A 57,478-nucleotide genomic window follows, 5' to 3' on the forward strand; every position below is an offset into this window, starting at 1 on the left:
AACAATAGTCCTTAAAGCAGAATTGTCCTAGTTCAGTCAACCCTTCCTTTGGTAAACCATTGCAATTTAAAGGTGTATGAAAAGAATATGATGAAGAACACAATTTTGGAGGTGTCTTTGTCTGTCCTCTTGGCTTTGTGCCTAGAAACTACATGATGAGTGACTGAATGGTAGTTCAGTTGTAGCAATATGGCTGTCATGGTCTTCTGAAAAAAAATTCTGAAAAGGTTGTAATTGTGAGCAGCAGCACAGCTGTTCAAACACTTATAGTGGATTTGGAATTATTATACAAACTTTTGCATAAGTCTCAACAAATACTTCTTTAAAAATGTAGAAGAAAAGAATGGGGAAAATAGATTGTTTTGGAAAGTTTCTGCATTTGACATGAATTTCTGAAATATATTTTAAATTATATGGCCAAAATTTAAAAAAGAAATGGTTTTCAGATGTTTCTGGTAAAATACTTACAGTGTTATCTTGATTTTCATGAAGAGCTTGAATGAGTTGGGGAAATAACTCAATCATCCCTAATCCAATAATTAGAAATGTATCATCAACAATTAAAAATACTAGTTTAAAAACAAAATACTAACATCCAGAATTTAATTTAAAAAAAAATCACTCTATGTTCTTGAGTCTTCAGACTATAATGTTGAAGAGTACCTATTTCATTCTTACAGTTGCAAGTATAACTTATTTATGTTATCATGCAGAGTAATATCCTTCTTGACAGACAAGAACCTTATTGTATCAAGCAATGCATAAACAGAAACAAACAAATTTTCCAGTAAAACTGGTTTTCCATCTAAGACAGAAACAAAACAAAACAGGTATGTGATTCAGCAGGTATACAGCGAGACTGCATCAATCAACATTCTGTAGAGTGTAATTAGTACATGGTTGAGCCTAATTGATATGGCCTATCTGGCTAGAGACTGGTTCTGTGTGAGTAAATATCTGGGTGTGGGTATGAAAATATCTGGGTGTGGGTATGACAGACCATAGGTATAAATCTCAGGGAATGAGAAATTGCTATGACGGAAGTGCGGACGATTGATTAATCAAGACAGTTTTAAACTTAATAATAAAACTTTACTGCATAAATACTCACTAACAAAATACATTTCTACTGTTTAGTCATTAGTAGTTATTAGTCAATATTACTCCACGTTCGAAGCAGTTATCCCTTAACAGCCATCCTATATTTGCAAATAATATACAATATCCCAGAGCCCATGGCAGGAATTCAGCACCGATGGTTACCGTCCTTGAGAATCTCAGTCATGGCAGTGTTCAGGTTCAAGAGCTCTTCAGCCAAGGATGTCAACACTGAAAAGGATGCTTTCCTTCCCCCTCCTCCAAGTCCAAATCTAGGATTTTCACCTTGTATAAAATATTGCACCCTTTAGAGAGCTCTTAGTCCTTGACCTCTGACTCCGAGGACTTTGAGAGACTTGCAGAGAGTACTTTTGCAGGCTGCAGCAGACGCCTTGTCTTGTCCATCAGTTATGGTCTTGGGTTTTTTCCTTATTTTTTAATTTCTGTTTCATTTCAAGCAGTCTTTTTCCATCTCTTAAGGTTGCAACTAACTGATCAGTTGATCAGTAACTAACCATCAGTAAGGTACTTACAGTTCTGGGACCTTTGTTTTCAGCCTGTGCCCATGTTTTCAAGGCCTTTACTAAAACTCCACATCATAACAGGAGACACCTGGCATCAAGCTTTAGCTGACCTGCAAGTTCTCATAACATATGGTAACAAGCCTAATAGGCCAGGACTGACTGTCTTACACAGGCACAGCGAGGATAAGGCCTGAGGTTTATTTCTGACAAGAGCAAAACTGTTTTTAATGAGCATGAAAATATTTCCAAGTTGCTCACACCTAATTAGTGTGATTTTTGAAAGAGTTCAAAGCAAGCTAATAATAATTACATTTGGCTTAGCATGCTTCTACTTTCATGAGTGCCATGAGCATCTGCTTTGGCCACAAAAAAAAGAGGTTTGAATAATGAAAACTAGTAGGGAGAAAATGGTACACATTTACTTAGTATTTCTTGGGTTTGTATAGTGTATGAAAGGAATGAAGAATACCAAAAGTATCAAGACTGACTGTTGATATTGAAATAATTACAATGACAAAAGTAGCCACAGTGACAATTGAGAGATAAATGCTGCCTTGAGTTGAGACGTTGCATTACCCACTTTGAACATTGACCAGGGAATAGTAGACACCTTTTTCAGCCAGAAGCTGCTGGTGGGTGCCCTGCTCTGTGACCCTGCCATTCTGGAGCACGGCGATCCTGTCGGCGTTCTGGATGGTGGAGAGGCGGTGAGCTATCACGATGCACGTGCGACCTTCCCGAGCTTTATCCAGCGCCTCCTGGACAATCTGCACAAGGAACAAACCAAGAGGTGAGCTCTTCTGGCAGCTGCTGGGACATACACCTCAACTGCCATCTGGAAGCTCGAATATGGCAGTGAAGGAAAGGGAATATCTGTTGCTCAAGCTTCTTGATTTAGAATTAGCCTGTGTCTTGGCAGAGTCCAGGCTGTTAGAGTGGATAAAGCTGTGATAGTTAAGACAATTAGAAGGAACCAGGCTCATTACTGAGATGCATGGCAGGAGAAAAAAAGAAAATGGTTTTAAATTGTAGGAGATGTTCTGACTGGATATAAAAAGCATTCACTGCAAGGATAATTAGGCATTGGAACAGGGACAAAAGCATCTCTACTGAATCTCCTTGAGATTTTCAAGTACCCTACCAGACACAGCATAAAGTAATCTAAATTTGAGTTCAGTATTGGCCTTTGTGTGAAGAGGAGGTTTAACTGGGGACCTCCACAGCTTTCTTTCATGACTGATTAATTATATATGGAAGTCAATATTCTTGGGCCAGCTGCTATCATACTAGTTCTCATGATTTCACAGGGAGTCTCATGAATCACATTTTCTTAAAGCTATCACTGGCAGAAGATATTAAAAACAATCTCTGCTTTCTTGTATTTATTCCTTACGCTTATTAATGCAGAATAAAGTAAGAGGTTAAATTTAAATACCTAGCTGGCATATAATCAAGAAAACAATAAATCATGGAATTATTTAATGGCGTTTTCCCCTTAAACCTCATTTTTTCCATGCCTACAATTGATCAAAACTTAGTAGAAACCTTAACTTTCCAGATTATATTATATGATATATTATTTGCCTCATTAATAGTAAGTATTTTTGTAGATTCTGTTAATTTTCTTCAACTGGATTGTACTTCTGTAGTATCAAGATTTCAGCTTTGGCCTTAAAAAAAAAGTAAATGTTTTAGCAATTTTTACCTAAAATTTTCATTTTAGCCATGAAAATGTAGCAAGGACCAGAGAGCAATGGGAGAAGGAAGAAAACTTAAGAACGCCACATAGCACAGTTTCACAGAAAAAAAACCCCCAATGTTCTCTGGCACCATCCTCAATCTTTTTAGCTTCTGTAGGTTGTGCGTCCTGATACAATTTTGATAGCACTTTCTCAGCTGAATCCTGAAGACTTCTACGCTAAGGAATACATTCTTCATAGCAACTTCAATCTCTCTACTGCCATACAGATGTAAAAAATACTTTTTTTCCCCCAAGGAGGGGTAAGAAATTTATATTTGCCTATTATTTGCCTAAATATGTAATTTGCATAAGATACCATATTTCCAGCTTTTGACTTTAAACTATGGGAGTAAAACAGTAATCATAATCCAAAAAAAAAGTTTAGTTTCCAGATTCTGGCTGGGACTTAAGTTACCTTTTCACTTTCTGTGTCTAAGGCAGAAGTAGCTTCATCCAGAAGCAGAATCTGGGGCCTGCGTACGAGAGCCCGGGCAATAGCGATCCGCTGCTTCTGGCCACCAGAAAGCTGCGTCCCCTTGTCCCCTACACGGGTATTGTATTTCTGGAAAAAATATATTGAGTTCAGGCTGTGAGTGAAAATCAGTTTGGATGAATATTGAAGCACATCAACTCTGACACCAGCCTCCCATAATCTATATATTCCACACCAGTGGCTTTGAAATTCTAGACCAGAATTTCTATCTGTCACGGATCTATTGATCTTTACTGGTCGACTTCTTTATAACATCAAGTGTTTAATGAATTCAAAGCAACAAGCCACTCTGAGGTTGAAATGACAATGTTATTCTCAATCAGACAACACAACACTAAGGGTCAGTGAAAGTCTGTTGACTTTTCAAGTTGGGGTTCAAACTCTGAAAAATCATTCAAAGTAAGATGGGTATTTAGGGGAAATGTGATTAAATTTTTAGCCTTTCTCAATACTTGTAATTACATCTTCCTGGTCACCGCATAAGGACAATATTTTGTGCATGGCAGACCTTTCATCTGACCCAAGATGCTCAGTCTTATAGTATTATGTGTTTGTCTCATGCATATAGGTGAAAAATTCTTAGTAATTTTCAGACCACAGGAATACTTAAAATTCAAATTCTGGCTAGGTATAACTGGAAGAAAGTGTAAACTCATCAGTCTAGCAGAATCTTTTACATATGCTTGAGAAAGACAGGAGCTTAAAAAAAGTGTTCGACTTTAAAACCCCCACCCCTTAATAGCAGCTCTCAGTCAGTTATAATTGTGTGTCTTCTTTCCTGAGAGCTTAAAAGTTCCACTCTCCACCTGCCAATGGAATTTCCCAGAGTGAAAATAAATATGCCTAAACAGAATTAAGTAAGGAAAATATTTTTAAAAATGTTTCAGATTTATTTTCATCTCAGAGAATTATTGTACCCCAGCTAATTATAAACCTACAGTTTTCCCTGCCACTTGAGTTCACATCCAGTTCTGAGAAGGAAAGAAAGGGAATATCTTACATCTGGCAGTGAGTCAATGAAGGAATGGATATTGGCTTGTTTTGCTGCACTAACAATTTCCTCGAAGGACACCTGCCGGCTGTTATCTCCGTAGGCAATGTTTTCAGCTATAGTGAAGTCAAACAGGATTGGTTCTTGTGAGACAATACCAATCTGAGCTCTCAGCCACTGGATATTCAGCGCCTTTGCAGTTTTGCCATCAAAAAACTGAGAAAGCAAACATTTTAAATTTTAGTCACATGGCTATGTATAAATTTGAGACTTACTGTAAATTCATACACAGCAGGTGTGCAATTGCAGCTCTTTCCTTAGCTCTTTCTTACCAATTGCAAGCCCACATAATCCCTTCCCCTCCTTCTTGTCTATGTTCCAAAATTTTCTAATTCATAGAAGTGAATGCTGCCTCAGTCCTTTTCTTTACTTCAATATTTAATTAGGATTTTGAAGACAGTGGAAGATAGGATATGCTAAAGCAACTTCAAAGAACTTTGGGTAAAGTTCTTTCAATTGTTTCTTCAGCAGGGAAATTTTCCTCTATTTTACATCTATAGAGAAGAAGTTTACTTCCTTAAGATGTCATTTGCAGCCAGTTTTCTTTATTGGCAACTCTCTCATACTTCTGCTAAATATGCCTGCTGAATTGCTATCATTTTTTATTAGATAAATACAGAATTTTAATTTTTTTTAACATATCAGCTTCATAATTACACAGTTGTCTTGGACACAAATAAACCAGGACATTAAAAGGGCTGTTAAATCTCCACTAGAGTGACCCAGTGCAGCACTTAGGCTCTGTGTTGGGTGACATGATCAGCTGGGTAGTTGAAGAATTGCCCCCTTCATATCATGGCTGTTGGAGGAGATTATTCTATGAACTCCACAGCTGGTGCTAGAACTGTCAATTTTCAGCCAATATATCTTTTTCTTCAACAGAAAAGGTGTTATAACGAACCTGATTCAAAATCCATTGAAATGAGGGAACTTTTGTGAACAGCTGTTCTGACAGTTTCTGCTTTAAGCTAAACCCCTTTCACTCAGTTCACAGTGCAACTCAGCTTGAGAATTAGTCCAGCACTTTTGTGGTTTCTATGGCACAGGTCTGTGCTTTACCCTTCAGTAAACTGTTGTTGGTTATTCATGGACACAAGGCCAGAAACACTGGGAAGGAAGTTGCAGTTTGTTAAACACACTTTTGAGGCACCTATGTTGCCTCTTTCTACACATCACTTTGCTACATTGAACCTTTTGGGGCACTTTTAACCTCAAAAAAAATCTTTTCCATTGTATCTAGGCTTTATTTAATTATAGTTTTATGCTTTGTGCGTACCTCTGCAGAGACAAGATCTAAAATTCTTCTAAAACCTCTGAGCACATTTACACCAAAGAACAACAGCAATTAACAGTACCACTATGTGAAAAAAAAAATTGTAAAGTTGCTGAATGACTAGCATAGGAAGCCCTACATTTTAAACCAATATTACTGAAAGTATTTACAATCTATCACTTAATAAGCAGGCATACTCTTAACGATGTTCCTGACAAGGAAAAATTAATTTAAAAAATACTTTTGTCAATGTTCGCCTTTTTTTTGAAAGAACATAGATGGAAAATTCTATTACTAGATCATACAGAAGTAGATACATATATTTATTAGTTTTTAAACTGTTCTTATTATAAAAACCTCAAGAAATTAGTCCTGAATTTAAAGCCATAACGAGACTGTGGATCAGTAATTGTGATGTGGGAAACTGGGACTTACATACATCTAGTTTAATTAAGAAGACCGAATGAGTCACTTAAAAATACTTAAAAATAAAACTAGAAATACCAATTGTACTTATAAAATCACAGAAAACCAATGAAGAACACCCTCACTTAACCTGTTGACATGTTCTTGCAAAAAAACTTACCATTTCTCCATCGAGTGGGTCATAAAATCTCTCCAGCAGCTGAACAACAGTGCTCTTTCCACAGCCGCTGCTACCCACAAGAGCCAGAGTTTGTCCCTTTTCTACTTTTAGATTCAACCCTTGAAGGATTTTGACCTCTGGTCGGTTTGGGTAGTTAAATACCACATCTTTGACTGTTATGTTTCCCTCAAATGTTTCCTATAATGAAAATATTATCACTGTTACATCTTTAAGACAATTTCACAGATGATTAGAATAGAATTGCAGAAGTATCCCCACCCCTCCAGAAGTCAATAGAGATTTTCAAAACAAATACCCTTTTGACTCTGTGTGCAAAAGCTGGACTGACAATAGGGAACTTGGTCCATGTTTTGTTCAGAGAGTGCCAAAGATGCATTGTGATAAGGATGCAATCAGAAGGAGAGGAAGAATCAGTTTGAAGAGAGTGAGGAGGGCTGTCCATATCACCAGTAAATAGTATCCCCCAGCACTCATGGCCTTACTCACAGGCTTGTCTCCTTCCTCACTGTAACTGTCTATTGAGGGCACTCTTTCAAACAGCTGAAACAAGTGGGCTGCTGATATCTTGGCTTTGGCATAGTCTGGAGCAAAAGAACTGGTTTGTCCTAGTGCCATTGCACCAAATACAACAGCTGAAAACACTCTATAAAGAAATCAGGAAAAAAATATCATGAAGAAAAGAGCAGTGGAAATGTGGCTGCAGTCAACTTTTACTCAGAGAAAAAAGAGGGCTAAATTTAGAAAGAATGAAGTAGTAATCAACTATTATTGCTTTAATTATTAATTTAGCTCCAGAAATTTCTTTTTATCTTCTTTTAATGAAATGAGATAAACATGCCTGCATTCCAAATTCACTGTTTTCATTACATATTAGCAGTAATTTCTTTAGTTTCTTTTATTCTGGGTAGAATATTAAGTCTCAGCTGGGGCTGTGAAGAAAGGGATCAATGGATGGCATCATTGCTACTCTAATGCTGTTCCATCCTCACTGTGGTTTCCTCTCTAGGGTTTAATGACCTTTGGGAGTAATTGATCACTTTTTAAGGCATCAATGAAAATAAGAAATCAAGCTTGTAACAAGGTGACAATAAAGATTTAATTTTCTACCACATCTCTGCTGGAAAAAATTGCAGGATTTACAATACTGATAAAGGTTGAAAAGTATGCTTTTATTGGTTTTTGATGACTTTTAAGTCATTTTATGGAATTTTATGTAATTTATAGGCTACATTAGAATAGTTTAAAAACCTGTTGTCTTCAGCTATTACTTACTGCCACACACCATAGAAAAAAAATCATCACCAAGAACAGCTATTTGGCACATGAAACCTCTTAGCCTGTTTTAAGGCAAAGTAAAATAGATTCATTTTTATTAACTTTGTCTTTTTTGTTCAGAGCTACATAAAGTGATCTGTTTTATTCTGTGTTTGAGCAGTATAGAAGGGCTCACACAGTTTTTGTTCAAACCCTCTCTTTCAAATCCAAAAATTCACTCAGCTGGCTAGAGATGTTCAGCTAGTAGATGGAATGCAGACACTTTCTAACATCTTCTGGTCTAAATGAGCTGTGTTAACTATCTTTAATTAGGTTGGCAACAAAAAATCAGTATGGTTGACTTTCTTGGGTATTCAGGTCACTGATACCCACACTGGTAGAATCTCAGTCTATCATACTTGTTTCCATAGCCCATGTATTGAACTGTTTCTCTTAATTAATTTTTCTGAACAGACAGAAAAGAGATTGTAAGAGAGATACTTACAAAAATACACTTTTAAACTCCATGAGATCATTTACCACTAGGTAGGCACCAAACCGGAAACAGCCAGCATAGGTAAAGAACATCATTGCTTGTGAAAGGGCAAAACAAAAGCCAAATATATGTGCCTTCTTCACAGAATTTCTGTACAGAAAGAATGCATATTTTCATCAAAGTGTGCAGTCATACTGAAATCCTAGTACACAAAAAACAATTAAACAATTGACTTCAATTGATACTGTTATGAATGTAAAGTTTACATACACCGAAACATTAACTAAAAACACTTCTCTCTCGTAGGGCAATAAGTTCTTATTTATACTAGAACAACAGAAAGATGAAAGTCCTGGAGCTATCCCATCAATGCCAACCCTGGGAATGGTTAGAAATTGTTCTGCAAATCACGAGATATGAACTCAAAAGCCAGCAGCTTGGGAAAAAAGCTAAGTAGTATCTTTTATGTCCTGCACTGTGCTCAACCACTCATTTATTATGGTAGATGCATTAGTGGCCCTCCTGCTTCTTTCCCATTATATCTGTGTACATATACTTTCATTTTCTTTACTTTTCTCATAGATGTCTGAAAAGGAAACAGTCCAGTCTGGAACAAATAAAACTTTAATTCGTAGGATCTATTTAGTTTTTTACTTTAAGACTTTTAAATTTTGATTTAATCCAGACAGACTTATATTAATTTATTTTCAGCCCCAAACCAGCAAGTAATAATTCAAATGTTTTCGATCTTACTAACACTTTAAAAAGTGGCCTAATATAATATTCATTTTACATTAAAATAGTTTTAATTAAATATCCAACAAATCAGGTGGAAATTTAGATTAGCCCACTTCGAAAGCTCACTTAAAACCAACATTTTTCCAAACCAAGTAACATTTTAATACCAATATTATAACAGAAAATTAATTAAATAATTTTTTAAAAAAATGTTGACTGGTGGTGGTTGCATTTGTCAATACAAATATGCAAAATATTGACATTAATTCTGAGATAATGAAATTATACATTAAATCATACACACTATCAAAAAACATCTATTATTGTGGAGGTAAATGTTTGCAATTTATTACAGATGTTTTTTAGCTTAGTTATTTTATTATACCTGTATGGTACAATCAGATGTTCTCCATACATCAACTCAAATTTTCTTTCTTGGGTCAAGCTAACAACAGTTCTAATATTTTCTATTGCTTCTGTGGCAATCTGCAATAGAAAAACAAATGGTTTTTGTAATCAAAAATTAAGTATGCTGCAATTCCTTATTCTAAATTAATAGTAAGATTCTGTTGGAATACAATTTTATATTTTATACTGGTTATTAAAATCATAGACTGTTGAGATAAAAATATGCATTTTACATTTTTCTTGTTAGAATGAGATTTTCTTACAATGCTCAGAATTTTCTGATAAGACCTCTTTAATGTTCTACAAATAAAAGGTGAAAACCCATTAGACAGCAATAACAAATATAGAGAAGATACTCAACATGAAAAATGGCATATTAGCATTCAACTTCCAGTCTGCAGAATTTGGGCTACAATCAAAATATCCAGGTTATTTAGGTGCCTTAGAGCCTAACTGAGATCTCAGCAGTAAATATTTGCTCTGATACCTTCTTTTAGCTTGCAGATTCTTTAGACTTGAGTCATTTGTATACACAAATGTTCCAGGGGAGATTCAGATTAGATATTAAAAAAAAAATAAAAATCACTGTTGATTTTTTTTGGTCAGGCATTCAAATAGATTTCCCAGGTAGGTGGTGGAGTCACTGTCTCTGCAAGTGCTCAAGAGATGGATGTGGCCCTTGGGGATATGCTTTAGGGGTCATTATGGTGGTGCTGCCTTGATGGTTGGACTTGATGACCTTGAAGGTCTCTTCCAAACTTGATGATTCTCCAAAAGACTCTCAAGTCTTCAATGCATTTTGCTATTGTATACATTTAATGTAATTTTAGTTTAATTAAGACAATAAAGTAAGGTTTTTTAGTAACTTAAGTTCAGCAACTCTTTGGAGAAAGTGAATTTTGCAGGGGGAACACTATTTTTACTGAAAAAACTCCCATATTTTTAAAAAAATGATAATTAAATAAAATGCCTGTAGTCCAGTGCTTGCTTAGGTGGCTGTGAGAAGGGAAACTAACATTACTGTGAAAAGAAAATATTTTTTTTAAGTTTTGAAAAAAAAATCCGAAATATTTGTAACACCTGTGCTAATTCTTCACAATATACTGCATTAAGAAAGTCTTTAGTGTTTATTTCAAAAATTGTCAACTATTTTCTATCACATCTTACAACAAAACAAAATAAATTCTCATCCCTCAGAGAGAAGCAGAAGAAATGTACGCAGTTGAAAGGAAAGGAATGGAATTGCATGACCTTAGATAAATGATTTTCTTTTCAGCAACTTTTCAAAAGAGTAGGACACAAGGAGAGATTTTAGAAAAGCTTTACCTTGAAAAAAGCAGTATCTGGGAAGTGATGAAATAGTTGTTCTGTCCCAAAAGGATTTTTGGAATGAAGTGACATTAAATGCCTTCATTTAATTTGTTAAACAAGAGTCTAGCCTTCTTGCTTTTCTGTTCTCAGCTTTCTCTTCCACTCAAGAAACAAAGGAATGGCAAACAGAAACCAGTGGATATATACATATTATCTCTGCAAACGTTAATAAGATGAAGAAGGGAAGAGAAAAAAAAGCAGTGTAATAAACATAAGATAGATGGCATGCCAAAAAGGGATGACAGGAAAAAAAAGAGAATGCCAAAATGAGAGCGGTTGCAAAATAAGGAAAACAAAGATGTCTAGAAAAGGAATGAGAAGAGAATATGCCTGAATTGTCTTTAGCACATTCCAACATTTAACTACAAAAATATTAATTGGTTAATACCATAAGTCTTCAATTGTTATTGAAGAGGTGTGATGCTCTGTAGGTCTGCCAGTGTACCTGGCTGTCTTTGGAACTTGCATATTGTGAAATGGTTTGGGCTCAGAAGTCATAGATCCATTAACAATACTTTGGTAAATATGAATGTATACATGATACAGAAACAGATTAATTTCTCTTGACCCACCTTTCCTGCAGCTTCCAGCTCTTGTTTATCTTTCTTAGCGTGCCCAGCCAACATCTTCATTTCAATCATTCCTGCCACTGCAATGATGGGCACAACAGCTAAAAGCAGCAGGGTCAGCTGCCAGCCATAAACTAATGATATAACAATTCCAGTCCCCAGGTTGGCTATGTTTTGGGCAATTAATGCTAGTCTGACACCAGTTGCCTGGACAAGAAAAAAAAAAGGCATTTCTTACCAACATAACTGCATTTTAAATAAGAAAGCATTTTCACCTATAAAATTCCTGATTGTCAAAGCACTGCTTAGAAAGTCTTGACTCAGTTTTGCTATTTTTCAAAATGGCAGATTTTTAACTGCTTTTGTAAAAAGTTATCTAGATCATATTTATATCTTCTTTCCCCATATTCTGATTACTTCAATTTATTCTGCAATTTCTAAATTCTGCTCTTGAAACTGAACAAGCTTTACCCTCATCACATACTCACATTTACATCTAAACATTAAAATCTGTCAAATTTTTTCGATCACAGAGCTAGCTTTACAAGTCATCACACAGAGCTCAATAAGAAAATTAAATATTTAACTTTTCCTATTGAAATAAAGCCAAAGATACTTCAGAATACTTCAGTTAAGAAAAAAACCAAGCATATAGCTTCATGTAGCAGTAAAAATTTACTTAAGCATACACAAATTATTACATTCAGTGTACTTTAGCTTGATATTACATAAGCCTGAAAGCACAGAATTTACTTAATAAAGAATCTCCATAAGGTAACTGAGAAAGTCAATTGCTGAAAGTTCATTTTTTTTAATAGGAAATCTGTACAACCAAAAAAATAGCAGGAGATTGTAAACTGAATAAATTTATTTGCATGTCTTTAAGTGAAAAAACATCTTTAAAAAGACTTCTTAGGTAGGAGTTTCCCAATAAATTTGTTTAATAATAAAGATCACAATACAGCACAATAGTTTATTTTTTAGAAAAAATTATTTGGAAATTAGTCTGTAAATATATATTACCATAATTTTCATAAAGTGCATCAGTGCATTCTCTACCAGCTATTGGTATATATATAATTATAATATATATACCAATAGCTGGTACAATAATTCTTATATAATTTTTTAAAAATATAAAATATACTATTTTATAGCATATTTTAGTTGTCAAAATCAAGACTGGAATCCAGCTAGTCAAACCCAAGCTGCAACTTCATTGTATGCTAAACCAAATAGGAAAACTTCCAACACAAAATTTACTTACTCCTTTCACTTGAGAGGCATCATTAGCAAGTCTTGTAGTTAATGCTCCAGTGCTATTTTTAGGATTATCAAACCAGGCCATATCCTACAATAAGAAAAATTATTTATAAGACCAGATTTTGGACATTTCAAATAAACTGCTAAGTCAATCTGGTAAGTGGCAGTGCCTCAGGTTCTACATATTTAAATAAGTTTAATTCCATCACTGCACATTGAATATATTTAGAAAGAAGTGTAATCTTGTGAATCATTGATGTATTCATTGTCACTGCTGAGAAGGAAGGGGGGCAGCTGAGAGATTCCAAAAGCAAAATTTACCCTCCCTCACTGCTGCTCCTTCACTGAATCTGCTTGGAGGAGAGGACTCTTTGGTCACACTCCCTCATGGTTGCAAAGCTGTTTGAGGAGGGGTTAAATGTAAAGCATTTTCAGGTCAAAAACTAAATATTCCTTGCTTTGTTTCTTACCATATTGAAGAGGCATATTTTTAAGCTTTGAGACACCAACAATACAACAACAACAACAACAACAAAAACAACAAAAAAACCCAAACAAAACAAAACACCACAAAAACCCCAAAAAACAAAACAAAACAAAACAAAACAAAAAGAAAACCCAAAAAAAAACCAACCAAAGGAAAAATCAACTTGTTCCATCTGATCAAAGTTAATTGTTTGGATCAGGTACACACTTTATGATTTGTTCACCAAATATCTGATTTAAACTGTCATGTGTAGTATGCATTGAATGCAGTCCTGATAATGCATTACAGGTATTTGTGACCTCAAGACTCAATTGTAAGATTGCCTTTTCATTAGATTTTTAGTATGGCTGATCTATAAATCATGATTTTTCAGACTGCAACAGTTTTCTGTCACATTGAAAATAGTCATGTTCACATGAATCAAATTCTGTGTCTACATGCAGCTTTATGTACGAGAATTAAAACCCCATAACTATCATATTTTGTATTTCAAAATCTAAAATATTGATCCTGAAATCATGCAAAATTTAGCCAATTTAGAATTAACAACATTACATTCTATTTATATTTACCTCTCTGAAAGTGGCTTTACTTTTCAATACACAATCTTATTGTTGCATTAACAAACAACACTTAGAGATTTGGGCGCTTGTACAGAGACTTCAAATAAATACATAAAACCACATATCTGTACGTATCATAATTCAAATCAGACATTTGAAGTAAGAGTTACAGTGTAAGTTATGTTGCATTTCTTTAGGGGAGAGAGGGCCGAAAGAAAGCAAAGCAGGCAAATGTACAGGTAATGGGATACTGCTGGTGCACATCAACTTGTCAGGCCCTTGTAGCTTGGCTATAAAACTAAATCTTTGCAAGAAATACATAAAAAGCTCTTGTATTGATTTAAGACTCTCCCTCTAAGGACACTTTGCATAACCACATGTAATTAATCAAATTGGTTTCTAGTCTGATTTAAACTATCTTCTCTGTATGACACAGTGATGTAGAATCCAGTTATTTTATACCAATACCATAAATTCTTTTTAAAACCCTGGAAATTAAACTATTTATTATCTTTACCTGTCTAAGCATTGCTTTAAATGCCATGAACCGAAGCCTCATTGTCAGAATTTCTCCAGCTTTGCCAAATGTGAAACCCTGTTTGAGAGAAAGTACAATGCTTAGTATAGTATTACACTGTTTGTGTTTATTCAATACATATTTTAGATAAATTGCCTCTACAATGTCAAAGTAAAAAGTATTGCTGTCCTGTTTGCAAAAAGCAAATGTAAAACCAGGTTTAATATACATAAATGCTAGTAGGTTCACAGTACTTATATTCAAATACTATCAATGAAAAAAAATATAGGGAGCATAGCAATATTTTCCAGCACTGCTTCACCAGCATGCTTTAAGGAGAAGGTTACAAATCAACCCTTTGACTTCATTTCTCTGAGTCAATGTAAGTCAGATTTAAACTAGTAACATTTAGGTCATTCATTTTAGATTAAATGCATCAGTCAAATTTAAAAACATTTTCTGAACATTTCTAAACTGAGCAAACCTATCACAGCCCTGTACTATTCAGCCTTCCATACTCAAGGCCCTTTTCTCTTGTGCAATGAGACAATTCCACAAACAAACCAGGTTTCTGCAAGAGGCTATTTATGCTGCTGTCCCAAGCATGGTATTATTTCACTCTGTGGGCTCAATTAACAGATAAAACTTCACCAATATGTTCTTAAATTATAAAATGGACTATATATGAAAATATTTAATATGATTACTACCTTTTTTTTTTTTTTTTTAAGTGGCACTGTAGTATCAGGTAAAACCCTTAGTATTTCAGCAGGAGGAAGTGAATATCAGTGTGATGAGTGTTACCTGACAAACTGGGCCCGGGAGTCTCCCACAGGAGAAATATGGGATGTTCCCTTACACAAGGGAAGGGTTAGGGAAGTAACAAATTGGAGAACAAAGGCAGGAGATTGATAGATTTTCAATTACTAACAGAGTCAAATGGGAAGGCTTGAGATGAGAGGAGGGTGGTAGAATGTGAGGGCTGGAGAAGTTGCCTGTTAGCTGATAATGGAGAATGAGTGAGAAAATCCAGAGTTTCGTGCTGAGAAGTGTCTGACTGATGAACAAGATGGGAATTTCTAAAGTTAAGAGGTCTGATAGATTCAAAACACTCTTAAACACAAGCAGCTCTAGGTCAAAAAAGCTTCAGCACAAGACATATCTAGAACCATAAATACAGGTTCTGGTTTGAGTTGGAGACATATTATGAAGATGCAAATTTTTAGTATATTTCAGGTTTCTAAAACATGATGAGCAATTAAAATAAGGTTAAAATATCAAAACATACCTGGAAAAAGAAAGTAAAAAAAGAAATGATCCCAAGTACTAAAAACAGCAGTGAATATAAGTTGCTCTGTTTTCTTAAGATGGTCTTGTCAGTCTCTGAAAAAATCTATAATATAAAATTTGAAACAAAGTTTTTATAAAATTAACTAACAATCTATAATACTCTCATCTTTCTCAGTAACTTCTTTTGGTAGTCAATTGCATTCATATGAAATTTGATCAAATATTACATAATATTTAATGTATAACAAGCATATGTCAGGTTGTAGCAACATTTTCAGCATTTTGTGTCATACAATTTTTCAGATTTTTGCAAGAATGCGTCATCCATTCTTCAGCTTTAGTGATTGTTTTTAGTGATTGTTTTTAAGCTATTTATTCTATAAATAGCTTAAAAAGCTATTCTATATTAGAAATAAATATGGTGGGCTTATAGTTTTTTGCTTATTTTATTCCAACTTACCCCAATAATTTCAGAAAATATGACTGAAAATGCAGGTTGTAAAGCTCCATTGATAATTGCACACAACGGTTCCAGCTACAAAGTATGGCCATTCAGTTTTGTTCAACTTCATAATTTTCAGAAATGAAGCTGGAGGTAATTCTTCAGCCTAAAAAACGTGAATTGCATAAGGACAAACATGAACGTATTTGGCAAAATACAGAGAAAAGGAGAGATTAATAATCTATTTCCTATTCCCAGAATCTATTCAGGGGAAGCAAAACTGTATAATTTTTAATAACATGAATAAATGATTGCAATTTTTTTTGCTCTAACGTGAGGGAGATCTGTACACCATATCTACAGCACTTTTCTTTTTATATTAGTTTATTCATGTAATTTTTGTTGGTGAATACTTTGGTATTGGTCAGTGATGACTGAACTATTCATTCTGGGCATATTACTGTGAGTAATATTAATTAATTCAAGTAATTGTTCATGAGGCAATTTATAACATTAAAATAATTGCTGTAAATATGAATGTAATCATATTTGGGTGGGAGAGGGTTTGCAATTTTTGTTGTAAGTTGTTATGTTGGGCTAAATATTTTGTTTCTTATCAAAAAATGAATGTTTAACCTTTATATGTTATGTTGGTATGGTACATAAATATATGTAAGTATGTTTCTTTTAAAGGAAAATTACTTTCAATAACAAATTCATCATCTTTGTTATATTATCACTTTATTTCTATTATCATTTATGTTGAAACTAAAAAAGAAAGTTATGAATATTATCAGCCAAAGGCTATTTAGTATTTAAAAATTCTCATGTCTTTTTGTACCTTTTTTCAGCAGGAGAATGAATTTAACAAACTCTGTTTAAAGGAACTAAGTTCACTAACAGCTCTGCAAAGATACTTACAGGTGAAGTTTTTTCTTCATCAGGACTATCATTTTGCTCTCCTGGCTTTTTCATGCTTCTCCGAGTTGATCGTCTTCTCAATCCTCTAGTTAAGGATTCCTCAGAGTCTGGTTCAGATTCACTGCTTTTGACACTACGTACATTCTCATAATTTTCTGATGATGGAAGTACATTCTCATAATTTTCTGATGATGGAACTTCAGCTTCTATTGTCTAAAAGTGGGAAGAACATGATGCTAAGATTAAACATGCATATATTACTTCAAACTTTGAAAATTATGAGGTAGTCAAAGTAAAAGTAACTTTGTTTCAGTTGAAAGAGATATTGGGGAACTACATATAATGCCTTAAAGAGGTATGAAAATCTGTATAATATTTATTAGAGCTCTATCTTCAGAGCTTTAGTCATATATGACTTTTGCATCTCTCATGAAAATTCTTATAGTAAGTGGAAGACAGAGAGTAACAGCTCTATTTTTTAATAAATTAAACAAAAAAATTTAAATTGAGAGTAACCCCTTTGCACTCCCCTTGGGATCTTTTAGAATGAATTCTTGGGGAATATACAGTTTATTTATGAAGTGATAAAACATTACTGTCTCTAATGGAAAACACACTAAACAATTCTTGATGTTAAATGGAATAAGGAGATTCAGGAGGAAACAAGTCAAAAAGAGATTTTGACTGAAAAATTAGAGCACCCTGGAAAAGAGCCTTGGTGGTACTTTTGCCAGTCTCTTTGAGACAATAAATACATGTCTACCCACCCTGAGGTTTTTGATAGCAATTGGATTCAAAGTTGCCTTCAACTCGTGGGGTTTTTTTTCCATATTATTTTTATTTCTTACTGCTTTTTGCAGTACTATGAAAAATGTCTCTTTTTACTTGCTTTCAGTTTTTTATTTTATTTTAAAATTATTTTTCAATTTTCTTTCCATTTTGTAGTTCCTCATTTTCTCCATATTTGCATTTGCTTGGATGCAAAGTTACTTTGAATCTAAGGTAACCAAATGCATTCTGCTATGAAGAAATATTTCAGTTGATCTGGTTAACCTCTTCAGTGTGACATATTGAGATGGCAGCTTCAGTTTCTTTAATGGACATAGAGGTTATGCAGTAAAACAAAAGTTACAATGAAAATCTGCTATAACTTAATGGTCACATGGGACATTGGGATGAAAGTATCAAAGTATCTTGGTCTTCATTTAATAGCTAACACAGTTTGGAAATTTATTATAACTTTCAATCTCTTTTTTTCTACTTCTATAAGTTAAGAACACATTTTTGCTCTTGGCATAGCTGAATTATTTTTCTTTTTCTTCTCTTCCAGCACTTTTTTTTTTCTTCATGAAGGAATATAGCTAAACCGCTTAAAATATGCATGCTGTATTCCTCCAGAGTCAGCTACTGTATTTTACCTTTTATGAGACTAAGAACAACCAATGGAATACCAAACTACTGTAGTTATCTGCTCTACACTAACTGCATGAAAGGAAAACATAAAATCATCTTTTAAGTTTAAATACCTAGAGGATTGAAATGTATTATCCTGGGTTTAAACAGATCTGGTAGCTAAACTAGTAGTCTCTCAAATTATTACTCACCTTTCAAAGTACACGAGTCTTTTGCTGTAATTAAAATATGGTGCAGAATTTCTCATACTTCTGCTAAAATGACTGTGGGTGGGGGGAAAAAAAAGGAAATGAGGCAACGCTAGAGACAGAAGTACCTGCATGTTAACAAGTTTGTAGTAGATTCCCTTTCTCTTGAGCAGTTCAGCATGATTGCCCAGCTCTGTGATAACTCCACCTTCAAACACAGCAATCACATCTGCATTTCGGACTGTCGACAGTCGATGAGCTACCACAACTGTGGTGCGTCCTTCCCTTGCCTGAAAACAACAATAGTTAATGTCAGCATTTATAAGTAAATGCAAAAACTGCTCATCTTCATGACACAGTTGAATAGGACCTAAAAGAAACATTAAAATGGTTCACAGAAAAATATAACTTTCAAAAAAAAAAATCTAAAAATGAGTTCCTTAAAAGAGAAATATAATTTAAAGATTGAAATATAATATTAGAGATCATCTTTCACTGTGGCACATAAATACATCACATTTGATCAAAAAATATCTAAACAAAAATCTCAATATATAAAATTTTAGAATGTTACAAACACTAAAATGTTTAAAATGCTACAATTTTCATATTAAGGCCCAGAGTTGCCCACTTAAACCATAAAATCCATGGAGAATTTATACTCAGAAACACTATAAAATATTTTACGCTCACTTTTAAAGATAACAGCGTTTTAAGCTGTAAGTCATTGCTAACTCAAGTGACTACAATAAAAACAAAATTTTCTAAAATTTCATATGAATTTTATTTCAGCTAAGTATCCTTCTTTGGATATTTATAAGCAAAACACACTTAGTATTCCAAACATCAGAGCTTGTCATTTTAATTATGAGGCTGTTTTAAAGTGATCAAGCAAATTTTATGTAATGATCCCAAGCAGTGAATTCTGTTGGAAGCTGGATGGAGTTCATTTTCAGTGATGTCCCTCAAGAGGTCCATACTGGGACCCATACTGTTCAATATCTTCATCACTGATACTGGTAAATGAGATTGAGTGCACACTCAGCAAGTTCAGGGGTGACATCAAGCTGAGCAGTGCAGTTTATTGACTTGAGGGAAGGGATGGCATTCAGGAGGTCTCTGACAGGCCTGAGGAGCAGGCCCAGGAGAACCTTCACGAGGCTCAGCAAGGACAGGCGACTGACAACAATATGAACGGCAGTAAGACAGATAATGGACGAGGATGGTATTTATACCAAGAAAATGTTGATTTAAGCTTAATAAGGCAAAAAGTATTATTCCATCTTCTAATTTGGAATAAGATTTCTCTCTGTAATATCTGCAGGAACTCAAAATTCTCTGTACAAAGAATATTTGCCAGATTAAGGTTTACATTTTGTGGTTTTATGTGTCTCTATTTTCAACAAAAGTCCAGGAAAGAAGTTAATATTATGCTCCTACTTACATGCTTCATTTTAAAACACTACTGACCTTGTCCAGTGCTGCCTGTACAACTGATTCACTCTCAGTATCCAAAGCTGATGTTGCCTCATCAAGCAGAAGAATTTTAGGATTGCGAACCAAAGCTCTGGCAATTGCTATTCTTTGCTTCTGGCCTCCACTGAGCTGTGCCCCTCTTTCTCCAACCACAGTTTCAAACTTCTACAAGACAAACACATGTATTGAAAAGACTCAGTGTCACAGTCCTTCCACTAAAGATGTCAGCAATGCCGGAGATGCTGGTAACACCTTCTCCTTTCTCTACAGATTAAACACCTACTTGGATACACCTGACTAATCATTTGTGTTCCTGCAATTCTGGTGGTTCTTCAAATGACAGCCAAATCATTGCCTGAAGATATAAAATTTTAACATTATTCTCAAAAGGTACGAGGAAGCTCTGCGTAGCTCTGCATATTCACAGGTCCAGGATAGCTTCCGGTCTTAACAAGCATTCCTTCTGAGGAGCTATTTGGCACAAGAAGTTTTAGAAGAAATTATTGCAGCAGGAGAGCTGATCTGCTTACATTGGGCAGCTTCATGATGAAGTCATAAGCATTTGCCTCCTTGGTGGCTTTTTCAATCTCCTCCATGGTGACATCCTCACGGCCATAGCGAATATTTTCTGCAATAGTAGTGGCAAAGAGCACGGGCTCCTGATTCACCACACCAATAACCTCCCGCAGATACCGTACGTTTAAGGTCTTAATGTCCTGCCCATCAATGGTAACCTAAACAAAAGAGAGCAGACAAAAACTGTCTACTACTTGTTTTGATCAAGAGCCTCTCTCTCCATGCCAGCATGTGCCATTTAAGGGGACACTTCACCATGTCACTGGAAAATTGACAAGAGCAGAGAGGCTGGAATTAGACTTTCAACACATGACATGCAGAGCAGACATCTCACTTGAGGTGTCTTACCGTGCCTTCCTTGGGATCATAAAATCTCTGGATGAGCTGAACAGTTGTGCTTTTCCCACAGCCACTGCCACCAACCAGGGCCACTGTCTGGCCAGAATTAATCTTGAGATTCAAGCCCTTCAGTATCTGTCCATATAAGGAGGTTGGTCAAAAACGTAACAGTATTTAGAAACGTCAAGGTAAATGTGAAAGACTAGAATGAAATAACCTTTATATTTCTAGCAGAATTTGGTTAAAAAAATATAAATATGGGGATTTAAATTTTGTATTACTGATGACTTCAGATCAATTTTCCTCATAATTACATTACAATTGGCTCAGTATCAATGTATTATACACCACACTTCTCAATTACCCATCTCATGAACCAGTTCATATGACAAAATATAATAATACACTATTCATAGCTAAAATATAATACAGAAACAATACAATGCAAAATTTCTGTATTACATTGCCTCAACTTTTTCTTTAATTTATCATGTTGACTACAAGGAAGCTATGTAAAGGTCATGGTTAAATGCTGAGTGTATTTCCTTTCTGCCTATCAAAAGTAAGAAAGATCACTTTATCAAGGTCAAGGATTTTTCTTCAAGGTAAGGAAGGAAGTTACGTAATGCAAAGACACTTTCCATAGAAATATTTTCAGGAATCATTCATATGTTGTCTATCATCACTGCATTAAGATTCCGAATACATGACAGTGCTTTAAAAAGGAAACTTATTCTCTGGCTAGACGAATACAGATTCTGATCTCTATTCCATAAACAGCAAATCCTTGCTGAAACTATTTTCTTTTTTTCCTGGTTCAGACACAGTCATAACAGAGCTGCATTGCAGTTATTTTAAAACTTATTAGTTCATTATTATTACTCTACACAAACATTTGAGTTAGGATTGTAAAATTATTTTGATAGAAATATATATTTATAGTTTTTTGCATAGCCACACTAACTAGGGCATTAGACAAAAAAATTATTTAGGAAACTTAACATGTTTACCTAAGGTGGAAATAAATCTAACTAAAATCACTGTGATGACACGGTAGTTTTAAATACATTAGAGAATCAATCTGAAACTGTTAGATTTTCAACAAAAATTAATTTATGTGAATTTTAAATTATTTTTTCCTAACATATGATCCATACGTTCAACTGTAATATAAATATAAAGTTTCAGTTACAGTACCTCAACATCTGGTCTGGATGGATAATTGAAGTAAACATTTATTAATTCCAAGTTCCCTTTTATGTGGTCTGGTTTGTAACCTGCCTCTGAATAGCTGTCAATTTGAGGTTCCTGTGCAAAATAAAATAAAATAAAAAATAACCCATTTTTTTCATAAAGAAGTCCTCGAGTGCACCATTCTTCTGCAGAAATGTTAAACATGTTTTTTAAGTAATTTAGGTGAGGTTTCTGAAAGATCTAAATTGTACAATGTTTTGTTCCCTCACTGCTACATTTCTACATTGATGATATGCTCATGTAAGAATACTTACAAAATTTTTCCATTAAGCTTCTGTGTGAATTTAGTTCTTGTCCTTAAAAAGAAGGGTCTCTTACCTTCAAAAGAAGTTTTGAAATTATAGTGAGAGCAATGATACTCACATTGTCTATTATGTTAAAGATGGTATAGGCAGCTCCTCTTGCACTTGCAAATGCCTCTATGCTTGGAGCAGTCTGTCCAATACTGAAAGCTCCAATTAATACAGAGAAAAAGACCTGAAAGAAATGTTTACAGAGGTATGTATTCATTCTTATTTAAGCAGAAAATTACATTTATTTATTTATTTATTTATTTATTTTTGTATGGTACTTTTGGGTAAGGAGGTCTGTTAAGGGAAGTTTAAGGAAGCTAGAATTAGAGCAAAACTGAAAAGATCTCTCGTAGGCAGAGAAGAACATTAAGAAAAGAGCTTTTTAAGGTTCACATCAGAACTGAGATGCTGTACAATATTAAATTTGAAAATACATTGAGAAAAAGTGAATAAGTGACTCAGAGTTGTAAAACCTATGACAAAAAATTTAGAATTTCACTTGATGTCTCAGGATTTATTGTACTAATGCATTCTGTGGCCAAAGACTGGAAAGTGTTTTACATATCTGCCAACAGAACAACAGATGTGCAAGACACTATCTTTCAGAGACAGTGAAATAGAAGTATAGAAATCCAAGTTCTTCATCAAAAAGTAATAAAGGATCCCCTGCTTCAATGAAAGAGTGAAGTGCAAGCAAACAAGAAACAGCAGCAGAAGAGAAAAATTAATAATTTTCTCATAATAGCAGTTCATTGCTTTCAGTTAGTATCAAAACAAAAGCAATTAAACCACCCTGCTCAGAGATCATAACAGCCATAGCAGTCAGAGCAAAGTCTGTCACACCCATCCTCTTGAACAGGGGTTATTCACAGATTTTACACCCAATAATGCATCATCCATGTCATAAAACATCGTTTGAACTACAACATAGACAATTTGCAATAGAGTTTGCAAATACTTTGAACAGAATAAATTACACATAAGGTCATGAACTTCACTGAGAGGTTCCACATGCCAACCTGTACAAAAGGTTCAAAAGAGCCAAAACCACATATCAGAGACATTTTCCACAAGCTTCAGTGATTAATAAATGAAACAGGTAGTTTAAAAAATATACAAATATATGCATATGGTCAACTGGCTGGGTTTCGTCATGGTTAACAAAGTTATTCTTCTTCCCCTGTTTACTTCATATTTCATACAAAATTAGAATAGTTTCCACATCAAGAGAATAATTTAAGTTATGATTTAAGTGTTATGGTTTTCTTCCTTCAGTTAGATGGTGATGTATTTCCTAGTCACAAGTATGTTTTTATCCCACCCAATTTCTAAAAAATACCAAGAAGTGATACCAACCTCTCATGGTGCAAAACATAAGCAAACATTAAGAAAATTATGTACTTAGACTACCCAACAGCTAAAAAATAGTATTTGTTTCTGCACCCTGGAAATGTATTCAGCCCTTTGAAGGCAAATAGCAACTAGAAAAGGTACTGTACTTCAGTTTTTGCTTGAACTGTTTCTATATCAGTCTGATCTTATGAAAATCAGAAGATATATAGGATCAGTTGAAAAATCATATGTGTTTTAATTGGGTTCATATAGATTGTGAAATCCTGCAGAAACAACATGTAGACTTTTGTGGTGAGAATCTTTTTGTTAAGAAGGATGCTACTTTTGCAATTTTGGGACATGATTCTTATTACAGTCAAATACACACTTTAAGGTTTGTTCTTTATTATTTCTCACTGTCACTGAGAATTTACTCATTAATACTTACTGTGAGAACTTTGCCAATAGTGTAATCATCAGTTAAGATCAAAGTAGTTCCATACCAGAATGCCAGTGCATATGATGCATATATTAGTAAGAAAGCAGCACCCATAGAAATATTAGCTGTAATAGCCTTTCTTATTCCAATCCGTTTAGCATCTTCTAAATTTTTATGGTATCTGGAAGAAAGATAGAAGTTCAAAATAGACTCACGCTTGTACCATGGCAGACATCACAAAAGCTCTGTGGATGGATTAGAAAAAGAATGTTTGCAAAGTACAGCAGTTAGGTACATAAAATACCTACCCTAAGACTGTATAAAGGTAAGCCTGCTAGTCAGGCATGGACGTTCTAAGGTAACCTCTAAAAATGCCAACATTAGTCAACTTGGTATATAGAAATAAAAGGGCATTGCAGGTCAGGGACTGGCATTTAAGTTGCTTCTATAGATCAGTGAACTTTTATTGTGAACCACTCAAGATTAAAGGTTAAATTATATCAGCAGATCTATATTTTACAGTACAGTGGAAATAGAGATACTGTTTATTAGCACCTTTTCAACTACTGAGTAATCAGATTAGATTACTCAATAGTTTAGTTTCAGATTAGATTACTCAGGAGATTACTCAGATGATTTATAGATTACCAAGGATATCATCATCTCTTCACAGAACAGAGGTCCTCTTTTGTCTAAAGCTCTCATGGTAAGATATTTGAAGTAGTTTGCATACCCTTTAATGCAGAGACAACATATCAACTCTAGAAAAATAACTGATTGTCTTTCAACATATAGCAAACCTTTTAACAATCTCTCATTAACTAAAAATGCAGAAAGAACAAGACTCTCAACAGAAAATATATAAGAAAATCTCAAACCATTTGAAGTGAGTATTTTAAAATCCAGTGATGAAGGCAAATATTGCTCTTACCTTTTAATTTCTTTTTCCTGTCCTCCAAAAGCTATTACAGTACGGATTGCTGCCAGAACTTCTTCTGCAACAGCACCTGCTTTTGCATATGCAGCCTGTTCTTTGTCAGTGAAAGCAGAGAGAACCTAATACAGAATCAAGTATTTTGATATATGAAAACCAGTATAGGCTCAAGCACTCAAAATGGCTTTTATCACAACTAGTGTGCTCCAATATGAAGCCTTTTGACTATATTAGGCATGGGTGCAGAATGTCCAATAATCAAATTCCTAAGTATGCTGTGAATTCAATAAAATAATTCCACATTACACATTGTAAACAACTAAGGCCTGGATTTTCCCTTTTCACCCAGTGCAAGAGATAAGAGGAGTACTCATAGTGAGCTGCTGTGGTTTTCCCCAGGCAGACCTCCTTAGCTCATTCTCATCTCTGGCTGCCTTAGCCAGAGGACCCTGTAGCTTAGACTGTGAAGAAGTGGCCACAGTCTGTGAAGACTCAGCCAGTTGACATACACGGCACATACATCTCTAATCCTACCTTTTCTGCAATATACTCACTCAAGACAGTGAAAGCTTTAATGATCTTTGAAATATAAGGGAAATAAAAAACCTTAAAAGTCTGAAGACTTAAAAAAATATAAGGCACTGTGGGTCCCATGGAAATCTGGACCTTTTCTCATCTGGGTCTGTACAGAATGTCTTACCAAATTTGTTAACAACTATGAAAAAACTCTGTGTCTGAGACAAAGGTTTTTTCTAAATTATTCTCTTATTTTCCAGGAGGTACAATTATTTCTTTCAAGAGAAAAGGTACATATATAGATGTAAGTAAAAGATTTACAGATGTGGATTCTACACATATATCTTGCTTCTTTCTCTGTATGTGCTATATCAGCAGAAACAGCTTCAAACCAAACAAGTCTGCCCAATCTATGGGAATTATAATACTCAAATGACATAGAATTACTGAATTGTAGAATTACTTTGGAAGGGATCTTAAAGATAGCTAGTTTCAGCTGCTCTGCCATGGGCAGGGACACCTTCCACTAGATCAGGTTGCTCAGAGCCCCATCTGACCTGGCCTTGAATGGGAGGGTACTGATACACAGTTCATCTAAGAGCTTATGTACCTAAGTGTTATCTAAAGCTATAGTTGCTCTAAGCACACATTCTAATACTAAGACTTACAGATATGTAGATTTATATCATTATCTGTCATTTATATAAAACCTGACGCTGTACATATGTTAACTTACCTTTGCCCAGAGGGCTGCTGAAAGTCCCAGCACAGGGCTAACTGCTAGTATTACAAGGGTTAATTTCCATCCCCTTATGAGACCAACAATAAATCCTGTCACAAATGTTGTTAGTGCTTGAACAAGCAATCCAATCTTGTCACCTATTCCATCATTAATCTTGGAGACATCACTGAAAAACGAATTACAGAGAGGAAGAAAAATGCAGAAAGCACAAGAAAGATTTCCAGTTTTGTTACATGTGGAAGACAATCTTTATTATTTAATTACTTCTCCCAATAACAGTTTTCTTCAAGGTAAAGCATTATGTAGTGTGGCCAAGGAAACTTTCATATTTCCTGTGAAACTGTAATGCTATAAACCTGCTTTTGTCTGAGAAGGTTGAAATTCTTTCTGTAGTGAAAAACTACTCTCACTTTCTTAATTCCAAAGTTTTTATCAGTTTGGTGCTTGTGGGCTATTTGAAAATAAAAGAAAAAGCATTTCATGTAGGCAATGTTATGCAGTTAAAGCTGTTCACATTGCTGGGCTGACCCAGCACCTTTTTCAGTCCTCAGTGTGTCCAGAAAGGAACTGTTTTCTCTTCATGGGGTAATAACATAGGCTGACCTTTAGTCATCCTCAGAGTTCAAGGGAACTTAACAAAATGCTTTTCTGACATCTTTGTGACAGTCCTGTATCAGAAGTACTAGAAATTCAGTCCCTGAGACTCTCCATGAGGAAACTGGAAAACTTAGTTTCACAGTGAAATAGTTAAATTTAAAAATAAAAATTTCTAAGTCCTGCACGTTTAACAAGATCAAATAACATTGGGAAAGGTATGGTGTACTTACTCTAGAAGACGAGTGTTAAGTTCTCCCACATCATTTACATCAAACCATCCAATTTCCTGTCTCATAATTGCATGAAAAAATTTTTCTCTAATTTTTTTTATTTGCCGACCTGCTGCTAAGGTCCAGAACGAAGTCTGAATATAAGCAGCAAGGAGAACACCAGCTGCTATTCCAGAATAGTAGTATGCATATCTGTAAGGGAAAAAGAAGAAAAAAAAAAAAGGGCAAGATTCTCTGAAATCAGGTTAAAATTGGTTTAATTTCTTTGCTAGTGCGAATTTATCGTGATGCTTACTTTTTCTGTTTGACCTGAATTAGGGTTTATATGCTTGTACTAAAACTTACACTTTACTGTAAAACTTGCTGAGTTTTCCATGAATAGCATTTAATGTCAGAATTACCTTTTTTAAAATTTTGTAAGTTTTTTCTCATAAGATTCTTTTAGAACTGGATTTCTGATACAATACCCTTTTCACCTGAATCTGTCATGCCCATAAACTGCCTAGCATTTTTAACATACCAAATCTACATATACATATATGTATAGTATATACACATTGAAATTATAAATATGCCTATGTAAATAAATAAATAAATAAATAAGTGGATGGATGCAGTAAATATTTCCTGATTTGACAATACAGCATTACTATATTTGCAGCTACTGGAAACAAATGCCATTAGATAAAAAATCTTTGAATCTCTTATTCATAACTGATATCTTATTATTACATTAATTCAGCCCTGTGCTACGAGCAGGGTGTCAAATCCAAAATAGGAGTATGTGAACCATGATATTTCTCAGACTGGGAGTAAATCTGAGTCACAGCTTTAAACTGTTTAAAAATAATAAAACCAATTTTGATTTGATGAAGAATTACATCAGAATCAGTTATAATGGAACTTACAACAGAACTGAATAAAAAAATGTAACTTAATGGATTTCATTTGCAAAACACAACTAAAATCAATGATTAAGTATTTATGATGTATATCACCTGAAATTATAAGAATAATGTATCTATATAAAAGTAAACCATTAGCACAAAGCTTGACTCATGACCTTTTGTGAACACTTGTGACCTTCACTCTTTTACTAAGTTATCCATACTGATTTTATAGGACTTTAAAATGAAACTTGGCAGGAGAAATTTCAGGGATCTGTGTGCAAATGCTCTGCTCTAAGAGAGAATGGCTTTACAAATTAAACTTCACAAATTTATTCCAATCTCTCTTGTGGCTATATCATACAGTTAAATTAGGGACTTCGAAACTGTACTCATTATGAAATTCACTTAATCAAAAGTGCTTAATAAAATCAGGTTAATGCCTAACAGAAAGCTGGTTAGTTGAATATTGACTTCAATTGCATTCGGTTCCATTAAAAAAAAAGCCTCTCAAAAAACCCAAGAACACCAATTCTAAATTCAGCAGTAATTACTTTAGACAATTATTTTATGATGCTAGATCTCTTCAAAGAATTGATTTATGCTTGGACTTTGTTTACAGACAAATCATATCCAAAGGGATTCATGTCTCTGCCAGATTCCATGCTGATGAAATTTAGTCTATAAATTCACTGCTGTAACTTACCAGAGAGTAAATGCACATTGAATTGAAAAATAAGAGTTCTTTTTCTTTTGAGAAATCGTTGTGGTTGAGGCAAACTGTTTGAGTAACAAACTCGACTAAGTCCACATGTATAGTTCAGTACTTGAACACACCCGTGGGAGAACTCTGTCCTTGCAAACAGTTTCTATCATTATTTGACCTGCTGGCAGGCGTTCTAGAGAAACAAGGAGCTGGTGCAAAGAGCTTTGTCAGCCAGTGAAAATGCCAACTCAAGGCTCTATCTAGAAAGTTTGGAAAAGACCACCTATTCCTGTGCTGCTATTAATATATTTATCAGTAAAAAATTTGTTTCTAAAGGGAAACTAGGGCAGCTTTTTATTCTTGCTTGTACTTTCAGAATTAATTTGTGGTGGTTTCGCCCTGGTTGGATTCCAGGTGCTCACTGCATCTTCCCTTCTTTAGCTAGACTAGGAAGAGAAAAATATAATTCAAAGCTCATAAGTGAAGATAAGGACAGGGAGAGATCACTCACCAATTAAATAATGGGCAAAACAAATTCTACAATTTCATATGTAGCAATTATTTCGTAATTTTTTTAAAAGTTCTTTCAGAATAAACACAAGAGACTTTGAAAATGTTGTGCAGCTAGGCATCAAGTGTTTACTAAACACAGAACAGTTAGAGTAACTTCACCCACACACACACATTATTTAGTTTGCAATTCTGCCTTCAAATTTGTTTTTGAATCAGTGGGAACAAGTATACTCCACTGAACGTTTGTAGGCATTACTTACATTCATGTCAGAGACTGACAGAAATATTGCAGGAGCAAGAAATTCTCCTATAAAGCATAATTGCCAATTCCCTCTTGATTCACTCTCATTACATTCAGGTTCTTCATTTCTAAGAAACAGCCTTTTCCTACCTTGTTCATTTATTTTATGGTAAGGAGTTGTTTGGGTATGTTTTGGTTTGGGGCTTTTTGGTGTAAATAGACATAGGTTTTTTAATTGAAAAAATTAACTGCTGAAGCTACATAAGTTTACAGTCCACTGTTATCCAAAATTATAATGCACTTTGATATCAAACAGCAAGAGTTACTACAGAAAATGCCTTATCTCCTTCCCTTCAAAGAAGATAATTGCCTTGAAGAGTACATCAGACTTTTTTCAATATCTAATGAGGAACAGAGTTCAACCTGAAGAAAAGAACCTGAAGTGGTACAAGAAACACACAAACTTTAGACATCCTGCATAAATCAAGTGTATGGACAATGGTTAATAAAGCTTTTAACAAAACACATCTATTAGCAGCTTATGTTTCTTCTTATTTGATCTTTATGGAGTTTTGTAGCAGAAGCACCTACTGGCTATTGCCTTTTGTTTCCAGCTCTAGAATGCTAGATTTAAGGTAGCACATAATCTAAATCTGCATTTTCTACAGTCTAGATGATTATAGAATTATAGAATTGTTATGTTGGTAGAGACATCTAAGATATTTGAATCCAGCCATTAACTCAGCACTGCCATGTCCATCACCAAAACATGTCCCTCAGTCTCACATCCACAAATCTTTTCATTCCTGGACACCCTGTTCCAATATTTGACAATCCTTTCCACAAAGATATTTTTTCTAACATCCAACCTCCCCTGGCACAATTTGAGGCCATTTCCTTTTGTCATGTTGCTTATTAGCTGGGAGAAGAGATTGAACTCCATCTTACTATAATCTCCTTTCAGGTACTTGTAGAGAGTAATTTAGCTGAAGTTGATGCTTTGGCAGCAAAGTACGTACTATCTGAAAATTCAACTTTTTTTTACAAGTGAATCACCATAGCTCAAGGGATTAACAGATGATAATCAATATTATTTTTTATCATAACAATTACTCTTTATAAATTCAGAGGAAGAGAAGAAAGAAGGAAGGCAATGCAGATTTCACTGGGAAATAGAGCACCCCTGAAATGTGTCAGGATGGGTCAGAGCAAGAGATTACACGGAAATTATTGGAAATAGCTAGGAGTGTTCAAGAATCTTACCAGGGCCTCAAATAATCCCTTGTGCCAATCTTTAGTTACACATATTATTAAATCATTGGTTTTTTATGTTGTTTAAAGTGTGCAAAACATCCTTGGGAGAGGAATGGCTTGACTAGAAATGTGTGGCTACATTTAAAAAAGAAGAAGAAATATCAACTTTTAATTACCTTGTCATTTCTTCTTCCAGCTTGTTAAGCACTTCTGAAGTGATATTCATCCATTCATTTATTGTAGGGTCTTCTTAGAAAGGAAGAGAAGAGTAAATACTTTTAACAGAGCAAGATTTAACAAATTAGTTTTCCTGCATGCTGTTCAGCATATCTGGAGTTGCTACATCTCCTTTTAAATCAAGATGATTTGGAAGAAAGGAGGAAATTTTAATGCTCATGAATGAACATTACTAATACAGGGTTTGTCATAACTCCACTGACTACAAAACTACATCACTGTAATTTGAGATTTAAAAGTCTTCTTGAGCACACACACATAGAAGAACAGAATGGTTTGGGTTGGAAAGGACCTTAAGGGGTCCACCCAGTTCTAAGCCCCCCTACCATGAACAGGGACACTTTCCACTAGACCAGGTTGCTCAGGGCCTCATCCAAGCTGGCATTGAACACTTCCAGGGATCAGGCATCCACAACATTTCTGGTATACAATGTCCCAGTCTCTCATCATACTCTAGTGAGGAATTTCTTCCTGATATCTCATCTAAATTGCCCATCTTTCAGTTTAAAGCTATTACCCCTCATCCTATTGCTACAGGTTGTTGTAAAAAGTCACCCTCCAGCCCCAATTTGTTCAGCCTGTCCCCATAAGAGAGTTGCTTCAGCCCTCTGATCATCTTCATAGCCCTCCTTTGAACTTACTCCAACAGTTATCCTTCTTATGGTGCAGGGTCTCAGAGCTGGATGCAGCACTCCAGAGAGACGTAGAGAGGGTAGAAACACCACCCCCCATGTGCTGGTCACAATTCTTTTGATGCAGCCCATGATATTACTTCCTGGGTTGCAAGCCTACAGTGCTGGCTCATGTTGAGCTTCTTGTCAGCAAACAGCTCCAAATCATTCACCTCAGGGCTGCTTTCAAACCATTTTTCTCCCAGCCTGTATTTGTATTTGGGATTGCCCCAAACCACATGCAGGACCTTGCCCTTTGCCTTGTTGAACTTCATGAGATTCCCAGAGACTCACCTCTCCAGCCTGTCAATTTCCCTCTGGAGAGGGCCCACATTTTCTCTCATCACCCTTTGATCACTGACCTACCTATGCAAGCTTTTCTTGTTGCCCTGGACGTCCCTGACCAGATTTAATTCTATCAGGGCTTTAGCTTTCCTAACCTAATCCCTGGCTGCTTGGACAGGTACTCTGTATTTCTCCCAAGCTCCCTTTCCTTGCTTCCACCCTCTCAAGGCTTGCTTTTTGTGTTTGAGCTTGTCTCCTTGTTCATCCATGCAAGCTTCCTGGTGTTTCTGCCTGACTTCTTCTTTGTTGGAATGCGTTGCTCCTGAGGTTGTAGAAGGTCATCCTTGAATATCAACCAGCTTTCTTGGGCCCCTCTTCCCTCTAAGGCTTTATCCCACGGTACTCTACCTAGAAGATCCTTGAAGAGGTCCAGGTCTGCTCCACTAAGGTTCTAGATAGTGATCTTGCTGTCCTCCCTCGTTGCTGCCCTGAAACTCCACCATTTCATCGTCACTGCAGCCCAGGCTGCCCTTCAGGTTCACAATCCCCACCAGTCCCTCCTTTTTAGCAAGAACAAGGTCCAGCATAGCACCTCTCCTCACTGGCTCCTCTATCATTTGAAGAACTTATCATCAACACAATCCAGGAACCTCCTGGATTGCTTGTGCCCGGTGGTGTTGTTCCTCCAGCAGTTATTGGGGTGGTTGCAGACCCCCATGAGGACCAGGGCTTGTGAATGCAAGGCTGTTCCAATCTATCTGTAGGGACCTCATCTGCTTGGTCTTCCTGGTCAGGCAGCCTGTAGGAGACTCCCACCCCACTACAATGTGACCCCAACCACAGTGTATCTCTATTATAATGAACATGAGCTACTAATTTGCATCATAGCATAACATTGTGGTTTCTGACATCTGAATCTCCTGTCAAGATGTGTGAATCTTCCTGTTTCTTTTTTAAATAGGAGCCATTGTTCTTGTCATAGCAGATATATTCTTACCTGTAAAATTTTTGTTTCCAGATGCAACAAAGCTATCAGTCATATCACCAAAAATCATCATGGCAAAAGGGAGACTGCTTCCATGGGCTACTGCCATCACAGTGCCCAGTATCATTAATAATTTATCTGACCAGCTGGAGTATCGGAACTGTGAGTGAGAAGAGAAATTCATTCTAACTGTTGTATTAGAATGCTAACACAATGCTATGTCTACAAAGTCAAGAAAGTAAAGAAAAAGCTATAAATTGTACACCTGCTGTCCCAAACCTACAACTTTATCTCTTTAAAAATACAGTTTAAAACCAATTTAAATGTACAGGTATAAATCCTTTCTATATAAGCCCTTTTATACTATAAACTCTCAAAACCAGAGAGATGTGGCATTTTAATGCACTAGTATCTGCACCTGGGTAAGAAAGGCCATAGGAAAACAAGACATAAAAAATTTATGCTTTTTACGTTTGCCATTTAAAGTTCAAATTATAAGAAATTTTTATGGTGTTATGATAACTAAGGCAATAATTTCTTTTACTGTAAATTCATTATTATGCAGCCAGAAAATCTGTTCCTAATGTACCATAGACATTATAAAAAGGTATTGAAATCCTAAATCCCCTTGCCATTGAACTTAATAAAATTTGAGCTCATCTATTACAAAATCATTGGGTTTATTCTGTACTGTAAACTACTAAGTTTACTGAGGTAAATTATAGTTGTAGGATGTAATTGTACTAGTGTAAACTGATATAGCAAAGCAAAGAAATTGGGCACTGGCCACCATCATGTACTACAGCTTTATGTTTGTTATTTGCAGTGTCATTGCTGTGTGTTACACACACTAAACCTACAAAATATAAAATATTTCAGTATGGCTAAAAGAGGACCTAGGATTTACTTGATTAAATGTTACAAGGTTGTGTTTTAAAATACATACAGAAAATTTTAAAGAATCTGGAACCCTTTAGCACACAATTCTTAATTTTAATTTTCATCAGTAGCATGGTATTGCCCTTTACTGCTGACTCAGGTGATTGAATAATGACTCATGGGGATAATTAGTGTGATTAGTACCTGACTGGTAATTTAGAGGACAAGATCACACTCAGTGTAGGTATATGGTCATGCTTCTTACTGTGAACATGGAAATTCCTATCTTTCATAAACAAATATCTGGTTTGGGTGTGTTTAAGATGGTGATTTACCAAGGGAACACTCCTAAGACTACTTATCTGTAAAAGGCAGCTTCTTTAGTATAACTACATCCACAAAAAGAACTGCTTGATTTCTATACTATGGTCAATATTCTGTAGTATGAATATATTTGGTAGAGACAGCATCATATATTCAGGATACTAACACAAGTGCAACTATTTTTGATTACACTTTGAAATGTGCCCGTGTGTATGTATATGTAGACATATATAGAGAGAATAAACCTTACCAGTGCAAATGGGCTCACCACCTTAGGTTTTTCCCCTTTCTTCTGCTTCTTCTTTGCCTTGCTAAAAAAAAAGTGTGGTAGTTTTAGTGAATTTAAAAAGAGACCTCATTTTGCAGAAATACTAATTCAACATATTAGTGCAGTTCAATTATATTATAATTTTGAAATAATTTTACAGCAAACAATTGTGTAAAATGGGCATGATTTACTGGGCATTCTTGAGATGTTTCTATTTAAATTGTCAGAAATATAAGTGGCATCATCTCCTAACTTCTATAAATTTAAGTCATGTTCTTCCCAGTTCACCCCTTCAAGGATGAAACATCAGTGGGGCTCTATCTGGTCAGGGAAGTTGTGAATTAAAGCACTGTATAGATTTCAGAACAGAAGAGAGGAAAACTTTTGTACATAGTGGATAGGGAATAGATAACATGTTCAAGGTATGTAAAATGTTGATTGAGCACTCTACTAAAAATTTTAAGATAATTTTTAGTAGATTACATAAATGCATCCAGTATTTCCATTCCAATATAATTTCTGTCATATTTTAGAATTGTTTTTCTAGTCAATACTGAGGACACTTAGTCCTTTAAAGGAGAAAATAAATAGTCCTTTTGCATGAAATGAATATGCCAATCAATGCTACTCTTATGTTGATACAAAGCTTTGTCTTACTAGGTCTTCTTAGCAAAATAAATTAAAATAAGGTTTAAAATACGAATTTCAATAAAATATAAAGCAAGGTAATGGAGTCTAATAAGCTTCAATACATAATGATTACTATATTCAAGAATACTTACTGTTTGTCTTCAGATTCATGACCCTGGCTGGATGCAATGATCTCATGACTATTTCCATCTGCAGTATACTTCTTTTCATCTTCAGAATGCATTTTAAATTTATTGAAGATAGTTTCCTGTAAAATAATATTTGACTGAGAAATACACAATCTTAAGCTGAGGACAGCAATCTCAACAATCATTTGTTTGAAAGAAAAATATGGGTACTTATTACAATCAATGAAGTTATTAATAGCATATATTGCAAAGTGAATATTCATAATGCACAAGTATAAGCATATTGAAAGAAGTCCAGAAGTTTGGTGTTTCCTTACAAACATTTATATTCTGTATTTAGCCATTTGATAACTCTGTCATTTATTTAATTTCATTTGAATGATATAAGAGTAATATTTTCTGCAATGCAGCACAAATATACAAAATAAATGAAAAATTAAATGTGTATTTAAAAGAATATGCAGTTAATTAGATTTGTTTTAGTTATCAGTGAATTTATAAAATATCTCTGATTTTAAAAAAACCCTCCAAACTACTGACATACCGCAAAAGGCTGCTCCTGGTTTGTGTCTTACTCCTCTGAAAAATTATTCAAACCTGAGCAGAATTAATATGGTTAAGGACATGCAGCACGATTGGACTTTGCTCCTCTTATGTAAGACAGACATAACAAATAGCTTTCTGTTGGATTTTTTCCCACTCCAATAGCCTCGTTTATCTTGGATAATGAAATGTATGCACTTTGGACTGTACCTCCCTTTTCCTAAAGAGAATACTAGTCCTTGAATGCATGCACAGTTCATTGTCACCTGGGAAAACAAGCCTGAATACTTCCATCCATATTCTGAATATTCTTCCACCAGAAAAAGTTCCCTGTTATAGGTACTGTTGTTTTAATTATGCCCCTTAAACTGAAAGGAACTCCTCTTTACCTTATTAGAAATGTTGCTGAATGCTTGAAGTAACTGTTGCACTTAAAGATGAATCCATTCTTGAATACACAGTGAGAATGAAACCAGGTAACACCAAAATATTGTTTTAATCTTTTGCTTCCTTTCCCATCTTCTAAGTCTAATCCAGGAGAACATTACCCATCTAGCATGAAAGAAAACAGGATTTTACTACAGTGCATATAGTTCCTCATTTGAGCAACTGCAGAACAGTAAGATGAGTTTCAGACTCAGTTTAGAAGTGTTTTGGAAATAGCTCTGGTTAGCAGAAATGTGCTTAACTAGTATTCTGATTTTTGAATGTATGTTTATATTCTAAACTGTTTGAAATGGGCCATTTGTTCTACTGTGGAATGTGCTGTTTTTATCAGTATTTGTAGGCATTGCTTCAATGAAAATAACAAAAATTTTAAACAAATAAATTATTTGCACTTCATAACCCTTATTTCAATGTATGTATTAAAATAGACATGTTTAACAATTTATGAAAAATTAAATAAAAATACATGTCATAGAAGACAAGAAGGTTTACATGAATTTTCCTGTAGATCTTCTATCACTTTACTCACACAAAATTTACTTAATCTGATAATTACCCAGAAAAAATTATTTTTGTTCCTTTTTGTTTTGCATGCCTATAATCTCAAAATGTTAGTGAAACAGTATATTTAGAATGTTTTGGAATAGAGATAGTCTTATCAGATTAAGGATTACTTTAGAAAGGGTAGTTTATCATTAGCAGTCGAGAAGAATATAAAGAGTTAATAAGTATTGTATGTTTATCAAAAGTCATTGTGATGTATTTATATAGAAGTATATCCACAGCAGTTACTGGGAATACTGGGTTTTAACTTGTGTGCCTAAATGCTTTCCTGGAGAGAAAAAATCCTGGAGAGAAAATCAGAGACTGGACTTGATCTTAATGGACTGGTCCAATTATTTCAGTGGGAACAAAAAAAAAAACTAAAGTAAGAATCCTTAAAGAAAAGTCAATTGATTAAAAAAAAAAGAAAAGAAAAGGAATAGTTTATGCAGTTCTTTCACAACTGTTTTGCCCTAAATGGAAAATAGAGACAACTATGAGATCTGTCAGAATGTTCTGTTATCTCATTGCCATGTCTCAATGCTATTGCAGTGCAATCATGATAAGAAACGGAAATAGAAATAAAACACAAGAGCAATTTTTACCAGAGACTCTCTTGCCTGCATAAAGTAATGCAAAGAAAATGAAACACATCTGTTTTTATCACACTAGAAGCTGAATCAACTAAATTGATATTAAAAAGTAGGAAAATTGGGGAAGTAAAGTATTTTGCATCTACTTAATAAGCTACAAAACTCTGTAACTTCTCTATAGCTTCTGTAGTTTGTTCAGTCACATAGCTCCACAATTGCAGCGAATTTGAAATCAGAGAAGATCTTTAGATCTTTCTTCTAATCTCTTATATCTGGTTTAAAACCTATAATTTGGGTGAAAGTATACAATTTCAGCCTGAAGAGATTAAATCTGTAAAATAAATCAACAGTAACAGAATCTGAGGCATTACCACTGCACATTACCTGAGTATATGAAAATCGTGTGGGTGAACATAATAGCTGATTTACAACCACAATGTACAAAACCACCTAGAAACAATGTAGGTGCCAGTCAATCTAATCTGAGGAGAAATACTTTCTCAACCAAAGTCTGGTGACTGGTTTTGCCCTAAATACATCAGCAGGATTCATAAAGCCAGTGTTTGAAAATTCAGATCAGTTATTTAGTTACATCAACAGCTTACCCTCAGCTTTAGCCAATCTTTGACATCATCAAGGGGGAATTTTTAATTCTATAGGCCCAAGACTTGAAGCATGAAATCTTGTGTAGACATTGTCCGTATCAAGTAGACATTGACTAGAAGATAAATAAGGATGTCTTGAAAGCAGAGTGTCCTGGTCATTCAATAGTTCAAGACAAAAGAAAATGGTTTTTTTTTTAACTTCTACTTGCTAGTCACAAAATTTCTCACAGAAGAGGGATGTAAACAGAGATGACCAATCTATGACCTTTGAGCTATTTAAGGCTCATAAACAACTTAAAATTCCTTCTCAACCCAGTTTGTTATATTATGATTAGAAGAAGCAGAGATCTGGTAATATGGGGACAGTTGGACAATTAAAATCCCTTGTTGCAGAAGCAAATAAAGAATGGCTGATAAGTTTCATCCACCTGGACTGTCAGAACTTCTGCTACATGTCCATTTCAGCCTTATCCAACCATGGACCAATGGGATTTTATGAAGACAATGACAACTGCAGCTCAAAGAGCTACCTTTGAGTTATGGAGTAAAAGAGCTACCTTTAAGTTATGGAGTAAATGTTTTAAGAGATTTTAGCCAGTTGAAAGTTCAGTAAAGTGACTCATGAGGTCAGGTAAGTTGGCCTTGTCTAAAGCAATGCCTGTACAAGAGGAAAACTTTTAATCTTACACTAAAAATTACAAGTGGTCATAAGTTTGTTACGCTAAACTACGCTAACTGCTTCTATGCTCCATCTCCCCTCATAGACATTGTTTAGTTGAAGATAGAACAATACCTCTTGCATATTACAATTTCTGTGAAGCTCTGCATCATCAGATATATTTTCTATATGAAAATACTTATATATATTCATAAGGCTTACTTAATCCCGTCTTTGTTAAGACAGTAGCCAATTTCCCTTTGCCTAACATACTTTTATTGTGTCTGCATTGTAGTCACACAGCTTTTTTAGAATTTTAAGAATAAATACTTTTCATGTGTTTGAAATAAGATCATAGGCCCCTTGAAATGTTCAGTCAACATTGATTCCATAGACTGAAGCACAGGTAATTCCCTTCTCTTATATGTTATAAATGCATGGTTTGAATAATCTCTCTTGGGCACTCCAGTACAATGAGAGATGGTATTGGCACAATATACAAACATTAAATCATTCTTTGAGTCAGTGCTCTTACAGACCATTCACCAGATTTTTCAGTATAACTCTGTGATTTAAGTTGTAGTTTGCATGATCATAACATAATTTTTGGACTGCAGTTAAATTAGGTATACATAGATCATCCTGTACCATACTCACTATGAATTATTTCAGATTGTTTCCATGTATTTAACTATCTAAATTTACTTATCCATTCCCCTTCTTGTGTCAAAATGTGTTCATATTCTATTAACAAATTGATAATGAGATATGAGTTTCTGAAGCTGCAGAAAAAGGCATTTGAAAAATAGGGTTCTCAGGTTCTGTGGTTAAGTTTCAACTACATATGCTTCTAAAAAATAATTTTTGTTGGGAAAATCTCATCCCACAAGTCATACGTTGTATCTATGCACTCTTTTTTATCTGATGCAGGCCAGCACATCATAAATTGACTGATGATATTTGAACTACTGACATAGAGACATTAATCTAATAATGATAATCACTGATATCAGAGACAAACTGTTGAAATGATGGCACAATGCCTTCAAAATTTTCTAAACAATATCAAGAAAAGCTAACTTTTTAAAATATACTTATTAACAAAACTAGCAAACAAGACAAGAAACTGAAGCAAATACTTCAATGTCTGCATATATTGTGGCCAGAGAAAAATCACAAATACTACCTTTTTCTTCTATTAACTTTAAAGATAGAAAGTTGGATTTTGTAATAAGAAACAGGTAGGCAAAATGCTTGAAAGGATTGCAGGAATCATGTAATGATTCCACAATGACATTCAACCCTAGCATAGATCAGAACACCTGTGAAGAACCTGTGATTTATGGTACTAGAACTCCTGCTCTAGTTAAGCAGCCTGTTAATCAGGGCTGGAAAAGAATAATACTCTGTAAAGGAATTTTGCCAGCTTGAATACTATTCTACGAATGATAATTTTCCTGTATGAAGGGAATTATTATACTCTCAGAAACTGAAAATTTTGTGTTCCTTTAACTATGCTGTATGTTCAGCTACAGGATAATGTCTATTGTAATTGCTGGACATTTTATTTTTCCTGGACGAAGCATGAGAACAAATCAAGTTAATGTAAACATCAAGCTTCTCTTTGTGTTTAAAAGGAAAGCCTGTTCTGAAAAGCATGTTTTAAAGTTACAAAACTCCACTCTTATTGTCTGTGATTTGATTTGGAGTTAATTCTTTATTCTCATAAGGAGGACTGCCACAAACCAATGTCACTGGATTCCTACTACTAATGTGCTAGTTTTCAGCTTTACAAACTCAGTCTTGTTTCTGAAAACATAATCATTACTTGCTGGATAGTTGCATTTGAAGTTGTATTATTACTACAGTTAAAAAATAATTTAAAGGAATATAATACAGATCATTAGGGTTTTAAAAATGTTCAGGACTTTATTTTACAAATGAAAACTAACAGGAAAAGATAAAATTACTTTTTGTGCAGCTGGAAAGCATTTATCCCACTTAAATCTGAATCAAATACATAATACCATGACATGTCCAATTTTTGTCCATGTAACTTTTCTAGGCAAGGATATGTCTGGTGACGTTATAACAGTACAAGTAATCCTTCCCTCACTGCCTTTGACTGGACAGTGACTGTTTGCCATGCACAAAGAGCCCTTTGTTAACTGAATACACTCAGCTTAAAAGTATTCAGCAGTTACTGATTAGTTACCACACATTACCATTTTTTGATAACATGAATTAACGAAATACTAAACTGAGTGTTGGTATATTCAGTGCCCATAAGCAAGAAACAGGAAAAGTTTTTGTGGGCCAAGGAGTCCTCAGTGAGGTAGGGCAGAGCTGGTTTCTACTGCCCCTGGAATGGATCCTCATTGGGACTGAATTTCTGTCTTCCAAAGCCCTGCTTTTCCCTCAGGGTTTTATTTCTTTTCATGATGATATTTTTTTTCTCTTGAACACCTAAACTGCTGCTTAACTCCATTTCAAGAGACTTACCTCTGTCTGCAACCTTTCTTACCTTGCAGAACCCCAGTTTTATCGACTTTTTGCAGTTCTTGCTCCAAATTAAGCAATTTCCTCAAAGGTCTGAAAGATGGTTACACTTCTGTCTTGGATCACAGACAGCTGAACACCTGAGAAACAAGGAAAGGAGTTTACAAACTCACTATACATGAAATATATAACTGCATTGATATTATATTTTATACAGAAATCAAAGCTATTGACTGATTCCCATGTACAATACTATTTAAAGCCATATTTTCTAAATGCTTGCATTCTATTCCATACTATCTGTGAAATGTCTAGATCACACAGGAAATTATAAGACTGAAAAACCTCTCATTCAACTTTTTCCCAGTAATACTGAATTTCAAGTTTTTGTTTATTTCTATAGCTACAGTTCATTATATGTGGAAGACGTATGATGTCAAAATGCTGTCCTGTCCATCCTTCTTCCTTCAGATAATATCAAATATTACATATTAAATTCTTAACAGGTGTTTGAATTCTGTACCTTCACAGTTAGTTTCCAAAAGCAAAGATGGAGAACTTCAGACTATCTGGACTACTTAGAGTTTTTCTGGATGTCTAAAATGAATTGTTCTTGAGACAAGTTAGACCTGTTACCCCTTCCCTGTCCACAACAAATAGGAAGAACTTCTTCTTTCACTTCACTTTACAGTACTTTCAAAATTTTAATGCTGCTTTCACAAGTCTTGCTTGTCATCTCTCAACAAAAAACCCAACAAAAACAAAACCCCAAACCAAAAGAAAACAAAAACCCCTGGCCCCCCTCCTTCCCCCCCAGTTCCTATAACTCCTCTAGGCAGAACTGGTGTTTTTGATCTTTGACATTACTATCCTCTTGACACAAACTATTTCAAAGATTTGGGGTTTTTTCAGGAAAGTAGCCCCAAACTAAGGGTTATTTCAATAGTAGGCAAATATTTTTACTTTTTGTAAGTAATTTGACTTCCTTTTTCTGTGGCAGTATGGAAGTATACTTAATTATTTTATTTCACCTTAGACTTTGGATTTCATAGCTGTGGTGAAGAGACTAAAAATAATCCTCTCATAAGACATTGATTATGGCACTGTGACCACATTCTGCATGTTGTCTTTAACCACAGTCAAATTGCCTTGTTCCTTTTTGATGTTTACTGTAAAACAAATGATGGTGCACTCTAAGGTAAATGTGCTTCTACAGGCAATTGGATACTGTGCAGACACATGTTGACAGGCTCCAAACCTTTCAAACAGCCATAACCATAGACAATAGAGGCAATGCTCCTTCATATAATTTTTTCTTCCAGAAACATCTGCCATGTGCCACACCTCTACCTTACATGTCAACACTAATGATGCCTGACAACAATCCAGGGAGACTTACCAGGAAGATTCCAGTTTTGATATCAAGATATGTCTGCTTGTGATCGTTTTGCAAGAAACAGTTCTAAAGAGACTGGAGGAAATAACTCTTCACCATACAAGACTTCAGCAATTAGAAAATCAGATTTCTCTATTTTGTGGCCAGCTACCTTGTGGCTACAGTAACTGAACGGGCAATTACCTGCAGTCTTCCTAGTGACTCACATTAGATGCCCTCATGTCTGATTACTCTACCTGCATCTTCTCTAAGTCCCTATTTTCCTAATTCCATAAAGGATCTTTAATCTTAATTTCCATAAATTCATCATAAGATCATTAAAATGTATTTTGATTACAACAAAGTTCATAGTTCTATCCGCAGGTATTATCCTTGTTAAGGGAAAAACGTCATTTTCTCATACACTTCCCACTGAAACTTGAATTTATTAGACTTTGCGTAGCAAATCCAGATTTCAGGGCATTTTTCTTATTTATTTCTTACTGATGCCTAAGTATAAACTTTGTGTAAAAGTGACATAATATATTAAACAGTGAAATGAAACTTAAGAAGTGCTAATCATGGCCAAACTCATTTGAGTAATATTAGTAAATTCAGACTTTCCTGACAAGAAACAGAAGAAAGCACCCACATAAGATATTTAACTACTCAGCAACCTCAGAGGTCTTCCTCAATGTTCCTCCCCTTCCCTGTGTGGACAGTGAAGTCACAACATGATTTCCTACTTCCCAGACAGAATGGAAGATAAAGGCTGCAGGTCAGAGGCAGAAGGACTGGCGGGTGCCTCCCGAAATGTTGATATTCACGGGGACCCTTGAATCACAAGGCTTTGGACAGTGTTGCAGCACCACAAAATGGTAATTGAACAAAGTGATCTCTGCTCATATTCCAACTTCCTCACTCTTTGCACTCTAGACATCCTCCTTTCTGACTCAGCCCTGTCATGACCTCTGTGCAGTTTACATTCTGTTCGCATGCAATGACACGTGAGCCTGTGCGAGTGCCACAATAGTACATGTAATTCCTTGATTTCTTTTTATAGTCAACAATAAATCAGGAATGATTAACAGCTTACCCTGATTAAATAAGTGTTCAGAGCAGTCCTGTTTCCATAACACCCCTCACTGAGGACAAATGAGTTTGTTAGTATGGAAAACATTCAAGAAAGCAACTCTTAGCATCTCATTCGAGCACTAGTCAAACCAAGATACCTCCTACTGTAAGGAGAAATCTACTCTCCTTGCATTCATTTTCTGCACCTGGCATGCAAGGAATGCCATAGAAATTAGAGAACCTAAGGCAAGTATCCTAAGGATCCAGATTCCCTGTGGGCAAGGTGTGCTTATTAAATGCTGCTGAGATTCTTCAATGGGAGCATCTGCTGGGGTTCTTTGAATAGTCAGTACTATGAAGCAGAATTAAATTTAGAAAATTTATCTTTTTTTAACTACCTCTGGTGAGTATCTATGGGATTTGGCATGCAAAAAAGCCTTTTATCTAACCAATAGAAGAAAAAAACTGGCAGTGACTCCATGTCATGGGCCATTTGCAAAAGACATTATAGGACTTTTCGTGGTGTCTGTAGATGGATATATTGTTTAATTACCCCACACCCTAAAGAAGACAAATGATTTCTGCAGTGATCACGCATGGCTGGCAATCAGTTAATGAAGACATCCACTGAGCTGGAAGTTATAAGCAGGTGTGAGCAGAACCAGGCCAAGTTCTATAATGAAACTGATTCCATGGTATGGTGCACAAGAGGCAGGAGAACGTATCTGCCTAGGTTTTTTATGGAACACCTTGGCAACATTTTAGGAAAGAAAGATGCTTATTACTGTATGTGACAAGACTATAAAAATTTCTCACACACTAATGGCATAATCTAATGTGTATATGAAATGGTATGTTTACAAGAACAAAAATTATTGAAATACAGTACTTCATTTTGTTCCAAATATATATGTGACAAAATCTCTTTCTGAATACTGGTGTGATGCATTGTTTCACAGAATAGACTTACAACCTACCTTCCTAATAGATTTCCACCTGTAGTCATATATCAAGTAAACAGAACTATTCAAGAGTAGTAGATCTCTCAAGTAAAGCATGTGTACATGTTTCCTTAAGGCCCAAAAATGAAGCTAAGTCATCATGAGTGCATGTCTTTTCATGAACTGGGGGTTGGATTGTGTTATTGCATTTAATTTGTTGCAGAGTTCACCTTGCTCCATTAAATCCAGCACTAGAACTAACAATTTCCTCTGTTTCACAAAAGGGTGAAGTTGGGCAGGCAGAATAATGCTTACCTCAAGATTTCATAGTAAGATGTTCCCCATAAACATTCTAACCCCAAGAACAGTAAAAGATATCTTGCTCCTTTTTATGTGCCACCACTATGGTAGTCATCAAAACATCCTTTGTGAGACCACAATATTCATAGTAGTGGCTATTCTGATAATGGTAAACTAATCAAACTGATCTCCTCCCAACAGATCACATGGATACAGATAAGGACCTGATTGTCATGCCATATCAGATGACTAATATACATTAGTGTTAAACCATGATAGGAAACAGAGGAAAAGAATAATTACATTGTTCAACTCCCTCAATTCCTTCTTCTTCGTATATATTTAGATGAATACATGAAAAAAGAGGGGTGAACAATAGAAAAGGAAAAATATAAATGTATATCTTCTATATTAGCAAAATATGAGTGGAAATAATGGCAAATCTTACCAAAAAAATGTTACCTCTGTTTTGCATCAGTTTTAATCTAGCTGATAATAAGAATGCTCAGGCTTTTGTCTGACTTTGGATCTGTGTGTGTAATACTAGTCTAATGGTGTTTAAAAGTAGATTCTCAGTTTCTGATTGCTAGGTTTACCTTATAGTTTCTGCAGTTAACCATTTACTAACTTGAAGACACACCCTGAAATCTCTACTGCACAGATGGATTTCTGCATACTCAGAAAAGCCATTTTACTTCATTACTGGTCACCCAGAACACAACTGTCAACTATACATACAAAGATATAAGGGAAACTCAAACCATAACTATACTGAAAATTCAGGTTAAAGTGAAAACAAAATAGGCTTTTATGACCTAGTTATGATGTTAAAACCAAAACAGTGGTAAAAAAAGAATGTACCCTGCTGGTTACTCCTGCTTGGGTTGTGCTGCTCCTAAAATGTGGGAGATTATTATAACAATAGCAGCCGACCTGACTGCAGAGCAAGAGGATTTGCTTAAAACTTGAGGCCACTGAATTCAGGAACTTTTAAAATGGGGGTTTTGGGGCTAAAGGATTAGCTTTCCTTAACTAGTAAAGATTGTACAGCTTCAAAATGGAGTATGATTATCAGCTCTACTGCAGGAACAATTTCCTGTAAGAAATTTAGTAGGCAGATGTCTCAGAACAGTTATCTGAGCAATGACAGGAGACTTGGCTAGCAGGTTATTCCACCCAGAATACTATGAGACTGTAAAATATTGTGAATTCTGAGATAATTGTTGGTATTGGCATCTGGGAATGTATCTGATGAAACAACCACTGTCTTTCATGTAGCAGTGGTACAAGACTTAAGCTAGCAAGAGTAATTATCAGACCTGGGAATCAAGCAGAGCTACAATGGAAAGAGCTGCAAATTCAGCTTCAGCAGGTATGGACAAGGAAAATGGGCAAGGTAATGGAGGTAAGAAAGAATACAAGGAAATCCCAGTTCTGTGGATCTCCTAAAAGGAGATGTCTATATACTGTGGACTATAATTTTCAGAAATACACCCTTAAATGAGGCAGTCTCCATTTAAGACAATGATAAAAAGGAATGGAAAAGGAAAAAAACAGTCTTCAGTGTGGGTTAGGCTCTTTATGTAAAAAGAGGTGGTAATGGTAACTGCAAAATATTCTTGGACAAAATAATAAAATCTTCCTTCAGGGGACATCAATGAAACTGCAGGAAGAAAACATTTGAGTAAAATTTGAGAAAAAGAGGCAAAGCTTTTAGAAAATGGAATAGAATACATAAATTCCTTGCTGGCTCATTTTGTCAAGCAAATAAAAAATCATGAGGAATGAAAACTATGGAAAATAATAGCTCCCTCTCAGCAAAGCCCTCAGACATCATCTCTTCCTCTCAGTAACAAAGTCTAGGGAGACTCTGCTGTTTATTTGCCCCTGGTCTAGTGGTAAAATTACAATATAACCAATGGAAATGGCCAATAGCCATATCAGTATGGGTTGGTCAAGGGAAGAACATTAACTACCACTAGTGAGTGCCATGATTTTAATTGATACTGTAGTGTCAATAACCACTCTCCTCAACAAATATTTATTCCAGCTATAGCTCAAGAAAGAGTGAAAATGATAAAACTTGCTGCACTGTATGGATGAATGGATGTTCAAGTATCTTTATTAAGATCTCTGCCCACAGTTAAAAAGCTGCCAAGTTCAAGAGTCTCCTCCTGTTTCTTCAGGAATGGGAGGATCCCTTTTAGGAACACCAGGGAATTATTGGCACAGCCTTGTTGAAACAAAATGGATTAGCTACAGATTTTGCTACGGATGTTTGTGGAATTGGGCCTGACCAGTGGGAGGTGAGGGTGGAGTGATTCCTGCAAGTCATTGATGCTTTGTTATTAAGAATCCGGAGGAAGCAAAAACAGTGGATATTTGGGTAACAGAATTTCCTCAAGTTTTGTGTGTCTGTAATTTAAAATGTGAAAAAATAGAAATTGTGTTTTAATGGCAGAGGAAGGACTCCAATCCACCATCAACAAGTTTAATGGTAAGCAAGATTTTAGTACAGAGACCTATTATTTTAACATCCTATTTGTCCAGGGTTAAAAGCAAAGAAAAAATGCTAAAAGTGAGATTTTAGCACTTAAATAATGTAACCATCTCTCAGGTCGTTTGTGTGCCTAAAATTCGTGTAACACTAAGCAGATTATTTGACTGTTTTGTTACTGATTTTGCCAGTGCTTTCTTTGCAATTCCACTAACAGAGCAGAGCTGATAACCTCATCTAGCTGTGAGAAAGTAATGTTGTTTTATCCATGTTCCTCCAGACCTTCAGACAAAATACAACACATATGCATGAAATTACCATCAGAATGTATTATGTCATACCACATATGAATGATATGTCAGTACATGGAAAAAGTAAAAGTTTGGGAATATACTCAAGAAGTAGCCAGCATTACTCAAAACAGAGGTTTCAAAGCTAATCATGACAAAACTCAGGTACAATCTAAAGTGAAATACTCAGTCATAATTTTAGGTCGAAGGAATGGTGATGCTGGCACCACCAAAGGGTAGAACTGACTATGAGAGTCCATGAATGAAAAAATTGTATTTGTTTCACTTTTGCAGCTGCTTACATTTTTGTGAGAATCATATTTGCAGAAATTAGTAAACCACTAATCAAATTAGTGAAGAAATCTCACAAAAAAAGAATTGAAAGAAAAAAAAGAAGTAAAACTGCACTAGTTCAAATGCTGGCCTTTAGATGTATATTACTGTAAGCTGTTTCATGTTCAGCTGGCCACTACCAATCTACACGGTGCTGTTTAAAGAACACAGAAATAAATTTATTTTGCTGTAAGATTCTTAAGATTTGTGGGAAAAAAACTCTATACCTTATTAAAAACCATGTTTAGCATGAGTATAGGCAATTAGTTTTGGATAGGCATCACTAGAGGCTGCTTTGCAGCAGTTCATATCACACATGCTCCACTAAAGTACATATCACACATACTCCATTGAAGTACATAATCAGTGAAAAAGTAAAAACTGAATATATATCAAATCTAGGCTAGCTGGACACACTGCCTTTTATATATAAGAGCTTTCTGTAGAATAAGGCAAGACTTTATCACTAGCTCTATAGGGTTTTTAATCACTGGAAAGAACAGAAGTGCACTTTACCTTTTTATGTGTCTCTCACCAGATAAAAGCTCCGTTATTGTCTTCGTGCCACAGGTTATTCTGTGTGGTTCACAAATGGCTCCAGTTTTTATCAAAAGTATGGAAAATCCTCTATTAGATATGCTGGGCAAACTAAAAAAGAGCTGTTTGCTTTCACTCTGCACAAGCAACAGGACCACAATCTCTGCTAATGATGTTAAAAGAGAAACCCTAAGGAAATGACCTAGCTTCATACTTGGTTTCAGACCGGATACATCAAGCTTTAACCATTTGGCTACCAAAGTATGGCAAGCTGCTAGCCTCTCCATCATGGAAAGGAAATCCTGAACATAGGTTAATAGAAGCACAGAGAAAAAAAATGCAGGTCATGTAAAAGCCTGCCAAAAAGAAACATATAGAGGTAGCAATCTTGGAATAATAGTCAAACATACACCCTTGCCAAGGTTGTGGTAGTCCCAGTAGATTTGACATTGGAAGAAACAGCCAGCTTGCAAAAAAACTGAAGAAAATATGAAGCAAGGTACAAAAAGATAGAGCAACTTTACAATATGGAAATGAGGGTTTATGTAGGAAAAGTTTAATAACTGGAGCAAAGGAAAATATAACAACAACAAGAATAATAATAGTAGCAATAATAATGAAAGAGAGAGAGAGAGAGATAAAACCCAGGAGAAATTAGTGACGCACAAGATAGCTGCTCACCACTCACTAACCAATGCTCAGCCTGTCCCTGTGCTACAACTGGCTCCTCCCAGCCAGCTCCCCCCCCTTATAGGACGTTCTGTGGTAGGAAATATTCCTTTGGCCATCTCGGGTCAGCTGTCCTGACTATGCTCCCCTTGCTCCCAGCTCCTTGTGCAGCTCTTCATTGGCAGAACATGAGACACTAAGAAGTTCTTGACTTAGGGTAAACATTACTTAGCAACACCCAAAACATCAGTGAGAAACATCAGAAGAAAATGAACTCTACTCTGGCCAAACCCAGGACAACAGATAAGGATACAAACAGACTACACCAGAATATATGCAAAGTGGGAGTAAGCATGGTTTCCTAATTCTAGACTCACTGACAAAGGTGGTTGAGGTAGTTCAGTAAAGAAAGCTATAGCCAAGTGTACCACCATGCAGGCATTTATCATTGTATTTTCCAGATGCAATTTAAACTAATAAATTTATTTGAGACAGGGAACATATATTCCAGGGAAAATCATCAAGGAATTACGTGGAAGCTCGTGAAGAAAAGAAAGGCACGTGTTGCTGTGAACTTGCAGTTCAAGGTAAACTGAATGGCCCAATGGGATTTTAAGAATAGCACTAAGCCATAAGGTGAAAAATTACAGAAAGGTTTGGGATATTGCATCATCTTGTCATTGTAATGACCTGTGAGCCCCAGCTTCTCCCAGTTTCATGTGATTTAGAGCTGTACCTGGGAGAAAAAAGTCTGCCCAATGTTTTAACTGAAGAATAGCTACTGACCCTATCTAAACACATGGAAAGAGATTAATGTTGCTATAGCAACTCAAATGGGAAGGAATGCTCAGTGCACTAATAAACAAGCAAGAATGAACCACTACTTTGCAGAATGGCAAGGAGGATGGTGAGCAGTGTTGAATATTTTCCACTCAAGTTTACAATCTAAACTGTAAATGGGATGAACTAGCTCCAATTATAAACAAAGCAGGATCTTATGTATATCAAGATAAACTCGTAAATGGAAAATGGCCTAAATAGTTCCAGTTTCAATTTTAATTATGGCAAGGTAAATAAGCTAACAAAAGCAAGAATGTTATAAGTGTTGCAGTTAAAATTTAAGAGTACATATGGGAAGTCTCACCAGAATTATAGCCAGCAGAAAGGCTTTTAAAAGATGCAGCATAAATTAATTATTGAGTTTTGTCTTAGTGAAGTCTGCCTGTTCTTATTTTTATTATTAACTATGTCAGGTTCAAAATTGTGACTATTTGCTTGCATAACAAAGGAAATAAGCACCCTGCTCTTTATTGATAATAGACCTTATCTGTAGTGACAGTGGAAAACTCTTTTGCACCAGACAATGAAAACAGTGGATACATGTCTCCACTACTTTAAAATTGTGGGAAACAAATGTGAGGGCAGAATATATAAACTGCTTTTATTAAAGGGCCATTGCAACACTGACCCAGAAATGGATTTTGTGTGACTGAGTACAACAAACCAAGAGTTTTTATGGGTACCATTTTAGAGGGAGTAAAAATGGTGGCTGGAATTTTGAACACAATTATGTAGAAACTTTGATACCTGATACAGATACACGTAATTGTTTATTTGTATTTCAGTAGAAATTGTCAGAAGATTGTGCTCTGTGTAGAGAAATAAGTAAGCCATGCTTCTCATCTAAATAATTTTGGGTAAACATTTGCAATGTTCACCTACACCAGCAGAATTATAATATCCAGAACATCAGCACCTTAGGACTAACTGGAAGCTTTATAATTAAAACATTAAGGAATCACAGAAAACTGAGCAAATAGCTGAAAAAGAAAAGAGTCATGAGTAAGCACCAAGTAGTGAAAAGACATATTGCTTCAGAGAATCAACAACCACTAAGATCAGGAAAGAATGAAGAAACCTTGAATCTGCTATGGTAATTTTAGAGGAGAGTCAAGCACTGTTAGAAGAATCCAATATTTTAGCCATAAATCATTATCTGTGTATTAACTAGATGTCATTTTGTTACAGCTTGCAGTATGTCTTGTAGTGTGTGACAGAAGAGCTGGGGCTATCTGGAACTATTGCAAAAAAGACCTACATAGATTTTGCAAGAAAATCACAAGACTGAAGCAGGGTGATAGTGCACTTACTTGTTCTGAGGCAGTACCCAGCCTTGAGCCAGCAGAGTGTGAGACTGGGTTCAGAATCACAGAATCACAGAATGGTTGAGGCTGGAAAGTTATTTGGTCCAACCTCTCTGCTCACACAGGGTCCCCTACAGCCCATTACTCAGTATTGCATCCAGATGGCTTCTGAATAGGTGGTTTCCTTTCCAGGGAAGGAGACTCCACAACCATTCTGGGAAAGCTGCTCCAATGCTCAGTTACCATCACAGTAAAGAAGTCCTTCCTTATATTTAAGGTGGAATTTCCTGTGCATCAGTTTCTCCCCGTTGCCTCTTGTCCTATTGCTTGGAACCACTGAAAAGAGCCTGGTCCATCCTCTTGACCCCCACCCTTCAGATACTCACAAACACTGGTGAGGTCCCCTCTCAGCTGCCTCTTCTCAAGGCTGAACAGGCCCAGTTCCCCCAGCCTTTCCTTGTGAGATGCTCCTGTCCCCCGATCATCTTCGTTCTCCTCTGCTAGATCCACCTCAGGAGATCCATTTCTCCCATGTACTGATGATCTCAAAACTGAACACAGCACTCCAGATTTGGCCTCACCAGGGCTGAGTAGAGGGGCAGGATCACCCCCCTTGACCTGTTGGCAATTCTCTTCCTAATGCACCTCAGGATACCATTGGCCTTCAAGGTCACAAGGGCACTGCTGGCTCATGGACAGCTTGGTGTCCACCAGGACTCCCAGGTCCTTGTCCTCAGAGCTACCTCCCAGCAGGTCAGTTCCTGGCCTGTACTGATGTGTGGGATCATTCTTCCCCACGTACAGGATCCTGTATTTGTCTTTGTCAAATTTCAAAAGAGTAAGAGCCTGAATGAGAGATGCAGGACTCTAGGCAGCTCTTCAAAATGCAGTTTATTACATCAAAGACAGTCCAGGGTCGTGGGCGACAGAGCCTGTGCCTACAGCTGTCAGCTCCAGCTGCAGACAGGCCTAGAGACTCTTTAATTTTGGTTACAATGCATTACAGACTTTTCTTTGCTGAGCATCTGAATACAGAAAACCAATCTATACCTTAACTTTTACCCATAGCCTATCATAACTACTATAATTACCATATTCATGTTACTATTCTCCAATCACTAAAAGTTAGGATGTTACAGTTTAAGCTAGAAGTTGTTTTTCAGTTTTCTTGCAGTGGAAAATTCTGAGACCTTTTTTCTACTTGCAACATTTGCTGACTTGTTTGCCTGTGCTATCTTTCTGCTTGGTAAAAACATCTTCTTGTTTGAGGTGGGTTTATCCTTTGCTCTAAGTTATAAAAACCTCTTCTAACATAACCTTTGCCTTCTTAGTTATCCAGTAAGACTGGCTCAGCAATTCTTTACTTCTGTACCAAAACTTGCTTTCATTTCTATTCCTTCTTCAGATTCTACATTCAAAAATCTTTCTGCCAAGTATACATATCTGTGAGACTTTCTTGTCAAACTTTCATCCTTCCCAACACAAAAGGTTCTGCTCTGCCAATCCCTCCATCCTGTCCAGGTCCCTCTGAAGGATTGCACGGCACTCCAGGGCATCAGCCACTCCTCTCAGCTTTGTGTCATCAGTGAACTTGCTGAGGAGGCATCTGCCCCTGCATCCAAGTAACTGATGAACAAGTTAAACAATTCCAGTATTGAACCTTGGGGGGCATCACTAGTGACAGTCCAACTAGACCCTGTGCCACTGCTCAAAACCCTCTGAGACCTGCCATTCAGCCAGTTCTCAATCCACCTCACCAGCCACTCATCCAGCCTGCTCTTCCTGAGCTTGCAAGGCATGGGGAATTGACAAGAAGCTTGCCAAGGCAGAAGATTTTTATCAGTAAGTATCCTAAGCATGATATAATAAATATTTGCTTGCCTTGAACCCAGACAGAAATACACTAAACCAGCAAACCCAGCAACAACAAACTAGCATTTTGTAACACAGCTAATCATACAGATAATATGGAACCACAGACGGACAGAAACTTGGGGTACAGTTTCCCAAAAGTGATACAGAAAAATACTCTCAAGTAATAAAATCTGAAAAATAAGAACTAAAGATGCAGAACAAGCAGATATGATCCTCTGCTTGTTTTGATTGAGAAGGAGTGTTGAACATTAAAACTTCAAGGATGGGAGAGCAAGAACAGGGAGAAAAATCATTCACTTAAGTTCTACCCTTACTGAAGAGCTCTTAAATCTGACCACCCCAACATCAGTGATTGAAACCCTTGAGAACTACAAAAGCAATTGCCACAGCATCCATCTATTCATTGCAAAAAGGGATATATTGCTCCTGTATGTGTAGGAAAATCATGTCAAGGTTTGAATTGCATACCCGTGGAAAAAAAAGGATCTTAAGATTTTTTATCTTCTATTACTGATCAAATGAGGCCACCAAGTGGCAATGTAAATATTTTAAATCACAAAGGAAAAGGGTAATAACTTTTAATAACATAACTTTGGAATATGTAAAAAAAAATAATCAAGAGAAATGAACACAGATCAAATTTTATGTGCCATGTCATAAAGCCATTTCTCTCACAAGTAATCTCATAAGCATAACTTTCAAAAGCTACAGTGTTTAAGTCATGATGTCTTCAAATATTGCTTTCTTACTCATTTCAGGCAAGCAACCTTAAACCAACTTGAGTTTAAAAACTCAGAGATTGAAATTTACATCCTTCCAGTCCTAAATCACAATCATACTTCATATTTCGGTGTTTCATATTACTTTTCCTTGGCCATCTCTACTATGATGGTATAATTTTGTAAAGTTCAGGTTTGTTCTTATTCTCCTTCTGTTCATGACTGTCACCCAAGTATGCTCTAAAAAGGCATATGGTACTCTGCTTTCCTCAATTCCTTTCACTCCTTCCACAGAACTAAGTATCAGCAGTATGCCAAAAAAAGAAGGTGGGTGGAATTCCATGTTCTAACATGTCCTCAAAACTTCCTTTTAAAGGCTCCTGTACAGATTTTCTAAGATATAAGGATAAGCAATAATGCCAAAGTGCAAGATCTACAAATAACCTGAAAAATTGACCCATTCTGAGAATTCTCGTAGGATAGAGCAATTTGGAAAAGTGCAACTACAACTTCAAATTATACCTATCATGTTTCAGTACCAAGGTGTTGGTAAATCATATCTGTAGATACTCATGTAGATACCCAGATCAAGAAAAAAAAAAAAAGCCCAGCAAAGCAAAAACTAAGCCTAAACAATTTCAATCCAGGAAATGAAAAAGAGCAAGTGTGTATGCTTCCTACATATACAGACTCACAGAATTGTTCTGGTTGGAAAGGGCCTCTGCAGATCATCTCGTCCAGACCCCTGCCAGTACAGGTTCACCTGGAGCAAGAGACACAGGAACATGACCAGGTGAGTGTTGAATGTCTCTGGTGAGGGCACACTCCTTGACCTCCCTGGGCAGCCTGTGGCAGTGCTCTGCTGCCCTCAGCATAGAGAAGGTTCTTCCTTTATGTTGAGATGAAATGTCTTTTGGTTTAGTTATGGTTCATATACAAAGCCAGGCAGCTGACTGGAATCCATGAGATGTGTTCTGAACTATCAGTATACTCAAAATTACCCTAAAGTGCAATAGTAAAATATATCACATCTCACACCAAGTTGTGTTTTGCTCCTAACTGAGGGAGTCTTATGTGATAGTTTGAGATCATTTTTGCCTACTATAAATGACAATACAGTGCCAACTTGTGGACTAATCCTGGTCAGCAGCTAAGGCCCACACAGCCACTTATTCACTTCTGCTCAGTGGGATGGGAGAGACAGAATTGTACTGGAAAAGGAGCAAAACTTGTGGGCTGAGATAAAGATAGTTTAATAAGTGATGCAAAGCAGTATATGCAAGCAAAGCAAAGAAGGAATACATTTACTTCTTCCCATCAACAGGCAAACCTTTAGCCATTTCCAGGAGAGCAGGGAACAGTTACTTGGGAAGACAAATGGTGTAACTCAAATGTCCCTGCTTCTTCCTTCTCTCCCTGAGTTTTTACCACTAGACACAATGCCATATGGTATGGTTCCTTTTATCAGCTGGAATCAGTTGTCCTGGATGTGCCCCCTAACAGCTTCTTGCACATCCCCAGTGCTTAAACATCTTTGCATCAAGAATTTTTCCCAATATCTGTCTTTTGTTGCAGCTTTTGGCAATTGCCCCTTGTCCATTTGCTCTGCACTCCTCAGAAAACCTCTTCCTCTATCCTCACATTGGCTAATTGAAGGCAGTAAGATTTTTCCTTAGTCTATTTTTCTTATTGAGGGCTTTAAAAATTCAAGACTCACCACAGTATATTTCCTGATAAACTTACTGAGCTTTCCACAGCAGTTGATGATATTCAAATTATTATTTTTTTATTATTTTGAGTCTTCTAGAACCAATTTACATTTTCTACCTTGATAAGACAGTAGTGGAAGATAAACTATGTTTGAAAGAAAGCAACAATTTTTAAGGAAATCCATTTACTTGAGGACTAAAACTTATTAATATTGAAACCTAAGGTTTGGTCCAGCAGGTAAGTCTGATTTAATCTTAAATCTCTTTCAAGTATTAAAATAAAAACTTGCAGTTTCTGGGGAAAAGGTGAAGAGAGAAGATACTGCTGTTTTTGATCTATGTAGAAAAGTTCTCCTGGCTTTTTTGGTTAAATATCAGTAATTATCCAGTATGTTTATCATCAGTTCAAGAACAACAAACCTGGCACCTGAAGTTGCTCATCTGCAGAGATTAAATCTACTTCAACCTTAGCTTGGATTTAATTGCAAGTTTACTCAATCTGCACAAATCTCTTAACAGAAGCTACAGAAACAATGGGCCTTATAGAAGGCACTGAGAAGAGAAAGAAACCCAAAGACAGGCTTTTAATTTCTGAGAGGCAACAAGTAACACATGCAGCATTTCCCCTTGACAGTTTGAAAGAAAAAGTACAACAGCTTGTTTCAATCTTGTACTGGTAAAGCCACCTAAAATTAATTTTAAAAGTATTATTCTTGATTCCAATGTAGAAAGGATATCATCCTTCAGATTTACCTATGCCTCTACTTCTTTGTTTCTGGAGCACAGAGGAAGAGAGGCAGAAACAAAATAATGAACTACCTTATAGTGAATTTGAATGGTAATATTCTTTGAAAAAAAAAAAAAAGCAAAGAAGAAGCTTTACTTTAGAGAAGGCAGAGCAGTTTACTTACCATTTCATATTAAGTTCAATGAAGATAAAGATTAGGTCAAATTTACTCAGTTACATGTTGAGAGAGGTGAGAAAACAGCATATCAAGTAATATATGATGATATTGGAATTTTTGGTAAGTGGTAATACTTGAATCAATTTATGAGATATCTTCTGATAAAAAAAGTTTATATGCTACTACATTTGAAAAAATAGCCATCTATATGGTAATCTCTTTTCAAACTTCTTATGTCAACAAAATTCCCCTTCATGTAACACAACTGTGCTGGACACAGTTCTAGTTTGACAGGAACTGTCAGAAATAGCTTCATATCTACAAGGGATATTCTCCAAAGAAACCAAAATCCAGTGGGGATTTGCATGTCAGGAAACAGGAATTTTTATGTTTCATTTATAGGAATGGGTAGGTTGGAATTTAACAGACACATTTAGGAGTATTTTGTATGTAACTCGGTAGAAGGAGGAGTTGTGCCAAAATTTATTTCACCACTCACCCTCATTGCAAACAAAGTTTGTAAATCAAACAAAATTATTTTCTTAGGCTGGAAGGGAACTTCCTCCCATAAAGGAAGCAAATCAAATTAATCCATAGTTTCACACCTCCCCAGCTAACCAGCCAAATCTACTCTTTCACAGCCACAAACCACAATTAGTTTACTGCTGGGCTTTCTTCTGCAATGCTTTGTCTTCCTGTCTTCCAGTGACATGAACATCACACAATTCTGCATCCTGATGCCAAGGCAAAGCCAGAGC

At 35.7% G+C, this 57,478-nt stretch overlaps 1 protein-coding gene across 1 annotated transcript; it reads right to left on the bottom strand.

Annotated features, from left to right (window-relative positions):
• Positions 1-1,070: 1,070 nt before the first annotated feature.
• ABCB1 (ATP binding cassette subfamily B member 1) lies at positions 1,071-48,852 on the bottom strand. The gene is given in 31 exon segments (XM_036406499.1): positions 1,071-2,389; positions 3,779-3,925; positions 4,857-5,063; positions 6,767-6,964; positions 7,274-7,430; positions 8,547-8,687; positions 9,661-9,761; positions 11,627-11,830; positions 12,891-12,974; positions 14,454-14,531; positions 15,742-15,846; positions 16,204-16,266; positions 16,268-16,351; positions 17,107-17,319; positions 18,836-18,997; positions 20,178-20,348; positions 20,714-20,917; positions 21,108-21,233; positions 22,296-22,406; positions 22,716-22,829; positions 24,426-24,597; positions 25,348-25,472; positions 26,603-26,774; positions 27,436-27,627; positions 31,213-31,285; positions 33,227-33,374; positions 34,668-34,728; positions 35,468-35,583; positions 36,397-36,559; positions 41,378-41,492; positions 48,679-48,852. Coding segments are annotated over 28 exon segments (3,900 nt in total). The 5' UTR covers positions 35,560-35,583; positions 36,397-36,559; positions 41,378-41,492; positions 48,679-48,852; the 3' UTR covers positions 1,071-2,194.
• Positions 48,853-57,478: the final 8,626 nt, after the last annotated feature.

Source organism: Molothrus ater, chromosome 1, assembly GCF_012460135.2.
Source record: "Molothrus ater isolate BHLD 08-10-18 breed brown headed cowbird chromosome 1, BPBGC_Mater_1.1, whole genome shotgun sequence".
In the NCBI taxonomy this organism is placed as follows: domain Eukaryota; kingdom Metazoa; phylum Chordata; class Aves; order Passeriformes; family Icteridae; genus Molothrus; species Molothrus ater.